The following is a 72,089-nucleotide window of genomic DNA, read 5'->3' on the forward strand; positions in this document are numbered from 1 at the left end:
ATGCAACTCTGTCCAAACACACGACCGACTTTCAGGGAATTTAGCGATAATCTCTGACAGGGGCTCTTATAGCAGCTAAACTCTATATCCCAATTCCTCCTCCAGAATCTGATGTGGGGGCGCCTGATCACCTCCGCCCTATATTTTACAAACTATTTTTCGCGACCACTGAGGATCACCGTCGTTCACTTGCATTCTACCGCGAGGGGGCATGGCATGCAGTACGAGCTGGTGCAAGGGCTTGATAACATATGGTGTTGGGTATGACTCAGTGGGGTTATTTTTACTTGCACATTGGCCGATAGCCGTTTCTGTGGATGTCAAATGTGTTCAACTTTGATGATACTAGTAATGCAAAATCATACTCGGGCAAATCATAACGCCATGTCAACAGAAAAAATCGGTGAGATCAGAGTTTGTTTGTGATAGTACCATGAATGGAGTGTTAATTAAAATAAAGATAGCTCCCTACCATAGCCTCGGTCTCATAAATGTTCGCCTTTTCAGGTTCCATATTTGCAATACATTCTGCCACGGGTGGTACTCCCACCGAGGTTGGCATCTCGCGATTTCGCATTCCGCATCTAGCGATTTATAATAAGCCATCTCAGGTTGCATAAGCTAATATGGAATACTTGGATTACAACAACTTTAAACTTTATTTGTTCTAATTAGCGAAAATTTATAAACAATGTTCACTACAGCTCCCCTTCATGCCAGTTGATAAACTATCGGCACCGCATTATGGTTGGCAGCCTGCTAATTTGTCAAGGTCGTCAGTATATAACTTCAAGACTGCTCCCCATTTGTCGCCGTGGTCAGGGTGAGGGATGAGGCCGGGCCACTGTGTCCGGAGTGTAGCGACTACCCGTGATAGGCTGGGAGCTGCGCAGAGCTATAGGCCATACATTATTGGAACTTGATGAAACTTTAGTACATGTATGTTAATGTCAAAAGGTACGAGAGCTAGTGGTGTGGCAAGTCTACAGATATAAATAAATTATTTGATGAAAAAAATATTTTAAAATTTTGCTAATTTGCTGGGGTTGACTGAAATTCTCCGAAAAAAGTTGTATACAAATTATTCGGCAGATTTGATATTGTACTAACCCCTTGGCGGAGTAGAGTACTGCAACTTTCAGGGATGATAGGTGATACGCTGACATTGTGCATGTGGATTTGATTCCTTCAGTTATGTTACTAATTTACATGATAATGAGCTCTGTTGTTTTTTTACCTCGTTAGCTCGTAGCTCGCATATTATTAACACTATCGTCATGTAAATTTCCCGGAAGGAAGATCAGATGATTTGCAACAATTTCATACTGGGCAAATTTGATATTTTCTTCTTACGAGATAATGAGCCATTTTGTTTTCGATATTAATTAAAGGAAATGAAATTTTATTGACTCTGACCTTGATAAAAGTACAAGAGTACATTAAATGGTACACACAGTGACGGCGGAGAACATACAAAGCCAGATACAGTAATCATGATAATTTACATGTTTGATGAAAGATGATTAATAGTTCATAATTGAAGCTTGAAGGGGAAGCTTAATATATCATACACTTCTTATAATGAGGCCACAAAATTAAGCTAGTTTAATCAATTTCTCATGGTTGTTCGCGCGTAGAGCGCCTGACAATTTTTCTATGTTAGGATTATTACAATAGTATCTACCAATATATTTCAGCCTTGCTTTATTGAAATTTAATTGGGCATTCTAGGAGGTAGTGAAACTCGTCGCCCACACGGTTTCTATCACATAGATTGCAGTGTCTATCCTCAAAATCTAAATTCCTATTCCTATCAACTACAGAAGGGAATTTGTTTCTACCGAGACGAAAGTCACTCAGTGACAGTAATATTAAAGTAATCAGGTAATTTTAACAAATACTTTTGTACATCATACATATAAGAAGCTCTATACATAACACATTTTGGATGATCATTGATTTCACTTAAAACACTCTGCCTAAATTGGTCTTCCAGGCTCAATTTGAGAGTTGCCTCAGGCGAAAAAGTGTATTTTGGCGGCCATTTTAAAATCGAAGATCGCGGCCGTTATAACGTCACAAAAATTTGGCAACAGGTGGTTTTTAACTTCTAAGGTCTTTCCGACAACTCCTGAAAGTTTCAACTTCCCGAAAAGTCGCATGAACATATAAATTACTTCAGCCGACGGACTATTCACCATTTTGGGTTAAAGACTGGATTGTTCCAAAGGTAGCTAAGTCCACATTCATTTAAAGTAGACTTGATAATACTAATAATAATAATAATAATAATAATAATTAATACCGGATATTACAGTGCCTCGTACAAGCTAGGCATGCTCCAAGGCACTTTACAATGGAGTTAGAAGCAAATATTTTGATTTAAAACAGTTTGATAGTGGCAAAAACAGATCGATTAAAAAAATGAGTCTCTAAACATAGATGGCACATTCGGAATATAAGTCTATGTAGCTACCAACTAAAGGCTTCGCAGAACAAATGGGTTTTAAGTGATTGGCTGAAAGTTGAAACACGCTCTAAGTCCTTCATGGCATCTGGAATCGCATTAAAAAGTCTTGGTCCACTGACTCCAAATGATCGGTCTCCATTGTTCGTTTTGGTCCTTTTGACGATAAGTCTTGTTTTAGCTGACGATCTTAATGACCGAGCTGGTTTATAGGACCTTATCATATCACGCAAGTATGAAGGTGCAATGTTGTTAAAAGCTTGAAAAATCATAAGGATAATTTTGTATTTGATACGAAACCTCACCGGCAACCAGTGCAGCTGCTACAAGACCGGAGTAATATGTTATCTGTGTTTGGTACGCGTGATTATTCTGGCAGCCATATTCTGAACACGTTGGAGTCTGCCAATGGTTGCATCTGGGAGACCATAAAAGAGCGAATTACAGTAGTCCAACCTGGATGTACCCAAACCATGCACAAGAAAGCGACATGCATCTTCTATCAAGCATCGACGGATTCTACCCACGTTGCGTAATTGCATATAACAACATCTTGTAACACTGTTAATGTGAGCTTCAATAGACAAGGAACGGTCAAACATAACACCGAGGTTTCGAACGGTAGAGGCTGAACTAATTCAGTAATTGATACCCCATCTATGCTGAGGCTAAGATCATAATCATGGCATTGGTTTTTAGGAGCAAAGAATATGACCTCTGTTTTTTCACTGTTTTGTTTCAAGAGATTAAGATCCATCCATTTTCTGATATCCTCGAGGCATGTTTCTAGCTGTTTAATAGCAACAGCATGGTTATCAACATCTTTTTTCTTCAGAAAAATATAAAGTTGAGTGTCATCGGCATAGAAGTGGTAATCTAGCCCATGCCGCTTTATCAGGTCACCAAGAGGTTTAGTATAAATAGTATAAAGCTTTGGACCCAGCACTGATCCTTGCGGTACACCAAACTTCAGTGTTTTCGGTGATGACAAATTACCATTTATATTATCTGATTGGCACCGGATGTCCAAATATGACATGAACCATTTAAGAGCCGACCCTGTCACATTGTAAACTACTCTCAACCGCTCAGCTAGTATGTTATGATCAATGGTATCAAACGCAGCCGATTAGTCCAACATGACTTGTAAAGCAACATCCCCCCTATCAAGGGCAGTGAGGATGTCTGACTGAACGCGGAGGAGAGCAGTTTCTGTGGAATGGCAAGGCGTATAGGCACTCTGAAAGGGTTCACGTAGGTTGTTAACATTTAAGTGATCGTCAAGCCGCTTTGACACCACCTTATCTTATCGGGGTTGTGTGATCTCGTGCGCATGTCGTGTCGTCTATTGTGTAAATATAAATTCGTCGTTCGTTCCACCAATTGGACCCTTATATGTTTGAAACCCAGGAGGGATTATGGAAGTTGATTTCGACAATTACGCGTCATATCTATATATAATCCAAAATCTTGAACCAAGCTACAACCTGGAGGCACGAGGATATGTAGGACTATCATGATATATAGCCAGTTACAGGGCCAGGAAATCGACCAAGAGTCAAATCAGGTCAGTTGTTTATTACTTGTTTGTTTTATTGGAACTATTAATACCTACAAAAGCCCAGAAGGCTCATTCGACAAAACTCACTTCGACAAAACTCACTTAAACAAAGACTTCGACAAAATTGACTTCGACAAAACTCTCTTCGACAAATCTCACTTCAACAAAGACTACGACAAAATTGACTTCGACAACTTTATATTGACCAATGACAAGCCGTTTTACAACACAATTATATTGACCAATGAAAAGCCGTTTTATAACACACTAATAGTCTGCCGATCAGATCAACTTCCGCTCTCTTTATCACTGCCATTTTTTATTAGCAGATTCTTGCGTTCGAATGAGCCTTCTGGGCTTTCGTAAATACCGTCTTCTGCCACGAGTTACATCGCCAGAACACATGCACATGAACAAGTATACCTTGGTTTTAGCTTCGTTACATTGGTTACTTATTAATGGACATGCGTAACCGGATAAGAAATATTTAAACTTTGTTGTGAAAGTTAGAGTATATAGCACGGAACATGCGTTATTGCATTGAATGTTTCAGTCACAACTGGCGCCACCTGAGTTTCATGGCCTCATTCGACGTTCTCATAAACCGCGGGCGACATGGGAGTGTTAACCCCTCTCTTCAAGTTTATCCGCCTCAAAATGGCTTCCTTGATCTCCGGCATTTTGTAGAGAGTGTTGAATTCCATCAACTTGACTAGCCTGTCGAATGCTTCGTGTGGATAGTTGAAGTTAAATGTGCTGTACGGAGAATCATCGACAAAAAGATCAAAGTTCGCGAATTCTCGTTCCTCTTCAGTCTCGCGTTGCACGCCTGGGAAAAAAATGAAGGTTTAATATATGACGATGTTTTCAGGTCCTTTATGTTCATGTAATTGGATCATTGCTGACAGAGCAGTTCATACGTTCCCATGCCCCTCCCTCTGTTCGGTAAATTGACTTTGAATTGACGGCGGTCCCTTCGATTTCCAATTTTTTTCTAGCGACTATTTTCGAGCCACCGGGTTAGAAAAGAACGAGGGGGTGGAGGAGGATGTAGGGGAAGGAAGGAGCTGGAAAGAACGAGGAGGCGGAGGAGGATGTAGGGGAAGGAAGGAGCTGGAAAGAACAAGGAGGCGGAGGAGGAGGTAGGGGAAGGAAGGAGCTGGAAAGAACGAGGAGGCGGAGGTGTACGAGGAAACGAGGAGGAGGAAGAGGAGGAGAAAGGGAAGGAGCTGGAAAGAACGAGGAGGCGGAGGTGTACGAGGAAACGAGGAGAAGGAAAAGGGGGAAGGGAATGAGCTGGAAAGAAGGAGGAGGCGGAGGTATACGAGGGAACGAGGAGGAGGAGAGGTAGGGAAGGAGCTGGAAAGTACGAGGAGGAGGTGTACGAGGAAAGGAGGAGGAGGAGGAGGTAGGGGAAGGAAGGAGCTGGAACGAACGAGGAGGCGGAGGTGTACGAGGAAAGGAGGAGGAGAGGAAGGGATGGAGCTGGAAAGTACGAGGAGGAGGTGTACGAGAAAAGGAGGAGGAGGAGGAGGAGGTAGGGGAAGGAAGGAGCTGGAAAGAACGAGGAGGCGGAGGAGGAGGATGAGAGGCAGGAGGAGAAAAAGGCGTTGGAGGATTATAGAGGTTCTTCAAGTGACGACACGACGTGACGCTTTGACGGCCACCTGCCAATGCATTTCCTTTAAGTCGTGACCACGTGACGGCCAATACGGCAGTGCAAAACAATTGGCAACGTCATCATGTAACGTCAGTGAAGAACCTCTATAGACCATGTTGTTGGCCAGCAACTCGCAAAAAAACTTGGGACCGTCAGATAAGAGCCGAACGTCATGCTACAACACAATGCTTGATGACATAACTTAGAACACTGGTTGATCCATTTGGTCTGAGCTTTCTTACTGTTGAATACCACATAAAACACAGCATTCTCTTCAACTGAGGTATGTCATGATCACATCTGGAAAGGATGAATCTTACCCGACCGAACAGTGATATGCAACCAGTAATACATGTGCCGCATACGCCCTCTCCTTAAGAGTATGATACAATATTGACGTTACTTCTAAATCTGAATCAATAACTCTAAAACTTACGACATCTGATTGCGACAGCTTTTATTCGACGTTAATGCGGATAACGAAGTACTGCTTACCTGGGCTCTTGAACTCCCTGAACGCTTTGTTCACCAGAGGGAAATGAAGCACGATAGGGCAGTCCAGGTCGGTCGGGTGTTCGAACACGTACAGCTCCTGTTGACCGTACTTCTCAAAGACGCTCAGGTCGATCGGTGGGAATGGTTTATTGTGATCTCTCGCCCACATTTCGGCCAGCAGCAGCTCCTGGAAAATCAGGGAAGGACACGTGATGATATTAACTCAAATGAGTTAATGTCATAATGTCATCCTGTTCTGTTCGAGCTGTACATGACCTTCAATCAATTCCCAGGCGATATTCTACGACGTCATCTCAATAAACTAACTTGGATCGGAATTCGATTTTAGATTAGACAAAATTGATTTGATTAATATATGTTCGTTTGATAGCTACTATAACTTACTAACAACATAAATCAACCCTTTGAATCTTATCATCTGTATGTTGTATTTGATTCTTACTTGCCTACGTTAGTCCGAGCAAGTTTTATTTCAGTCATAAAGTAGCAGAAGTATTTACTTACAGCAATAGTTGTGTTGTTCATGGAAAACTACTTACACTGAATGGTGGAGCATCATAACTCTCTCTGGCCGAGAAATCGAATGAGAGAATGAGGTCTACATTCCTGTGTTCTCTCAGCACCATGGGGAAGGGAGAGTTGAAGCTGAGGCCCGCGTCAACTAGGAACAGCTTCTTCAGGTGGCTTACTCCAGTCTCTTAAAAGTAGAAAGTGACAGGAGTTTCGGAACATGATTTCAGGGACACATTGCATTGTGGGTAACGTGAGTTGACATTGAGTCTGGCGATCGATCCTTCCTGCGATGTATAATCCTGTGATTACCCGGATTGGTTGGGTAACCTATCTGTTGTATACGTTGTTTTCGTGTTGTTTTTTTTCTTTCCAACTTTCCACAACTTGTATGACGACGTATTTGTATCAATATTGTAACATGCATTCGATCCCACCAGTGCCTTGTGGCCAATTACTGTCTGAATTGCTGTCTTTGTTGATGACTGGCCTGTTCACCAGTACCACCGATTAATGTCTTACATGCCTCCTACCTATCGATCTGTTGATGGCGGCATCAGCATCGAACTTGATATTCTTGAGGAAGCTGTGAATGAGGGCAGCACGGCCACCACGGTTGTTGAAATATTCGGACCTAAAATGGAAATTTCTGCTTGTCATGCTCGTAGTGTGATTGCCTATCATAACGCGTGAAATATTTCCTGTAACCCAAAATAAGATGAACCTGTCTCCCATCAAGCACGGACATTGATTAGATGAAAGTCTCATGAAAACCCATACACGAGAACAGAACCTTCTTTTATTTCTGTCAAACCCCGTCCGTTTATCTGGTTAATACCATTTTGCAGACATAATTCACCAATACTGATACTCCTTGATCATGTGCTTGCTATACAATGATGTCAGATTAAATATTTTTACATTTAACTTTCTAAATCATATTGCAAAGGCTGGTTCCGATCAATTTATTGAGGCCAAAATTGCTTTGAAATAATTTTATTAACTCTTTCAATCTGGCCATGCTTTTAACACCCTGCATTTTGTAAGTATTAGGGAGGTTAGAACTCGAACGATAAACACCAACGGTAATGAAGTCCGTCCTAAAGTTTTGGCTATTTTTTCATGTAGGTGTTTTACTTGCGCTTTGAGCACGGCAACCTGGAAGGGCGCACTAAAAATCATTCATGTATTGTATTGCATTGTAATGACGATGACGTCATCCTCCAAATCGTCCATCGTTTCAATGATGAATAAATGTCGTTCGGTTCAGAAGGTCATTACAGACATTAAATGCACCTTTTGCGAGCGCAGTGCAGACCTTTATAATGGTAATGAATTGTACTTTCACACAAACTGATGATGTAATCCAGAGAGTAACAATCTTATATCTCCATGCAAGATAATCGTAGCCAATGTGAAACTCTGTCGAGGCGGGCCGATTGATCATTCGCTTCTGTAGAGTCACTCAAGTGGAACATGCCGCCGAAGTTTCGTTTCTCTCAAGAGCAGGATGTGCTGCTGCTCTAAAAGTGTCTTGAACATCGACACGTCTAAAGTTGATGAGGTAATTCATTGAATAGGCGTCTACAGGCCCTGGTAGACCAAGACATGTTCGCGCAGGATTCGATTGTCATTACAAGTCACATTAAAACATTAAGGCCTATAGTCCCGGTCTTTCTTAACTCGGATCAGTGTCAGATCAGCCAAATGAACATTTTACGTTTACCGGAAATTCAAGGTATGTTTCTAAACCCAACTAACGTTATTTCTTCACGATAAACGCAATAATGCCATTGTTGTTACCGTTGTCGTTTATTGTTCGAGTTCTTAACCTATCAAATACAAATATACCTACGTATTTAGGAATCCACTGATCCAACCTGTCCAAGTATCGTCAGTGTTTTCCGGTTCATTATAGTCAGGTTCAGGTTCGGCCGCTTCTTCGTTTTTATATTCCTCTTCCATGCGTTTATCTGAAAAGGGAAGTTTCTCGCTTGGCCGCCATCATGGATTTTATGTAAACATTTTCAAAACGAGTGAATTTGTTTTCAATGATTTGGCCATGGTCCTAAGACACTATTAGTTACTGAGTGTAACAGAGCAGGTCTTTTCCGGCGGCGGTCATCATGAAATTCAAAAGGAGGCATTTTTTGTATTCACCGGAAAACGTTTAAGGTTGAAGAGGAGTGGTATGATTGAGTAGCCGTGCATGGTTGAGATTTAGACCATCCTTCCCCGCTGCTTTCTGTTAATTCCCATATGCGTCTCACTGGATTAGCGCTGCCACCTTTCACTGACATACGAGCATGACCCCCCCCCCCCCCCCCCCCCCCCCCTCCCACACACACGCACCGAGGAAAGGAAGACTTATAACATATTGATACCTTTTGCATGAACATTGGTTCTGACATCACCGATAAATCTACGCTAAAAATGATATCGTTGTCCAGAATTAAATGATCACTAACAAGTGAATCAAAAAAGCAGCGTTGTGTAGACATACCCGCTACACTTACCTTTTTCGTAAGCTTTCCTTTGATTTGTTAACATTGGGTTTCGAATTTCGGATTTCGAATTTCAGATGAGCCTTAGGGGTTTTGTAGAAAACCTACAGTTTGCCGCTTTATATTACCATTTTACTTCTCTTAGAACATTATTTTTATCGAAATTGTGTCCGGTGTCCGACGACAGTGGCGGTCGTTTTGAAATTCTTGTCGTGAAATCGAATGCAATGCCTTAAAGAGCACCCGTACGAAAGTTAGTGCTCTGATTAAAAGATGCACTTATTTACCCTACAGACTCCCTGATATGGGAAACATAGTTATTATGATGCGCGCGAAAACACTGCGGAATTGTGGATCATGACAATTAGCAACCGCGGCCACGCCGACCCTCATGCAGGTCAAATAGCAGCATTGGTCCTTGTCTTCGACAACTTACGCATTTCCTCCCTGATCTTGCTTTCAATCACATACAGTTTCGAGTTAGGGTCGTCTTTTTCTTTCAGTTTCTTGAACAAAATGGTGAAGGCACTACCAAGAATACCTGAAATAAACGGTCATATTATCCCACCTACAGGCTTGAAATTTTGTCTAAATCAATTAATATATATAAAAGTACGAATAAACTTACCATGAGGTGTCAAAATATCCAAGTCGCCGTACCCCCATTAACGCGGAAGTGTTTGTTATGCTTGATACGGCCACGTAAATGGTGTAACGTTGTCCACTGCATGGGGTTATGGAATAGGTTACAAGTTGTTACAAGTATTTACCTTGCAAATAATGCAATTTTGCCTCGGGAAACTTCTTGACAAGTTTACCACCAAAAAAAGCACTACCGAAAAGAGTGGTGTCCATGTAGACTCCATAGGACTCCATTCCAACTTCATACGGATTCATCTCAACATGCTCTGCAATATTAAACGAGGTATTCTAAAACACCTTGTGAACATTTTATGTAAAATTAATTGCGCCACGTTTTCGCCTCAGCAGTATCGGCGTCTCAATAATCGCTGTGGGTTTGTACATAGAATAGAAACAGTTATTTGAAATTACTTCCAGAGTTCAGTTTGACGAGATATTTTGGAACTACTCCATGATCAAGGTTGGTATATATTGGATGTCCAACGAAACACTGGAGCACGGCTGTAGCGATCGATATACGCCGGAAACTTTACTTCGATCAGCTCCACGATTTTAGCCTAGTTGGTCTAATATGTCTATTAATCTCGCGGTATCTGTTAAAACAACATATACATGCAGTCTGCAGCTTTTGCAGTCTAGTTATGGTCTTATCTTGAGTGGCAGTACAAAAACAATGGTCTCCAGCACGGGCATATATTAACAGTGGCAAGCTGGGAGGCACGAAGTTTTTAAGTCCCTGATATGCATTCTGGCACCAGTTGTTTTCAACTCCAGGATCCGCCTCTCGATGTTTCAGATTTTGTATACGACATAGGAGTAAATAAACTGATCTCAGCATGCTGATAGAATATTGCTCTAGCTTAAATTTGGTGTCATCTCTCTCAGCCAAGCCAAAATGCACTTAAAGCTGACGGGTCAAAAACATTCCAAAGTAAGGTCGAAGCTGAGCAATCGGGAATGTTCGTGATGTGCATTTTGATATTTTACTGCATAAACCATTACCCCAGTGCACAACTCGAAAGCGAGGCTTTCTCTGCAGACACTTTTGTCACATACTTACCGCCGAAGATGCTTGCTGAGACATCTTTCTTCACGTGGAGTCCCTCATAGAGTGGCATAGGCACACTGCCGTTGTCTACGATATTGCGCTGATCTGAGAGGCATTTGTCCATGCGCTACAGAATGAGGAACAAGAAGGTAAGAAATAAAGACAGACCTATCACTAGTAGGAGGCTATTTCCGACTTGTTAACGGTTTCTCTAACTTTATCCTGATTTCTCCGATATTTCTCCGACTCAGTCCAAAAGGTCGGATTTCCAGAAAAATAAGAAGGCTTCCCAATATGGGCCATTAAAGATTAAAGGCCTTTATCAAATGGGGTTAATGAGATGTGATGCAAACACCCAGAGTGACCCGAGGTGTGAATACTAATTAGCTGCTCTCCTTGTACCCTTTGCATGTTCCACATCATGGGTGCATCTCGGTTGACCCACTCTTCACCCACTGACCCCCTTCACAAACTCTAATGAATTTAAGAAATGATTTATTGGCCCACTTTATTAATCATTTGTATCCGCCGTTTCAGGATCTGTCAGTCAATGGGGCGGGGCGTCTGTAAGCAAGAAATAAGAAATGAAGTAATAAAATAGAAATAGAGCCCTGTTGCGGATTCTGGCCTGCAGATAGTGGGTTCCATGAAAACAACAACTTGAGCGAGTCCGCGAATTCTGGTCGGCTGCCTCCTCACTTCACAAGACGGTTGGCGTGGAATTAGCCCATACTGCAAATTACTAAAGTCACGCTAATTTCCTACTAAAAGATGAAGGCCATGTGCGTGAGACCGGTGTGTGCCTCAACATTGATTCGGTGCGTACTTTGTTTCATGATCATTTATGACACTTCTAAGGTTGGATGTTAGGCATACTTAGCGGACACGTCTCTATCAAGGACACCCTCTCTATCAAGGACACCCTCTCTATCAAGGACAACTCTTGTCAACCCCGAGGGTGTCCTTAATGGAGAGGTTCTACTGTACCATATTTCATCAAGAGCAAACCAAAGGTCTGTAGGGGAAGATACTGTAGTTTGACCCCTGTGACCTTGACCGTTACCCGATCTGATACTGCTGGCGATCCCCACATGCACTATTACAGCCTTATATGAGAAAGGGTTAATTTCATCAAAATAGATGGACCAGAAGGGGTTAATTATACCAAGAGCAGACCAAGGGCCTGGAAGTGAAGATATTGTAGTTCATCGTTCATATTTTCTCAAGAGCAGACAAAGGGAGGAACAAGGAATATTTCTTGATTTCTTATTTCTTGCTTTACAGACGCCCCAGTCAATGGGCGTTATTGAGATTCTGCATATTCAATAAACCTAAGTCGGGATTTGTCGCGATACCACCTTGGTTTCGACGTCGGTAATATCACAAGGTCTTATGTGGTGGTCCGTTCCTTCTCCCTACTGATACTGTGTATTGAAACCTCCGATCCTTAATGGTGGTAAATCCGAATTTCTCTGGTTTTAACAAGGGCAGTGTGCCTTACTTACATCTTGGATCAATGTTTCTCCAACCAGCAATCCAAATATGTCAGTGAAGGTAACAGGCTGCCCTCTACCCGATTTCTCCTTGAGGTACCCCGCGTACTTGAGGAGTTGGGTAGGAGTCAGCAGCCACAGCAGGCTCTGGTCTATCTTCTCCTTGAAGTTTTGAAGCCAGGCTGGATCGCTTGGGCTTAGTGTGTCGGGGAAGTTCGGCTCGGAATAAAGGGTAGACAAGTACCTGTGGTGGAGATAATTGGGTATTAGATACTGAGGATGGAGTCAGAAGCCAAAGCAGGCTCGGGTCTATTTTATCCTTGGAGTTGTAAAGCCAGATCGGGTCACTTCGACGTAGGGTTTCGGGCAGTTCGGGTCGGATAAAAGGGTGTACAGGAACCTGAAGGAGATAATTGGGTATCCGATACCGAGAAAGAATACTTTAAGTTCTCCTTGAAATAGTGAAGCCTGGTTGGGTCGCTGGCTCAGTGTTTCGATCGGGAAAGTTCCGCCCTGAATACACCTTTCCAGAAATGGGTCGCTGAGTGTCCGAAATAGTGATGTCATAATGGGAAACTAGGCCTTATGGTGGAGGGACAGAGGAGATAGTCATGGTTGACCAACACACTTGAATGCCTTCAATGACGGACAAGGGGTAAAAGTTAGTTCCAATGCGAGTCACCAATTTCGGGAAGCATGTATAGGGGGTGGACAATACTTGTAGGGAGATAAATTAGGGTTGCTGACTTGGTCGCATGATCTAAAGGGTGACTAATAAAGTAACAATTGTTCGGTGGGCATACAACGTGAACTTGTCCTTTCTTAATGGACCATGTTTTTTTACAGGCCATGATCACTGTGAATAACTCGGAGACTAAAAGCGCACAATAGAATCACGTATTGTTCCCAGGATATTCTATCCAAGGATATGTTTGCCACACCGGACTTGGGAATGCGCATGGTAATAACTCTACAAAAGTTCGCCACTCCAAACAATTTATGAGTTAAGAGATTTGACAGAGAATAAATTCTGGGAAATGATACTTCACGTGAATGTAATTTGTACCATGCTTATTAAAGAATGATGGTGGGGGCTGCTTAAACCTGAAAACAGCATAAAAAAGTGCCTCGCATCACCAATTTCAAATGTGTGTCATTACCAAGAGGATCCCGAGAGAGCGCCAATGTAGGTTGCTACGTCGATGATATTGTTGTCGGCCAAGGCCTTGAAGACACCTGCCAGGCCGACCATCGCCCGGAAACCCCCTCCCGAGCCGATGATGCTCACTTTAGGAACCTGCAATGAAAATCGGCAAAATATTCATTGGTCAATTGCTTCACGTCAACATTGTTTGAGTCTGCTTTACTGAAGGTAAATAACACAAAGGATTTCGACAAGTTAGGGGCGCAATTAGTTTTGAACAAACTGGCCCAGGCCAGCTGGCTGTGCAGAGTTCAACAACAGACAACGCAATGCGACCCCACTTTATTTTGTTGTTCCAAAGCATACCTGCATGGCTTAAGGAATGGATACCGTACTGGTGGTATTGTTTGTCTTACCAAACTCGCGAGGGTGGAGCTAGGTAAGTGTTGACCATAACCGAGGCGGAGCAAAACTGGCAGTGGTGTATCGATGTCTACTCTAATACATCTCAAATGATCAACTAACGAATAATATGGTTTTAAATGCCATATGACGGCTTCCCCATTTTGCACGAACCCAGGGGGTTATTGTTGCCTAACCATGGCCGCTGAATTCAAAACAAGGCTTCGTTGGTGCATAGTGCATTTACACTGTAAAGTGTGATTCATTCTAAATCCAGGTGATACATACATGTATTTTTATACTTTTGGTATATAACTGACTTGCGATGTTTATTATCAGGCCAAAAACAATTTAAAGACTTGCTACATCATAGTTCATATTGATTATTATATTTGCATGCAATCAACACAATAGGTACTAACATCATTCAATCTTTGTCAATAAATCTAAAAGCCACTTAGGAGGTGAGCCCAGGTAAAAATTGATAATTGCACTAAAAAAATACAGCATTGTGTTAGGAGCATTTCTACTTTCCTGCCCCACAATAAGTGCGAACGGCGTGCGTTCCCCTTTATGAATCTTACAAAAATTGCACATTATGCATACACTAAATAATGATAAATGAGATCTCTATTGACTAAGAACATATGATTATTTTGGGATTTTTTTTGTCAAGGGTGACGCCTAGATAGGGAACACCTGCTGGTTTAGTACCTCATCCTCTGCCCTTGGTCCGTCTATCCCGAACATCATCTGCATGTTTTTAAACACGACCTTCCGTCTTGTGCGGAGAAACTGCTCTTCTTGTTCGCACAAGAACAGAGAAAATCGCAAGTCCGGTGGAGCCCTGCAAGAATGCAAATAAAAAATAATCGGAAAATATTGGAAAAAAACATTTATGAACGTCATAGTAGTACATTGTACTGTTAAAACAGAAAATAACTAGGAAGCAATTATTCTTCGGAGTGAGATGGCATATATTCTGGTGATTAATGAATTGATACCGAACTGGGATAATGCTGGCTGTTCTATCATACACCACGAGGCTTGAGCTAAAGATTTCGGGTGAAATGTCAGCTCGACCCGTGCATCTCTGCATCTATGTAAAGAAGTTTGAAAAGTCTTAAGATAGGTTGGCTGGGGAGCAAACAATTACAATCCAGGCAGATAGTCAAGGAACACCGTTTACTCAAACATTGTCCGCAAAGAAGTCCTCTAAACTAACAATGAAGTTACATTGCCATTGGCCTCCAATATTATTTGGAGATCTTTTCCCACTCTTCAAACTAGTAATCTCCACGGGTTCATTTCTAGTACATGTATATCATAAATCGTCAGAACACAAGTGACACTGGAATGTTCATCAAAATGAGCCAATAAGCGGACTTTATCATAGTATATTATTCACTTACGAAAATTGGAGTTTTATAGTTATGCTATTGCTCAACATCCTGTGACTAGATGCCTGAGCAATCTGTATCATAGATGTTTATATCTATCGTGGTTGTTACCGATTGAGATGGTCTCTCCTAAGACCTCGGCCAACAATCCTGCAGAAAATCGAGGAATCCTGCTTTTTTATAGGGCGGCAATGTTACGTCACAGGTATCCGGTGCGTGTTCTGCACACATCGTTCACAGATCGAAAGCTGTATTGCTCCGTGCTTTGTATTATTTGTTTTGTACATACTTTATATACACGCAGCCCACAAAAATTTACTTTAGCACAATATTTGCATATTGGAACAAAGGACACTTGTGTTACAACAATCTGTGAGCCTTACCATTGATTCTATGTCCATTCATATGACCAACCTTCTTGCTAATTACATTGCGCTATTTTGTACTTTTTTGTCTAAGTGTTGTATCATTTGCTTTGTTTGTTGTGTGGTAGCTGGGAAGTATATCGTTTCTAGTGTTAGTGCCTGTGGAAAGGCCACATGCTGGGCCGAAAATTTGTAAATCATATGTATATATGATTTGTGTTATTAAACAAGGGATGCTGCCCACAAATAAAAATAGCGAATATATATGGCTCCCGTAGCAGAGGATGATGATGGTGGACTGGAGGCAGACCAGATTTGTATAATAGAGTGTAACTTACGTATCAGAGCTTAAGGTAAACGCCATATCAATTTCACTGCCCTGAAAACAAATAAACGTCCGACTCAGTGGATGCTTCACGAAAGGGAAATCGGGAGTGTTACTTAGACGAGCTGGGCCGCATATTATGAATTCACCCATCATTTTTCTTCGATTATAGAAGTAGTCTGAGGTTTCTATTAAAATGGAAACACAATACAAGGGGTGCATGATTATGAAAGGCCTCTTAGTTTGTTCAGATATTTGAAAATTTAACTTGCATTTAAAGCTAACCCTGCTAACGACTATATTCTTACGAACAAATATGCCAGTCAGCGCACCACTCCGTTATTACTTACATTATTTAAAGTGAAAGTTTTCTCGAATTTCTGATCCATGCTGAGCTCCTTGATGTCGAATTGAATTTTATCGACTGTTTGGTGCAAGCCGAGATAGTTGGCGTCCATTAAAGAGATGTCTGAAAAGTGAAGCCAGAATTTAAAAAAAATACCAACCGGTGATCATTTGACGATCAATGCTGCATTTGCCGCCATTTTCGATAAAATATTGAAATACTGATCGAAAGCATAACACGGCTACCGGAACGGTTCCGCCGCAAAGACTCTGATAACTTCTTTGGCCATGTTAATCTTTACAATGCAATACATCTACACTAGGTCGGAGACGCCATCATTGTACAGTACTACCAGAAAGTAAATGTTCGCATTTTTTTTTGATATAACAGATCGAGATAAAATAAAATATTTGAATACGGCTCTCAGCAGAGTATGGTATATTTAGCTGGTCATATATCTGTTGTATTTGGATTGAACCAATTCCATCCCTTCGTTATGTTACAAACATTTCATAAAAGGTACAAAAATCACTTTTTTTATTTCATGTGCCTTTTCAAAAATTCAAATGAGTCCATGAACTGTGCTTTATGACCATACTTTTTTGGCACTTGCAATTCCATAGAGTGGGTTCGATTCCCCAATCCTTTATGTGTGAGCTGAGTTGGCAATAAAGACCCTGAGCTGAATGACTGCGTTGCTGACTATGCGGCCTGAGGGGTGTTCTGAAAGGTCACCAGCTGTCGGAAAAAAAACAATCACCTGTAGCGAGCTAAAACTAATCTTTAAAATGAAAGAATTTAGCAGGAATTTTTCTAGTAATGAAAAGATAAAAAACTTTTGTTGCATCATAGTTCACCCATACATTGTGAAAAAGAACGAAAATGAAATAAAACAAAAAAAATTACTTTCGTGGTCATTTTTAAAATTGCCTGTAACATAATGAAGAGCCAGTATTAGCTGGGTCCAAATACAACAAACACATGACCAACTAGATATACCATTCTCTGCTGAAAACAGCATTCAATTATCTTATTCTATCTCTATGAAATTAAAAAAACCGACAAACATTTACTTTCTGGTAGGACTGTACATCATTGTACAACATTCACCTAAATGACACTGGACCGACAACACACTTGTGCACAGCATCGTCACAACGATTGTAATACATACCAAGGACGTTTTTCTCATTCGAGTCAATGAAGAAGGTGAATTGTTCGTCCCAGGTCGGGTCGGTGCAGTTATCGACATGTCGGGTCCGTCTGCATGGTATGGCCGCTGTGGGGAGTAGCAGCTTGAGGAACGGGTCTGGCGTGTCAACTGTAAGGAATAGAAATCATGCGATAGGGGAAATAGATAATTTGACAGTATTCTCCGTCAGAATATTGAACACTTCCCGGCATTTTTTACTACTGGCGTAGACTCGTGTCAGATAAGCGCACTAGATAAAGTTGACGCATGAGGAAGTACAATGAACACGGACGGCGCGCGGTCTTTAGTATTAATTGATTCCTGCCCATGGGCAAAATTCATATTCAAGGAGGAAACAAAGAAAGAAGGTAGTATTTACTTTACTATACTTACCATAGTCTAAGTAACCATGAGTAATCTTCCTTCCACGGATAACATGGACAGTTAACACATCGCCTGGGCAATAGACCGCCTGAAATAAAACCTTCGAGTTCTACTTTGCCTATACTCAATAGTATATACAATGTAAGGCCTAGTATTCTCTAAAAATTAATGTCCACTTCAGTTTTGGTAAATTTCTTCAAAGTTTTGATTTTTAACTAAAAACACAGTTTGAAACCAAATAATTCAACCTTCGATTGTTCCGGAATAATGTTTTCGTCACCAGGAAAAGACGAGCAAAACGACCCAAAACAATTTGGTTCTTTTTCAGTCATTACGGTCTTCGAGTGCGCTAATTAAAGCCAAAAGCAGCGACATCTCACGGTAAAGTACTGTAAGAACTGTTAGTAGAGGAACACATCAGCCATATGGTGAGCTGGGGCCATATTTACGAAAGGCTTGCAAAGTTTTCGAGCACGAGATCAATTGCAAAGCCATATTAATTTTCATATTTATGAAAGGCACGCATCACTAAACCCACGCTAATTTTAGCGACCACGCAAAATTTTCGAAACCACCTCGCAAACAGCTCAATATTTGCGATCCTAGCAAAACTGAGTTGTTTTTCGGATCTTTGAACTAATGAAATATGTATTTTTTAGCAAGTCATTTTGGCACATTTACTAAAGCATGGTTTTGATGCTTTGTTGTTTAACTGAGGTCATTTAACTCCTAACTTAAGGCTGAACCTTCTCAATCATTTGGCGACAACGTTTTAACGTATACACACGTATATGTATATAATGTGCAGTGACAACGTTTTAGGAATAAATGAAATCCATTGTTTCTACTGATTTCCTTTCATTAAGCTTTATTAAAAAATGTTTGGAAATATTTCATTCTAATGAAAGGTAGGCCTATATCTCTCCTGTTCCAGGAGTAATATTTTTCAAACTACTAATATGTATAGCATTCATAAAAGTCAACCAATGCATTTAATTTGCAATAATCTCCATTAATAAGTTCATTCAGATGACGAGTAGGCTGACGCTGACTTGCTTATAAAAAGGGAACATATAGGGTGTTCCATTTCGTGGGCTAGCCATCATTTAGTCAACAGTTTGATTGATATACAATCACAATTAAATATTCATTTAAGGTGAACATGGTGGTGGATCAACTGGATGGTTCAACAGTTGCATAATACTGTAGATACAAATATTTTGACCCGTGTAAGACTATCAGTCTAGTCTTAGCCTGTGAAGAAAACAGAATGGCCCTAATACTTTTACTTGAAGAGGATAAAGGTAGAGCGACAACGAATGCGAGTCGATATAGTCCTCCTTGATCGAATTCATCCACTTGAAATGTTCAACGACATTTTTAAAGTTGATCAAGAGATATCGAATGCCACGTGCTATCTTTCTCGAGGTCGTTGACCTCATCAAAGACATCATAACGGACCCGCCCACAACAAGGTCGCATTCAATACCAGCTGCACTGCAGGTTCTGTGTGCACTCAGGTATTTCGCCACATGGCAGAGCCACATGGCAGATCCTAAGCCAACCGACTGTAGGACGTGGCATATGCATTAGCAACAAAGTCGAAGGAAATAATCAAATTTCCTAGAAAAGTAGATGAACAACGCCCAATTAAGGAAGGGTTTTTCGACGAAGAACTTTTCAGGATTCCTAATGGGATAGGATTGGTCGATTCAAATTATGATATGGAACTTTGCGAGCGCTCGCAAACTTTGCGTGCTGGCCAACATTTTTGCGAGGATTTACGAGGTCTTCGTAAATACCACGCATCGCAAAATGAGCGTGCCCGCAAACACGTCGTAAGGCAAAATTTTGCGATACCATCGTAAATATGGCCCTTCACCAGTCTATCTGCTCAGTCATATCCCTTTGAAACGAGCCCACCCTTGGTCAATTATTTGCAGTCAAACTTACCGGACTAGGATGATCCAACCTGCAATTCGAATCAGGCAGCATTAAACATTAAATCAAGATGCAAAACTAACGCACACTCGTAAATCATCTCCTATACGTAGATTATGAAGAATAAGGAACATCTTCAGAAAACCTTGTCACTAAAGTACGTTCGTGCACTTCGTAATTTCGTAGTTCAGCCCATCATTGAAGTTGTATTCCGTATATCATATTGAAAAACTCGCAAAGTTTTCGATTCTGTATAGTGAATGATAATTAAGATTCAGGCTCGTTCAGGCAGAATAATGACATATTTGGCGTTTCTTACTTGTCTAAGCTGTACGTCTTGATGTTGGCAATGCTACTTAGCATCTTCTTGACGCTTCCAGCCCTCTGTTTTCTTGTTTCATTCGCCATGATGATGACTCGATTTACTACCGCGATAAACCTCAACTGGAAACAAGAATATTTAAGATATTTCGGGAAGTGACTACAGACACATTCGCCATGATGGTAAAACGAAGGGGATAATAAGCCAAACAACGGTTCTTTAAACAACGAACGGCCACGGGAACGCAGCCTCGCCTGCCTATGGGCCGTTTCCTTTTAAATTTGTGAACATATGGTGTTGTTTCCATTGTCTCTATTTCACATCCCCTGGTACAACGACCGGCATGGCAACGACCAAAGACAAACAATGTTATTTTCGTGCTTGGCGAGTAGGCAGAACAAGAGAAAACACCACAAGTGATCGATCGGTCAAGAAATACGCAGCCTAAATGGCATCATAGCATGGATCATGAACGATGGATATACAGTAGACTCGCGTATACCCCGCCGTCAAAAGCCAACGAGATTCCGAAATTTTCTAGTCCAGCGAAGTTGTCAATTTTTACTCTTACAATATTGCGGGTTCGAGACGGGGCATCAACCACCCTTCGACTGTTATTTTAGACGTAATTTGATCATAGTTGGTCTAACCATTCCCACACAGTAGTAGCAGGATAATGATGACTCATTAGTACCGATAATTGACTGAGACTTGTGTGAAATGTTTGTCCGATCAGAATTTTAATTAATTTTTTCATGTAAAGTATTAGTGAATATGAAATTATCGCTCTTGTGCTCAGTATTTGCTGTTCCTGACCAGTTGTACATGTAAATGTATGACTGCACGATGACAGATGATGAAGATGATGATGAAGATGCTGAAGGTGGTAATGCTGACATCGATTTGGATCCCGAGCCAATGGCGACATCTCCATGCGTGTTCATCAGCTCAAAATATTCGATATTTAGATGTTTAGGCCCACCTTTTAGCCATGCATATGCGAGGACACCGTCACAAAAAACGCGCCCATATCGAATCCACCCACGGACATTTTGCGATTGGTTGGCAAATGAAGATGATTTCAGAAATACGTCGGGCGACCGGCTGATGCAGACGGACCAGTCATTCACGAACTACAATAGTATCGTCAGGAAAACACAATGTTTCCTGTTATACCAATATGAAATGGACATGACTTCTTGATTGTATGAAGTGGCTCACAACAATCCCTGTCATTGTCGTTCAATTATCATGAAAAGGGGGTTACCCATGTATTTCCCACGAACCACTTCCTTATGATTTAATGAAACTGATCCTGCCTGAGGATATCGTTCATGAGGGTATACGTAATTGTAACAATTAATTGCTTATAATTCAAGCAGCCTAGCGTTGGGTGAAAACATGAACAAATTTGTGACCCGCTCTACCAAAACTAGGCGCTTGTCGCATCTGGACGTGACAGGTTGATACGGACTTGTTGTTCATTTCCCTATTGTAGACCTTTGGTGAAATGTAACCAGATCAGTTTGTAATAGATTTCACAAAAGGTCTACAATAGGGAAATGAACAACAAGTCCGTATCAACCTGTCAAGTTCAGATGCGACAAGCGCCTAGTTTTGGTAGAGCGAGTCACATTTGTTATAAAACCCCATATAAAGTCGCCGCTTCGCTTCTGCATAGGACTTGGCTGGAACGAGGGAGTCTTTGGGAGTGCAACGGAGGAGAAAACACCTTTGTAAAGAAAGAGTTCAGCTCCCAAGGGGCATTTTCACTTGACTAGGGGGGCAATTGACCAGGGGGAGGGGTTGTCCGGGGGAAATTTTCCTAGAACCCATTTGGATATTAGTATCATGAAATATTTTAAATGCCATTTACGTGCCATCTGGAAAGCCTGGAAAATCAGTCACACCGAGGATGATTAGGAAAGTCCCCAAATCGAAATTCGAGAGGTCGTGAAAATGATCAGCTTGTCTTGGGAGGAGATCAGTGCTGATGCTGTGCGCACTTTTTGAGCTGGAGATAGCCGTCTGCTCGATTATTGACGACAATGAAGGTCAACAAATAGAACTTGGAAAATAAGCTGAAATTTATCATGAACAGAGTGACAAGGAAGATGATTTATAGTTTTCAGATGAAGAGCCAGATTATCAAGAATAAACAAGATTGTTCTTTGTTTCATCAGATAAAATGTATCCATATCCCGGTGAAAGTAATGGCCAGTTGCCATTGAAATAATAAATCTGACTTCCCTTCATTTACGCAGCAACATTTCATTCGCCGTGAGCATTCAACGGTTGCAACTCACTACCCATTTCTAAGGGCAGCTATGATTTTGCGTTTTTAGTGCTACAGAATTTTAGGCGAACATGGATAGTCCACCAGCCCAATGTTTTGAAGCTTTGACAACACCTATAGGCCTACAATGTAACGTGTTTCAACATTGTTCGCAAACGCCAGGTAACCTCCAGGACTGACATAACTGAGTATCCCGTAACGCGCAGGTCGCTTAATAGTTCGGTATCATCAGAGTCTTTCTATACTATTGTATAGAAAGACTCTGGTATCATCAATGCCTATTGTCGGAGTAAAATGGACATCATCGCTATTGTTAGAGTAAACATTAACAACTTCGCTGAAATTTGCAAATCAGGCCTGGGTCAGATGGCGAGCGATGCGAGAAACTACTGTAGTATAATTTAAACATACACATAATGATGGTATTATATCAAATTTGCGAGAGCAATTATTTGATAATTATGTGGCTGTGCTGATTTAAATTGAAGACAAGATTTTCAACGGAAAACGATTGACCCCATTTTCTTGATATATCTAAGTGTCGGTGCCCCCCCCCCCCCCTCCCCCTGAAAGATACATGCTGGTCTGGATGTTCCAAATTAAACAGTCACGACGGTTAATTCCCATTTCGTCAATTCCCACTTCGCCATTTTCCAATTTCACCAGTTTTCCATTTCGCCATCTTCTCTAAAACCATTGCGTTTAATTTCTAATTCGAATGATCTTTCGGATAATTAAAACAATTTCAATATCCGTTTAGAATCACAATTCTGGAAGATTTGAACCAGCCAGGTAAACTACGCGCCTCCCTGCGAGAGAAGGAAGTGAATGTGCCCAGAAAGGCTCCCTGTTTAAGTAACCGTGAAACCATTGACCTCGAAACAAAAGGGGAAGAATCTGGAAAAAACATGAAGCCATTTTTTACAATCCTTCATTCATAACTTTCCAAAAACACATAAGGAAACCATCCATTAAGGAGATGGGCAAAATGATCAGGATCAGTGAAAAAAGAATGGAATGATCCATTTCGTGCAGGGGGTTGAAGCAAAATATAATATGAACCCGTCACAGCAAAACCAAGGGCATGTAGCTCTGAGCTTGACAGGTTGAGACTGACTGTTTGTTCATGTCTCTGTTGTCTGCCTTTTGTGAAATATGAGCACATCAATTTCTTTCATTATCTCCTGGTGTCATTCAGGCCCATCTTCTGTGCGACATGCGCCTGGTTTCGCTGGACGGGTCACATATTGGCGAAATGGTAACTGGCGAAACGGGAAAATCGCGACCAAATCGCGACCAAGGGCATGTAGCTCTGAGCTTGACAGGTTGAGACTGACTGTTTGTTCATGTCTCTGTTGTCTGCCTTTTGTGAAATATGAGCACATCAATTTCTTTCATTATCTCCTGGTGTCATTCAGGCTCATCTTCTGTGCGACATGCGCCTGGTTTCGCTGGACGGGTCACATATTGGCGAAATGGTAACTGGCGAAACGGGAAAATCGCGACGTGGGGAACTGGCGAAGTGGGAACCTGGCGAAAAGGGAAATGGCGAAATAGAAGACATCGTCACGACTACCCCACCAAATCAAAGAAACCGACCTATTTTATTCAAACTATGAACCAAATGATTTTGTTCCAAATGATTATAAACGGAAACTCCGTACTGTATTGGAAAATTCAAGAGATTGTTCACCAATTATATCCAGTTTAAAACTAGATTTGTGGATTTGCACTCACAAGACCTTACCTTACAAATGGTTTTATCATTCCAATGTTAAGTATAGATAATGCACATCCATTCTCAATATTCTCCTTAGCCTATGACAAGAGATAGACCTACTCACTGGCGAGACTTACAACCCATATATGAGGCCATGCAATATAATGACCTAATATTTTAAAGATTTTATGACTGCACTGCTAATGGTTTGACCTCAAACATGTCAAGTGAAATTGACTTCAGTAATGATGTCATCCGAGTTGTTCGAGAATAATAGTGAGTTTTCGCAGAACTCCTAAACGCCAACACGTACGCCTGTCCCATTATTCGACCTCGTGATAAGGAGCTTGAACAATGACATGGTTCTTCGGGGGCTTTGCGAAAACTGCAATGGACACGACAGAAGATGAATAAATCTACCAGGATGTAATCAACCCCCACCTCCAAATCAGACAAGCTACCGTGTAAGGGAAGATATGGATGTAAGTGACACATGTGTTTAAAACTTCATTTCAATAATGTATGTGAAACGGAATTGAGAAAAAGGCCCAGTGAAAAAGATAACAATCGATATGCTCTATCTGGTCTTCTAAGGAAGTAGGTGAATGAATGAATACTCGTTGGTATTCTATGTCATATTTGCTCGCTTAATTTCGCGGTACACAACAGTTGTTAGACTGTCGGCAATGGTTACCTCTAGTGTGCACCGTCGTAACAGTCCACTTACGGTCACACTTGTAGTGAATGCGATTAACTCTTGCAATAATCACCCCATTCACTACAAGTGTAACCATAGCGGACAGTAAAGACCGCGCCAGAAGGTCACCATCCCAGACAGTCTGCCTTCTATTATTGCATTTAAGTCACTTTATGAAACATTTTGAGCCAAGTGCTTATTACATCTGCCTATCCTGGTATACATGTCCAAACGACCCAGCAATAATCTTCACAACTTTGGGTGATATCACTATACCATAATGGACGAAGAGGTGAAATAGTTTGTAATCTAGCTATTAGCTCATGCTGACCAAATGGGCTCCATCCACCCACCCTCTGATGGGTGGAAGATAAAACATTTCATAAATATCATAAACCTATGGGGCTATATGCTATGCTATATGTTGAGCAAGTCTCGACCGGCATGTGTTTGTTGTTCACCGGGCCGCGCCAGGCATGCCGGTGTAATGTTTTTGAGTGTTTCTGTTTTTGAGTGTTTCCCCTCATTGTTTGGGAACGCTCAAAAATAGATTGACGAGTTTTTCTGTGTATCCCCCCTATTGAAAAGGCATGGTCTCTCTAGCTGCCTATTGTTTGGAAACACTGAAACATGGGGAACAACCACAGATGTTACACCGGGTTGTGCCAACCCGCTATGCAAGTTTTGCGTGGGCCTACATTTCTTTTGCGTATAATATGCTGACACACAATACATCAATACATTGCCAGTCAAATACGAGTATATTATCCTGCAGTTATAAATAAATGTGAATTTGGAGTTATCCGGAAATCGATTGTGTATGTATTGTATGTTGGCATGCACTCGGCGCGATTCACTAATTGATCACCTATTTTCGAACAATTTCAATGCATTTTTTTTAAAATAAACTATTTATTCACTCCTTATCAACTCATAAACATACAACGATATATGATTTCTTCCTCTCTAGTATACGGTATACTGGAAGTCAAAGCTGATGTGCTGTTTGGTGCATTAAATGTGGCAATCAGATGTGGAGATGGGAGGCTCACTTGTAAGTGAGTACAAAGAGTCCTGGACAACATGCAGTATCGTGATATTTTCATCTTGTATGACACGAACATTTCCATGCAGGTACCGACTGCAAGAGCCTGTCGTCGTCCGTCGTCCAGCAGTTGCAAGACATGGGTGGCTTGTTTCGTAACTGCTAAAAACTACTGTCCTCAAATTTGGTACACATGTACCCCTGTGTGAGATCGAATCAGAGACCGAATCGCCGCCAGATATCATTAGTTGTTTGGCCACCAGGGGCGTTATGCGACACGTGAACAAATGTATCTCTAGCTGCTGAATCTCTTGGTCTTACTTTCCGATTTCTTGGTGCCAGAGTGCAGTCTTCCAGTCAATTTCAAGTCATGGTATTTCTACTGGTAAGCTCTTAGGCCTACGTGCTGGTCGATATTTTTCAAATTGACTGATAAGCCAATTCTAGTTTCATGATATTTGTGCACGCAATGCCAATTTCGCCGCTTAATAATAGAGAGAATAGGTATGGCGTCCATCATGTTTAAATGAAGTAGTTTTGGCAAGAATTGCAGATAGTTTTCGAAATTTTCAAGTGTTAGTTAACATTCCGACTAGGCCCAGTAGAAAGTAGAATTTAGGCCCAGGTGGAAGATGGTTTTGTTTGAAGACTACGTATACATATATCGTGTGTTGAGTCAAAACCGGTGTAAAAGTTTAAAATGTCTTAGGATAGAATGCCCTGGAAACAAAGGATTCTATTATGCGCTTCAATCTCTGAGCTATTGACGGTCAGGGTCTCTATAGAACCATATTGCAGGGTACAATAGGGCCGGACACTTTTTTCCAGGGGGGGGGGGGGCATTTGTTACTGTTACACCGGCAATGACGAATAAACGTAGTGTTCGGTTGGTTCACATTTAATCATACAAAAGGGAATGACACTTTTCAAGGTAGATAGTATAAAGCCGTACATTAACATTTTATTACACTTCTACCTGAAGAAAAGTCTTCGTTTGTAAACAAGAGTATGATCGAAACTGGCGAATGGCAACTTACCTTACGATGCTCCTCTGTGCTGGCAACTATTCAGCCCACCCCTCGCTACCAACACAATCCAAATGTCTTGTATTTTAAAGAGTCCGAAAAGAATGAAGAAGGCCTAACATGAAACAGAGAAAACCGAAAATATGATAGACTTGCCGTTCTAACGCCGACTTGGATGATATCCGAGTGTCTGTTAATGTTTGAGGCACCTAAGACAGTGGTCCTTTCACACCCAGCTTGAAATTGTTCTGCAATGGCAGGGGCACAGCTAGCATGTTAAAAAAACTAAATGTTAACCTAAATTGGTATTTGGCCTACTATTCTTTGATGGCAGTAAAGCGAATTAAATGAAATTATTACACGACTGGGTTTCAAGCCAATGGTTTTGCTAGGCCCCTTTGCTAGTAGTACATGTAGGTCCGACTATTGTAATAAAAAATAGGCCGAAAATACAATAATAAGCTATTAATCATAATTCTAGTCTGATCTGCCAATACCGCCAATACTGCCAATACTAATAATGTGATTCCATATTTTTTGCTATCGTATTAATCATATTCTTGTCTGATTGTCAATGTTTTAATTTTGAGTTGGATCCAAAATATTGTTACCTTCGACAAAGTTTTCACAATTTTCTCCAAATGGCATCATCAGGTCTGATGATTTCCAGTAGATGGCAGCACTGGAAATCTGAAGTTCTGGCTGTTACACAACATCGATGAATAGAGACGATGGGGCATACTACCTCTCCCACATTTGTCATGTGAGTACTCTTGGCGTAAATTACAGAAACAAACCATGTAATCTAATGTTTCTTTGAACAAGTAAGTTCACACAATTGCTTGTTTGGCCAAGAATCTTAACAGTTCGACGAAAATTATTACGATTGTTATTAACTGGGGATTATTATTGTCTTCAGCAACCTCCCAAGAGTCACAGATACTGCTGTGTACCTCACTGCACCAGTCGTGGTTACAACAAAGATGATGAGCATGGTGAAAAATTGCACCACTTCAGATTTCCAGATTTTTTGGTGCAAATACTAGTAGTACAACTGTATTGATGCTTTCCCTTTTTCTGTATCTATTATCCTTGAAAATACATACTCATTGGTATTAAAATAGTTTTGTAATTTTTTTACCTAAAACTAATCCCATTACTTCCATTTGGAACTGTAGCTCCTCTGATGAGTCGAACTCTATCATGTCCTCTGACATCACGGTTGTCATCCATGACAAGCATTCCCTGTCATGACAAGACATTGGACGTCGACATTTGTAGCACTTCTGGCTATCAGACTCTGGTGACATGGTCCCATCATTCATGATCCAATGAAAATGGATCACCAGCATCATCCAGCAATGAGGGATCAATGCACTCATAATCAGATGGGCCTACATTATTTACCATACATTACAGTTACATACCCGATACCGGTACATGAACAAATGCAATACACTGCAACATATGTGTTGTATATCCTCTGACGGTTTTCGCGTATCAGCACAGGTAGTTGATAAAGCTTGGAATCAGTGAAACAATGTAACCAGTGATTAACCTTGGAATAGTCAGTCCTAAACCGTGGAATCACTGTGCAAGTACCGCGTGAAATCGGGCGCGTTCCTTCCACGATTTATACCCTCCCAGCTGACTTTATTGATAGCAATTTGCCAGTAGTTCCAGAATCAACCTTTTTGTGGAGGATGACGTCATCATTCAATGCATTTGAAATTTGTTGTTGTCGTTAAAAAATAAACTTATATTCATGACGGCCCGCCATTTGCAAATATCTAATTATTGCTCTTCGATGAAAGCAAAAGTAAGCTTTTGCGATTGTTTTGTATTCCATATATTAAAATAAAACGTTTTTATTAGAAGAATAATTTGTATATATAATGCTCTGATAAAGCTCAGTAGATATGACAAACATGCACACGGGAATCACTAAAAAATGTGTCCGCTTAGAACTGGTTACATCACGAAAATATCTCTACATCCCTCGATGTGTACATGAATATGTACGAAATCGCTCACAGCGAAGGAATTTATTCACATTTTTCATCTCCAAACCCGGCTAAAACCCTCTGTAATAAACCTTTATCTACGTTTCTACGGATAAGTGCCAGCCGGTACTGCATGATGTAGTCAATCTTCTCTGTATCACCCTGTATGATCACACCGCTCCGTAGTTCAAGTAGGCCCCGTGTGGTAGCGTAGTAAGCGGAGCGCTGATTGGTCCATATTATGGGTGTGTGGCGGGCGTGTCGTGACGTGCATGCTTATATTTGGGAGATCAGTAATGTACACTGGAGGCGAGGTATGACTGGGTTGTTCTAAAATATAGATTATTTAATCGGATATGCGACTGATTTCTAAACTACCGTCAAATTCCGATCTGATCATGTAAAAATAAGCTCCAAATGTTGATTCGTAACCACCTTAGGTTCAAATGGCATTATTTCATGTTTTTATGCATTTTTAGGACTGATTCCAAGGTTTATCACCAGTTTCAAGGTTTCACTGGTTCCAAGCTTTATCACCTACCATCAGCACAGACTACTCATTGTTTTTGTAACATAATCGGGAATGTTGATAATAAATATCTTATTTTGACAGTGATTTTTTAGAAAGTGCTATTTTTTCTCATGTTTACAGGATGATGCAGTCTATTATCTACGAGTCATTCCGGTGGTCTCCACAGGCAAAGTGGTGTTGCTGTGCATGCTGTGGAACTGCTGACACGAAAACAATCAACCAGTCAGCCATGAGATTGACAGGATCGGGAAAGAAGACGCTGTATCTTATCTGATTTGACCTTTACGTCTTGTTTTACTGTCCATATCCAGACTGGATTATTGTAATAGCCTGCTCGTTGGTGCCGATGAAAATGTTCTTGATAAGCTACAAAAGGTTCAGAATCACGCAGCGCGAGTAATCACAGGGACGCCCAAACGTGAACATATTACCCCCGTGCTGAGAAGTCTACATTGGCTACCAATCCGTGAACGTATAGAGTTCAAGACATGTTCCTCATATACAATGCAAGAAACGGACTTGCCCCTGCTTACATATCCGAGCTCCTCCCATCCTGTGACTCCGGGCGATCCCTGAGGTCCGAAGACAAATGTCTCCTGAGATCCCCAGGTATCGTCTGGAGACGTATGGTGGCAGGAGCTTCCTTGTACAGGCGGCCAGACTTTGGAATGAGCTCAGCATTGAGATTAAAAAGGCGAAGACTGTTGCTATTTTCAGGTGCGGGCTAAAAACCCATCTGTTCAGACGATATTTTGAAACACCGCGTTAGAGCAAAATTTGGATTTTGCGGTATATATATGTAAATTTCAATTCAATTCAATTCAATACTGTATTATACAAGTTGATTGAATAAAGAAGCCTTGAAATTGAATAAGCATCTCTGAATTTTTATTTATTATAATATCAAAAAATAAAGCTTGTCTATTAAACCTAAACTCTTGAACATGCAACCTTTAACCCTTATACTAGTGTCATGCTTGACCTTTAACCCTTATACTAGTGTCATGCTTGACCTTAGGTCGAGTTAAAATTCCTACCCCTTTACTGTCGCGCTCGACCCTGGGTCGAGAGAGAGGGTAAAGCCTCAGAAAATAAATTATCCACGGCGCAATTGGAGTTCTTTATGTTTAGTTTATCTGCCAGTGTATAGACGGCACTGCGTCTTATCATTTGATACCAGGAAACAAAATGGTTTCTACATGAAAATGTCCCACAACTTGCAACTGAAAATCAAGCACCCTTTCAGAAGAGGTCAGGCAAGCGGTATGGTGATGTAAGAGACGTCATCATGCCTCATGTCACAATCACGTAAGATACCGCATTGTCGCCTGAATGATATGAGACAAGAGGGTGATGTCACAATCAAGAAAGTGACCACATTGCAGCCTGATCGATATAAGAGAAGAGCGTGATGTATGAGACGTTATCATGCCTGATGTCACAATCAAGTAAGACTTCGTTGTAGCCTGATTGATGTGAGAGAAGAGGGTGATGCAAGAGACTGCCTCATGCCTCATGTCACAATCAAGTAAGAGACCGCATTGTAGCCTGATTGATATGAGAGTAGAGAGGGTGATGTTAGAGACGGCATCATGCCTCATGTCACAATCTAGAGACTCCATTGTAGCCTTATGGGAGGGAATAGGGCAGTGTCACAAGAACTAATCTAAACTCAAGGTAAATGAATGAGAGATTTGCACTGACCTACTTTTATGACCTTCTGCCCTACTTTAAGACTGTTATAGCTAAAGTAGTCGTGTTTGGTATCGAACTAAAGATAATGAACAGTAGGTTTGTGCTAAACCATTTTCATGACCAACTGACCTACTTGGAGACGGTTACAGCGAAAGGTGTCATCCGTGTTTGATATATATAAAACTAAAGGTGTTTAAGAGTAGGTTTACCCTGATCTTCTTTTATGACTTACTAAACAACTTGAACACTGTTAGAGGAAGGCAGTCGCGTTAATGGTATCAAACTAAAGGTATTGAAAGAGCAGTTTTGCGCTGGCCTGCTAAAACACAGTTGGAGCAAAGGCACTGAAGGTATTGAAGAGCGGATGTGACAAAAGAAGCCCTCAACTACTTCATTTACTGCAGTTCAAATAAAACCTTAACATCCACCATAGGGGCCAAATTCATAAAGGGCGTGTAAGGGTTAGACGTGTGTAACTTCTCCCTGATTAGTTATAGGGCATTCATATTCTGTGAAGATTTACATGAAGGACCTGAATCTGTCTATTCAGTAGTTAAACGCTGAACGCCCTTCATGAATTTGGCCCCATTTGTCTAAGTTTGATTCCATGTAGTCTGTCCACATCTCCATATCTACCATAAATCTACATTATGGTACTCGCATATACTACTTGCTACATTTTCTTGTCATTCATCTCATTCCTTGCTATTCAATTCCGCCAGCGTAGCTTTTCAGGCCGCCAGCCCTCTAGTTCCTTTTACACATCCCATGAAAGCTACAATGTAACCAACCAAGATAAGTCTATGTTTTTTGACGAATTGAAAAATTACGGTGAGTTCATTGATCTCTACCTCAAAACTGATGTGATGCTTCGAGCTGATTTATTTGAGAAATTCAGGGTTGTCAATTTAAATTACTTTCAGATTGACCCCTGTCACTGTTTCTCGGCTCCAGGACTTACCTGGCAAGCTTGTTTGAAACACACTGGAGTAAACCTAGAACTTTTAACATATAGCAACATTTTACTTACTTGAAAAGGCAATAAGAGGCGGAATTTCGGGTGTGATGGGAACAAGACATTATAAGGGTGATGATTACCACAAACTCCTGTACATTGACGCTAACAACCTGTACGGCTGGGCCATGATGGAACCTCAACCCTATGGTAGTTTTGAAATGATTGAAAACAGTGATCAAAAATCAATGGAAACCATCACTAAATAGCAGATTATGGCAATACCCAGTGACAGTGAAGTAGGCTATTTCTTAGAGGTTGATTTGGCGTATCCCCAAAACATCAAATTCAAGTCTAGGAACTTTCCATTCTGCCCCGAGTCTCTATTCATTGATGATGATCAATTAAGTCATTACCAGAGGGAGTTACTACGCGATGAGAAAATATAAAATGTAGAGAAACGAATACTGACACAAAAGGATAATACCAACTACATAGTGCATTACGGCAGGGTCTATTATACAGACCAAAGACTTTACAGACCTCATTTTTTGCTCTCACTTTTTTATTAGTGGAGATTTTCATAAAATCTAAAGTGATATTGGACCTTCAACGGATTCCACATATGCTCAGAAAGGAAATTTTGGAAAAAATTAAATTTTAGTATCTTGATTTTTAAGAAATAAAAGTATGTAATTCTCAGAATTCTAAATAAGAAAAAACAGACCAACTTCAAAGGCAAATTAAGATATTCTAAAAACATTTAAAAAGATTTAGTTTATTATGTGGAGGGTGATACAAAGATTTTGAATATGTTAACAAACAATTGATAATTTCAATAATTATAGAGATATCACGAATTTTCTGAACACCTCTCAAAACGTCAACAACAAAAAAACATGGCCGCTGGAAGGAAATTTTGCTTGCTTTCAAAGTCCCTTTTACCAAAATAAATATATTCGGCGATATGATATAGCGTGTCTTTCCATGAATTGCTGCATCCAATGTTCCGAAGCCCTAAAATCAAGTCGTTGCGGTCGTGTCCTCTCCAGATCTTCTCGTTCATTTGCCGGCATATCGTCAATTCACTGTCTGAATGCACGTCTTCCGGTGTCCTTCAGGTCGAGTCCGCTCACTGGAAATCCTTTGTTCCCTCTGTCCTTGAACCATTCGTCTCTGGTGTCTGCAACCTCTGGCCAAAGTCCGTTTTCAAGTTGCCGGAATACGCCACCTTCACTGACTAGCTCATTAGCGAGTCTGATGAGGTCATCTTCATTCCTGACCCATTCGATCGCGGAATGTTACTTCCCGAATTTTACAGAAACGGATAAAGCTGCTAGGGGTGCGTGCGTGGTTCTAGTGTGTCCCTTCTCACGCCGTTCCAGATCGACGAACATGTGGACGAATGTCTGCTTTATTCGTTTATTGATGAAATAACTTGATGTAAACTTGACACGCTGATAACATAAAAACAACATCGCTGACGCGCTTGCGCAGCTAGCCCCTTAAACAAGAAAAACAAAAGAGCAAATAAATCTACCACTACATCTCCTCCTCCCCCACCAGAAACTGCAAGAAGGGACATAGAGGATCCCAAAAGCAAAATGACAAACTACCGGTACGAACTATGTACTATACCAACAGTCCAAAGACCTGAGCAAGGCTCAATCTATAACAAGACAATACAAGGTAGTTACTCTACCATCAGTGAAAATAACATCACAAAGTTCCTTCAGGTAAATCCTGTTGTACGTCTAGTACACGGAATTATACATAAACAGAAATATGCAGATTCAGTCATAATCCACAGACCACAAATTAGAATCTAACCACGGTTACACTAGAATCTAATCATACATTTGCTTTTTAAAGAGGCCTATCAAGCGCTTTGAGCGGCCAGTTAATGGTTGGATACTGCGCTATATAAGACCCGTATTATTATCATTATTATTATTATTATTATACCACAACTTGAGTTGAGACACATGTCTGGTCTCTATTTTCTTATTATCTTTCTTAACTCTAAATGTTACAGGCGAAACCTGTTCAACAATCTCAAATGGCCCTTTCCATCTAAAAGCCAACTTTTTCGAGAAGTTCTTCGCAGCAGAAGACAAATAGTGAATCATTAACCAAACAAAATCACGAACACGAGGACGAATGTCTGCTTTATTCGTTTATTGATAAAACAACTTGATGTGAACTTGACACACTGATAACATAAAAACAACATGGCTGACGCGCTTGCGCAACTAGCCCCTTAAACAAGAAAAACACAAGAACAAATAAATCGACCACTACATGGTCCAATCCCTCCAGGTGGACAAGCCAATACTCATCCAAATAGGCTATTTTCTTTTGCATGGAGTACGCTTGCAACCTTCGCCGAGGTGATCCTAACTCGTTTTCTTTATCCATCCCTTCAAAAAAAAAAATCGTCCATAGAAAATCACCAAAACTCGCACAAGTCCTAGTGTTCTCATATGTGCTGTCTACTCTCTGCAAAGCAAAGCTGACTGAAACCTGTCTTTGGTAATCTCAGGTAAATTGATGAACACCAATGTATAATATTATTATGACATGCCTCTCGGTAATGCGCGCGAACATAAAAAGACTGGTAGCCCTACACGCAATAACCACCCGCGCGCTACGATGAGTGACCCGATGTGAACTTAGACAATTTTACGCCTGTACAAAACGATGTGGTAAGTAGGAGTTTCCCGTATATTCCTATTTGTAATGGTGCGAAATCCAATGCTCTTCTAGGGCGTGATAGTGGGTACACAGATTTTTTTCTGAAGGGATAAAGACACCATTTCTTTTCAGCTTATCAAGCACTACTTAACTAGGCAGCCATTTTAGGCATATATATTTTGCGACAAGAACTAAGCAACATCCACCCAATGCAAATGATCGATAGCCATTGGGCTAAAATACCATTGTTTTCATAATGCGGTACCTCGTGCTGGATAATGTATTGCAGTTATTATTGCTTATCATTCATTTCCCACCCCTAACTTTATTGCAGATGGACAACGAACTATATATTTACAGTATTTCGTAACTCCAGAAATACCAGCACAGCTACAGTCCAAGTATCAAAGGACAATTTCCAGTCTGGCAATCCGACTGGCACTACCACTTGAAACTGAAGTGCTTTTTCGGTTTAGCTCCTATCCGATATGTAGTGACGTCAACTTTCAATGTTTATGTATTTTCGCAAGAAAATGATAAGTCGCCATATACATTAAACATGTTAAAGCAAAATTTCTTCATAAATAATCTCGTTGCTATTGCTGGCGAATATGAGGATTGGGTTATCCGCATTTGCCAGGATAACGCACTGTGGTGGCAGGTTCATGACCTACGAGCACTTGCATTTTGTTGAGATGAACGCAACCGCCAACAATTGTTGCTTCCGTATAACAACTTCAGGAGTAGTCGTGGCCCCGGTAATTCAACATTTCGATATCTTCGGTTTTGCAGTTAATAGGAATATAGTCGTCCTTGCTCTAACATATCACCTTGGTTTAAAAACGTTTGTCACTTCTTTGAACTTGTTCAGTATCAGAAATATTGGTATTGCCCTGACACTTAATTTCTTGAAATCTCTCGGAGGAGCAAAGTATGCAACAGGTTCGTTATCATCGTTGTCTTACGTCTCGCTTAGTAATCCTCAGTTTGACTCTGGGGGAAATATATTCGAATTTACATTCATACCTTTCAAAATAACCATAACGGAAAGAAAATACATGTACAATACGGTGCGAACGATTCAACTTGAAGAGAATAGGTTAAGAACAATTACTTTTGCCAGGATATCTGGAACTAGCATCATTGGCGTTACTTGGAAGTATTGTGACAATTGCTATCGAGAAACAGGCTTCGAAGGCAAACTTCAAAAGTTGTATATGCTCGAAGCGGATTCGTGCAGGGACAAGAGTAGTATAGTATGCCGTTTTCGAGCTCCAATGAGGTGGATCCGCGAAGTGGATCCATGACTTAGGCGGGAAATTCAAATTTGGCGGTAAAATTGATTTAGGCGGGAAATTCAAATTTGGCGGTAAAATTCAAACTGTTGCTGGAGTTTAGTGTGGGGTCACTACTATGAATAGCATGGAGACGATATGATTGATGAGTTATGTTTGTGATACAGTCATGCGGGCGTAATTGTGATGTGTTGATTGTTTGGCTGAACAACTTGAACCATGATTGGTTGTCTGTATGTCGATCAAGTGAATTGTCAAAGGTGTCATAATGTTGTCCGGCGTTTGCTTGGAATTTTGAAACAAAACTTAAAACAATGCAACACATAATTGAGTTTACCTCGTTTATTCCTCAGCATGAAGAAAATACAATACATTGAAGGCGGAACATATTGCCCTCACCACTCTGGTCTTGCATGCCATGCAGACGTGGAGCTATGATATAGCCCAGCAAAGTCATTTCGGATAATTGGGTTAATTGATTACATTATGCGACTATAAGTATGTATTACTATTCATTGTACAATCTTAGCATTTGCTGTTGTACAAAATCCATTTCCACTAAAGGAATATACAAGCCAAATCTATGTTGAAGACTACGCTGAATCTTTATATCATTCATGATTGGTGTACTGCTGGTTGGAAACATGACATCCATTGTTTCATCCGTAGGCAGGGCATAACGACACTTATACATTAGAAAGAATATAGGCCGGGTCTATTTGGCAAGCGGCTCGCCGAACAGGCATCTTTTTTTGCCCTGCTTGGAGAGCCGCTTGCCAAACAGCACTAAAAATCAACTCTGTTCGGCAAGCCGGGCTTGCCAAACAGGGCAAAAATACTACCCTCTTTGGCGAGCCGGAGAGGTTACAACATGTTGGCCAATCAGAGAGCTGTGACGTCATATTCGAATTTATATGCACATATTTAACAATGGCCGACTTCCCGCTCTCGATTTAATTTCTGTTACTAAACTCGGGTTTTGGTCAATAATCCATGAAGAAGCATGTACATGTACATGACTGTATGGATTTACAAAAAAAGTCATAAACGTGATTTAACTGAAAAGCATGTTAAATGCATTAGTGTGCATTTCTAAAGGCGTTTCACTGTAACTCCAGTGTTGCTGACCGTGTTGCCACGAATGATAATGAGCTCCTGGATGGTTGAATATGCATGAGTTCAGCTCTCCATCAAGGGCAGAAAAAAGACGCTGTTTGGTAAGCCGGGCTTGCCAAATAGTCACTTCCAAGAATAGAATGTGAGCGCCACACATGGTTGTTATTTGCATTATGCACTTTTCTCTTATTATAAGTCCATTGTCTGGAGTTAGTGTTCATGAAGTTCACTATGTGCTTTGATAATGGTGGACGTCCATATGAGTCCATTTAGCAACCTTGCTAATTTATGTCCAGTGAATGCACGTCCAGTGGCTTCCTAGTTCAAGTTCTTCATCTGTATTGACCACTAATGCGAATGGTCGCTGCATTATTTTCTTCCTTGGGAGGCTGTTGCTTGAGTATACACCAATCAATGTGTGCTTTGTCCATATCGTTCTTGTCAAAATGGCATTTATTTGAAGTTCATCCATGCTTGTAGGCTAATTCTTCTATGAGCACATCCCTGTTCTTGTTGATGTGATAAACCTTTTAAAACTCGCACATTATTATTGCACGGTAAGCTTAAGTAGTGACTTCTTTGAAGTTGATTTCTACTCGTAGCGTGCCTTTCTTTTGTACATCAAATGTAACACTCTGGATCTGCTTGTGTGATGGCTATGGCATAAATAGCTGTGCCCTTTTGAAGTCCTCCTTGATTATGTCTAAGCTTCTATCATCATTGAGAGCTCCTGGTGCAATCAACAACTGCACATAATCACGACCATACTTGTCCGCATTATAATCCGTTAACAGTACATCATCGGGATAGGTAACTTTATCAAACTGAACTTTCAGACTTGACACATTCGCATGTTCAAAGTTATATGGATTTTTTGCTGGCGATCCCGTCACAACTTCCGTATCAACTATTCCAACAACCACACGTCTCGGTCTGGCTCCCGTAAAAAGTGATTCGGCAGTGGCTGAGCTTGATCCAGTTGCAATTTCAAAGTCCTTGATAGTATTATGGTGCACTGGCTACAATACATCATGACCACCTTGTAGATTCTTATTAACGCCATTGCTAATTTCTGGATTGAGAGTTACTCTTGCCAAACATAACTAAATCTCTTCAATTTGAACTTGGTAATCACCAGCATCTTTGTCATGGTACAAATCTTCTTTAGATCTGTGCAGATCAATTTTAAGTGGAACTGAAGGTATCAGTAACCGTGGCTGATTGAACAAGCCGATTTGGAGACGCCCAATCAATTCAACTTCCTTGCTTAATTTGTTACATCTTTCCGTGAAACAAAACCAGAATTGTTTTGGGTATCAAATCGACCAGCCTGATCTTTTACATAGATACCGTTTGCAAATTGAAATTCTTTTGCATCCTTCGAGTAATTCAGGGTTTTAGTCAAATAAGATTCATAGCCATACTTGTCAGTCATGTCACTGATCAACTTGTTATTCAAACGAACCTCAATTTTTTAAAATTAAGAATGAAGACCATAGTTAAAGGGTAACTCATGTCAAATTTCACCATATTATGTTTTAGCTGTTTTTGACAAATGACTACGTCATTTTCTCATAAATCGGTAAGGTTTTCGAATCGAAATGCACATTTTCTAGAAATTGGTTGTTTTAATCCCACCCGGACGGCTCGCTTCGATGCCGTTGAAATTGCGCTACGCCGACGACGTTTTCGTTGATGACGTCACAGCATGAACATTTTCGCGGTCATGGTGGTTTACATTCGATTAAAACAGCGATTTTATAATAAATCTAATCAAAAATGGAAAAATTTGAGCTTTACAATTGTGATCAACAATTAAAAACGGACGTATTTCCGCAAAGTTGTAAATCACATCATAGTACAGTAGTATCACTTTAACAAAGCCCACATTATCTGTCGCTTCAATAGCCGTCCCATCCTTTTTTACAATTTTACATCTAACTTTAAGACAATGATCAGACAAGTCTACGTATTCATCATTAGATGCATCACAAGTGATGGTTGGAGTAGCAGAGTTTGCCGCCGCAGCATCAAATTCAACTTCACGTCTTTCTGGATTAGTGGCTTGTCGGATTGGGGCGTGAAAAAGTCAGTCGCCCCAGTGCAACATAGTGATCCTTTCTGCTGGCTTGCCATGATTGAAATGAATAAAGTTGCAGTGTAATAATGTTTTATGTATATTTATTATTAATAATCATCAACAAAACTTTCTTTGTTTCTCCTCATTCTATATAGTTGGTCTTTTATTGGGATGGCGTCTACGTGGTCTCACGCTTTGTCTTTGACGTTTTGGGGCAGGTTCAACAAATTCATTCAAGGATGAGACACCCTTTCGTGCACCAACTCCCACTATCGAAGAAGGGGCTGATCGAAATTGATCCGCAAAAACCCTTTTCACTCCTTTTCTACGACCTATGCATGTATCTTCAATCGCACCAGTGGCTTTCTTCAGACCAGAGGTTAATAATGCAGTACCAATATTTTTGACAGCTGGTAATAGAATACTTTTTGCCAAACCACCAATTCAAGTCCACGACCTATTTGTATGCGTCGGCCCACAAACATAGGCATTCCATGGACATGTGGTGACATTGCTATTATTACAGATAGGAAGGGGCTCTTGGTCTGAAATGAAGTTTAGCCAGTGTCTTTCCACGCTGAAATGAAATGGGTTGACCGATGTCATCTCTTATAAAGACTTCAATAGATTGTATATAATTTTTTGTCAGCGGAAGATAATGTGGGGGCATAAAGGTTTTAGTGACTTGTTCTACACCTCGCCTGGCCTTAATTGGGATTGTTCTTAGCAAAGGAACGTTCGTGTCACCAACTATTTGGGGACTGACTAGGTCGCAATATAGAAAAAACGTTTACATCCCTTGATAAATATCAGCCACCCAGTCTGCAACTATTTTCTTTGGTTTTAAAGTTTTATTTGAAAGGAATCGTAACCCACCTATGAGGTTAGGTGTGAATCCAGATATGGCACACATTTCCTTGGTCATGTTTACATTAGGTGGCAAGTTGATTTCAACTTTCTTGTTGTACAGCTTTGTAATCAAATGTTTCAGCTCCAAATTTATAAGTTTCAGTGTGTGTTTGTAGCATACAGAAAGAAATTTTGATTTGTTGGATAATAACCCCGTTCAACTTGGAGGTTTAGTTGTGCCGTCTTCTTGGCATCTGCATCACCATCATCAACCTCAGTTGTGATGACTAAACCTTTGAAATCATTTTGCACGTTCAACCACGTCTCTGTGTTGGAGAATTCAACGAGTGCTACTTCAAAATTGTTTAGATCTAATGGTTCAGGTAGAAGATTTTTAAAACCCGATTGGGTGTTACTTGTATACAGATTTGTAGAGGCTCACACAGGTCAAATAGAATTCACCTGCAGTGCTGTCCATTGTGATGTGAAACGACGTTTATCAGTTTTGCTGTGGGGTTTTAACAATACCTTGCTGCAAGCTTGGTGCTGGTAATAGATACCCCAGTGTACAACTCAATAAAGCCGTCCAAAGGTTACTATCACCATTCTTAAGCGATAGACTGATGATGCATGTTACTATGACAACATATGAAATGATAAGCTGTGCGAAAAATACAATTTTGTCTCGAGGAACCTCACTACAACACACCGACCATGACTTTGTGACTATATTTGCACTCATGTTATCAACATGTTGATCTGTGTCTAAGATGATATCAGACATTATGTAAATCTGAAGTCCAGCTATCAAACTTTGATGGCCAGCCTTGCCAGTGAACCAGATACTCTCTTGGATGGTTTTTACGTTTGCGCGACTTCAGGATTTTCTCAACAATGAAGAGATCCTGATTTACTGTTACCCGTTGTATTTCCTTAGCATAAAAAGTACCCTCGAGTCGCTCACCCATCAAGTCGCTAATTTCATAGACAGGGGGATCGCGTGGAATACGCTTTGTTATCTCAAAGACTTCTTTTGATCAAGAAGATGCGTAACCTTTCTGGAATGTTCTTTTTTTATTTGAAATACGAACTCTGTCCAAGTCACTAAAACCGTTATGCTCCCACATACGAACTCTGTTACTTTGAATTGGTATCTTATCTGTGAAAAGGTATTCAAATCATTGTACAAAGTGTTCCAAACATCCTGCGCATTCTTACGGTTTACTAATGCTGGTTTTGTTTTAATGCTCCTGTGATAGGTCCAATTGTACGAATGAACTAAATCTTGCAACACGTCTATATATCTGTGTGTATTCTGGTGTTGAAGAAAGCGAAAAAGCTTGGTCTTGATCGTTCTTTGTACACGTTCGACTATACTTGCTTTAGTTTCTGCATTGTATGTGAAGTAGAATTTGATATTCAATTTATTAAGGTACGATCTAAATAAATCGTTAACAAAACTCTTTTCCTTCGTCTCTTTGACAAGCAAGGAGTTTTCTCTTAGATGTTTTAAGGATGAATTTAAATGCATCCAATACTGTTTCGGCTGACTTTGACTTCAACGCAACTATCCACAAATGTTTCGACTTTACATCAATACAGAATAATAGGAACTTAAAATTGTCATTGTGCTTAGCAATTCGACTGAGATCTGATAAGTCACATTGCCAAAGATGATCAATACCGCCAACCACAACTCGATTTCTTCGGAATTGACGTCTTGTTGGTTTGTGTAAAGTGTAGGTAGGATAATCGTTTAACCACTCAGCATCATTCTTTTCAGGTTTATACTGTCGCGCGTATGTACTAACCCCAGCATAACTACCAGGCTCTTTGGGATCAAAATAACTATTAGACGTTTGCTTCTCGGTTGACATGCTGCAAGTGCTGAAACTAAGTACCATAATCCCATTTAAGAGGACGTGGCTTTTTGCCACCTGATCTACCCCGCCCAGTGCTATGCGCTGTAGTCTTTCGCTTAGAAGGAGGGGGTGTGTGTAGTCCAAAGTTGATAGGAGATGGAGCAGCAGAGGAGGTGGGGGAATTTATCCTTTGTGAGGTTCTTTTATCGTGTATGTTTTGCAAACGATCAGTATTGCCAACCAAGTCTTGTGGAACATTGGCCGTGCTTAATGCGTCAGACAATGCTTCCCAGCCCACAGGGACTTTAGTTTTCCTCATTCGTAGAACATCATTCACGAGATCAACATAATGACTGCCTGAATGTGTCTTACCGTGGAGAACCATTTCACCACGGTCATGACGGTCATTCCGTTAAATTGGGTACAACAGTATGCATAAAATCTACATGTCTCTTGGCCTTAGTCTTTTACTTTGAGGGTACACTTTCGAGGATTTATGACATCATAAGAATGACCAAGACAACACAGAATAGTATATCAATTTGGCCAAATTTTTATTTGACAGATACCGGAAAGAAAAGGGGGCGTAACCCCAAAATACATATATTTAATTAATTCAGTCACGTGACCCCATCTAGTCTGCATGACGCAATTCAGGTGGAGAAAAGGTCACGTGACCTTAGTGGTGTGTGACCTGCTGAGCCGCGAGAAAAGAGTGACGTGGATTTGTGTTTCAATATCAGCTGTGGCTGAATGTTCAACTGGGTTATTCAACTCACCAGCAGAAGGTTGGGCTTTGATACTTTGTTCTATAATTGGAATCGGGGTGGATGTAATATTCTGTTTCGAACGGCAAGATATTGTAGAAGGACTTGTTGGTACTGAAGTGCTTTATTGAAGTCATCAATGTCTTTTCGTTTAAGAATCAGTTCTATTTTCTGATCAAGCGCAGAAAGTTTTTGTGTGTAGGATCAAGCTGACCAATGAAGGTTTCAGGAGGAACTAACATCATTTTTTTAGTTAACGTTGACATGTTTAACGTCGTCCACCAAATACACCACCAAGTAAAGTGGGAGCCAATGCACCAAGCGCTCCAGCGGCTAACAATGGAAGGAAGCCTCCTTTCTGAATAATTTTTTTCTTTGTTGCTATGGAAGTCCCAGTTTTGGCTAATGCTCGAATGTTCTCTCTGTCTTGAGCAAGTTTCGACATCTGAGCACCTGAAAGCTTTGTATTACATTTTAAGAGATTGCGAGCACAGTTACAAAATATGGTAACAACATCCTTAGTTGGATCATTTAAGATTATTTTATAACCTGGTTTGCGTTTTGCAACACTTTCTAAAACGGGCAAACTATTTAGCATTTTTCCCTTCATATTCTTTAGTTTGTCAAGTTTCCTCTTGAGTATGGCTTTCGTCTTTGTGGCTGCTTTTGAACGTGAATGTTGGGTTTTGGGCACAGAAATACGTGGTATCTTTTTTAAGAGGTCGGCTATATGATCATTGTGTCATTGAATTTCTGATCTGGCATGTGTAAGCGCAACTGCGGCTTTTTCTTTTGGGGTATGTTTCCCTGACGGATACTTCACTTTTGTGTACTTCGTCCTTGCCATCTTGACTGCAAATGACTGGGTATGTTGACAAACAGACCAATATAAAGGTGTTTGAAGTCTTCAAGGCAGAGCACAAATACTTGATGCTTAATTTAAAAATACCAGTCTGTAAACTTGAGAACCCTATGTGCAAATTCCTTTTTAATAATATCGCTATCAACAGTTTTGACCTGATGTGCTAGTTTTATCCACTGTTGTTTCTCAAGTCCTATTCCTTTTCTGGTGGTATGCGTTGCAGTGAATATTGTCTTATGTCGATAAGCACTTCACCACTATACCAGTACACTTCTAAGTACATCAGATTACCAAGTTATAAACCTTTTGAGCAATTTGCAGTTGCTGTATAATTGAGAGTCAATTCACTGGGTGTGTTAGGCCTGTCTATTGTCGGCTCTTCTATGGGCTTCTGCTGTCCCAGATTACAGGTGCAATGGACCAAACCATATGCACCAACAACCATAAAAAGAGTGATTAGTGAACATAATGCATCAAATAGACAACAAGCTATTTTCCTCTTTCTCTTGCTAAGGAGTAGATCCTCTATTAGCGACATCCTTACTGTGTGTGCTGGTGGAGAAGCTGGGTGTAAATTTTTATTCTTTTCGAGGAATAGCTTTTGACAAAAAATAGATTTGGGGCTTTGCTTCCAAAATGAATCAGGTTTAAGTGATGTACTCAATATAGACCTTGGGGCCAGAAGCTCGCCGGGTTCAATTTTGATACCGACAGGGATATGAACAACTTTGTGTTGTTCAAGGATTTTACTACGAAGACGCAAACACAGAGATGTCTCTTGGCGGAGATCAACCAGTAAATGTCCATAAGGTTCACTACTTGCGTCACTGAAACTTTCAATCATACCATTCTTATGTTGTTCGGGATATATTTGATTTGCTAAATATTCAACTTGTCTACAATCTCTTGGATTTTTTAACAAAACCATAATACTGACAATTCAGACTGATGGTGCGGTGATCCTTGTTGCCATAAAATACATTTTGAACTATGTGAATCACACATTTCTATGGTGACAACCACGCGTAAAGAATTGAATGATCTTTTGAACTGTTTGATTCATAAGATCGTCCAAAATAACTAAGTGGGCTATATTTGGACTTAATTCTTCTGAATCTATGGAGAAAATGTTTTCAATCAACGAAACAGAAAAGAAAATACTGCTATTATAGCATAAGCGGAGTCTCCCATTTTTCTGGAATATTCGGCTTTTGGTGATGAGAGACTATTAATCAATAGCATTCCGCGAAGATGACGTCACTGCAGCTGCTGCCCTCTATTTCCCCATCGCTGAATTACAGGCAATGTCGGACAAACATGCGGTTTCGCAGTTAGATTCAATCTGACACATGTCCGAGTGTTGGAAATACTACATAATTGTTCTGAATATTTCTCTCTCTGACTCTATGGTATCATTCATGCTAAAAACAGTGCAGGGTCAAAGATAATTGACTTTGAAATAAGCTCAAATGCGTAGAAATAAGTGTCGATGTCCGACTGTCACGTGACTAAAACGTCATCAATATCTTATGCAAATGACCTTGTGAGCTATAAATAGTAACTACGCGGAATGCTATGAGCAACGTATATGATTACTGCGATGTTTTTACTGCAGTTACTTAATTATTGATATGAATGAGGCTCAGGTTGTGCACATGCAAAGCGCATGACCGTTTTACTGTGACAAATTATTAGCCTGAACCTGTGTTTTTGCTGTGCTCAGGGTTGACAAGGTTGTTAAAAGGGCTGAGTTTGTTGACTGTTTCGTCAAGAATAATTAGGAAAGTAAGGGATAAAATTCAACGGAAAAAAGAACTACTCCTGATTACTAATGAGGTCATTAGAAATTAGGGAAGTTGTCATTGGGCATGTTGGGGTATTGTATAGTATCAAATGACACATTTTGAATGTGAAAATCCCTTACGGCTAACTTAACGGCCGCTCTTACTCTCTAGTGCTAGCGCCGAAACAAAACGATCAAACAAAAATAATAAACATATATTTGCGAAGCAGCTTGATTACGGCGTGATATCTGTTCCACTCACACGCATAAAAGTCCGTCAAAATTACCAACTATATTGTTTATACGTAACACTCCTAAATCATCCTGTAAATACTTCATGCCGAGTCTTGATCCACTGCCTTCTTTTATACTTAGACAATCGATACAGCATCACTTTTTACACTTTATTGTGACAATAACGATCTTCCATATTTCTGACGAATTAGTATCAATATAGCAGGACACCAACTATCAACAGGCGATTCTGCCATCACGCTGCATTGGCAGTCTTTAAAAAATACTGAAGGGGTGGCTCGAATTGTTGGCAGGGCAGGGACTGAGGATTTTGCGCATGTGATGGGGGCAATCTGGGCAGGAGTTGTTGAAATGTGATGTGGTATCATCAGAGGAACCTGTCATAGATGTTTTTATTGTAAATCTATATAGGTAGCAGCATTCAGGAGAAATTACCGACACACATACTGTATGCATTGAATTAGCTGGCCACCACCAGGAGATCAAAATAGGCCTATATTCATCATTATACATGTTCCAGGATGACTGGGGAAATAGACGCATGATCAGTCCAATAGGAATTTGTCCGCATTTAGTAGGCCTATGAAGCTTAGGAATGCAATTTCGAATTGATCTATGATGGCTTATTGCTAGAACATGTAAAGTGATAAATATAGCTCTATTTTGATCTCCTTGTGGTGGCCAGCTAAATGCATACAGTACTGTACTCACCGTATTTTAACTGTGTGGCGCACCAAATCAGGTGATTCGAAATTTCCGCCATGCTTACTCGCGAACTCACCTGGCTATCGATAGGCGGCAGCACCAACAATTAAGACGGCGCGGATTTTTTGGCGGCTAAATGTTGAATGAAAAAGTGTAGCATTTGATGGCGCCAGCAAGCTAAAATGTATATATTCACATCGCGTATTGACAGCTTGACCTCCACAAGCAGACAACCGACTCAATATAAGATTACTACGCTATACATGGCGATGTATGGAACAAAAAGGGGTATTAAAAAAATAATTTATTCAGCAGGTTAGAGCGGCTATTAGTAAATTCAATTGGGCGAATCAAGTTGAGATTGATCTGAGGGATATAGGCAGAATAGCATTGTCTTTTTGGACGTTACAAACATGATAACTAATTTGTTCAAGCAAAAGCACCAGCAACCAAGCACAGATGGTGGTTCGTAATCGAACCACCAAAAAACGGCATACGAGGAGTTACGAATCACGAAATACAGAGGATGTCAATGTATATTATCGAGGATGGTTTTTCAAAGGTTCTTTGATTGCTTGTGCGGCTAAATATGAACACCGATTTAGTACGTGTCGTGGGAATGAATTCGCACATACGACTTCATGATGACACCACAGGCAATTATACTTTAGTACTTCGTCGTTCGTATGGGTTGCAAAACCTGCCTAGTATTGCAAAACAAAGATATGAAGATGTAACTATTTTGTAAAACAGTTCAGGACATCAAATGATTCACTTGTAACATACGTCAGACAAACGTCAATTCATTCGTAAGCGGAATTTCACTCGCAAAATAAACTTTAGTTCGCTTAAAGCGAACTGGAACCGCCGAGCCAGTTCGTATGACCTCGTTTTCATTTCCCGCGTATCGGGTGATCAGAACGAGGCATGAATGAAACATGGCGCCTAGCTGTCAATCATTGAGTGACGTCACTACTATGGAATTTACTACGAAAACTCATGAATGAAAGATCGCATGACTCACGTGATTCTCACATGATTCTCAATGATAACAAATTGAATTGCGCATGCTCGGGCACTGGGGGCGGAGCTACAAATTTGAACTCGAATATGAAGTTGGAAGTTCGACTTTCTCGGGCGGTGAAAGTCGAAAAGTTGAATAAATCGCTCGGCGGTTCCAGTTCGCTTTAACCGTCCATAGAGTTCGGTAAGGTTACATTGCATCGGTATATACACAGATTGCAAACTTTATCTGATATTTTGTTAACACAGTCGATGATAGTTGGATTCTGCAATCAAATCTTCGCTTAGCATCACTGAGGATGGTATTGATGTAACATTGGCGTCATGCTGCAGTAAGATAGGTTCCGGTTTATTTGTAGAACTTCCATTTGAAAGTTCTCGAATCCTCGTTAGATGGCGCAGGAATGTCATCATAAAAGAAGAGAAATCTGTACAAACTAGTTAGAAGTAAGTTAAAGGTTTTGTTTTGGTATGAAAAATATTGATCGATAGAAAATCGTTTCCGTCAAGAAGATATAACGATCAATGGAAATTCGAGTTTGGATATCGTTGAGACAATGTTCATAAAATTCCAAGAATCAAAGCCAGCGACGCTCGGATTAGGCACAATTGCTTTGAGGTTAGAATTTTAGCCAGTGCAGGGTATTGTCTCAGGGGTTTTTGTGTAGCGGCAGAGAAATGAACGTTAACCCCTGATTTCCTCAGGATGCCTGATGCCGTTCCCATTTTTGCCGTTATGATACAACCTTGGCGTTATGTCCAGAGCGTTCAGTCGTTATTCTACAAATCAACTGAAACTAGTAGGACACGCAAAAATCAGCTTCATAGCTATAAAGTCGTGATCAGTTAGCGTATTCTATCATGACGCAATTTGTGACTCAATTTCAGCCGTTCTTTGTGATACTCTTGCAAAGCTACGGTGATACCCTTGCAAGGCTACGAACTTTGCGAGAACGAAGTAGTGTACGCATAGTGCTACACTTAATAGTACATTTTGCTGGATCTAGGCTCGGACCTATGTTTGGTAGGTTGGTTTTCAGATCGTTATTGCAGCCCAACGGCGCCTGGTTGTGCACATCGTTAGTTACTCTACGAATGTTGAAGGACATCATCAGCGTTTACTTCTCATTTTATCGGAATTTTAGGCGTTTGCAACGTGTAGTATTCCCAAGACAAATTGGTTTTTGCTTTCTTGGTGTTTTTTTCGGGGAGAGGGGAGGGGGAGGGCGAGTTCCTCATCAATGTATCCCAAAGGAAGATGCTCCGGGACTTCACAACACGCTATAATATGTAGGCTATGATTGCAAAACTGTTTTTTTTCTACAGTGCCGAAAGATCGAGGCCGTGTACGAATTTCAGCGTTCACGAACAAATGGACACCTATAGTACTAGGAGCCTCGGTTTACATAAGTCTCATTCAAAGGACTGTGGAGAGCCAGGAATGCTAGTTTTCTTGAAAGCCACGCCGTTTCAGGGGAATAAGGTCATGATTCGCGCTTGGTGGTTCCGTGCTTTTCCTTTTCAGCTTTTAAGTACTAGGATGTGTTCTGCTCATTCGGAAGTCGCACCTGGGTGTGCCATTACTCTTCTTTCAGTTATTGCCAAAAAAATTATAATATCCGATTTCACACGATATGTTTATACAAGAAGTCCTTAGACCAATCTTAGACAAGAATATTGCGAGAAGTTCGACTCCGAATTTACCAATAAAAGAAAATGGCTGCAGCTGCGTTTGTACGAGTAAATGTTTTCGTGTTGAGATACAGCAGGATCGTTGATGACCCTAAATACGGAATTCAGCAGGCTGATTCTGTCCTCCAGTGCGGGTTAACATGCGCGATTACGCAGGAGTGCCAGGCATTCTCCATCACAGGTGATGTCTGTTTCTGGGTTTCCCCATCGAACAAAGCAACATGGAATTGTAGCGGGAGGAAAACTGGTGTAAAATACCGGTATTGGGCGATACAGGTAATAACGCTTCTTCGTTTAGGATATCTAAATTTATAAATTTGTCTTCTAGATAATCAGAAACAAAGTATGATGTATAGCAATGATTTCATTCGGGCTTTTAGCAATGATTACATTCGGGTCATTGTTGTGGTAGTTCCTGTAAGATGACTTGATAGAAGACTAAGAATTGGGAACTTCCGATTGACCGAAAGGCTAATTGGCAGTTTTTATTCTGATTCTCGACTTGGCCACGAGGAGGCCAAAACTAAAGGTAAAAAGTGCAATATCTCGCTTATTAGTGACTTGTTTTCGATTATATGTTTATGGTAGGTACTCCAAACAGCGATACATCACATGTCATACCGACTTGTGTTTGACCTTTATACTATTTATTTATTTATTTAAATTCACTTTGCCATTCAAAATATGTACATGAACATAAACATACTTTTACAAAAATACAACATGGCACAGTAGGGAGAGTAAATAGGCTAAAGCATAACTGCCCCGAAAAGACAACAATAGCGTTGATAAAGCACAATAAGTTAAGTTGGGCGACACAGAGCACAGCGACAAAAGCTTGTCCAAGTGCATGTGTTCTCTACATTAAAAGAAGAAACTTGCTTTTATTTGTAAAAGTCTATGACCTTGCGTTTAAAACATTCATGATTGAAACTACTTCTAGCTTTAAATGGAAACTGGTTCCAGAGCTTTACAGTACGATTTTTTTAAAGCATAAAAATATTTTGGTGCGACACAACGGACTTTTTAGAAGTATTTGATCACCTCTTCTAGTATAAAAAGTAACATACGACTCAACTGGAACACTAAATTTATAGGTTAGGCAGTTGTGTAAAAATATATAGGTCTAAATCTGGCGGCTGAACGACAAAGGTGAACTATTTATTTCAAGTAGCCTGGCGGAGTAATCCTTTTTGTTACTTAACATAATTATGCCGGGTGGCACGACGTTGGACCGCTTCCAGACGACACAGGCTCCGCTTTGAAGAGCTGTCCCATGCAACCGAGCAGTATTAAAGTTTACTGCGCACTATGCTGTTATACGTACCCGTAATAAAGTTTTTTAAGCCGTTTTCCCTTTAAAACAGGACTTTCTACATGTTCATAACTTTTTCCAAGACGTAATCTGGGAGGAATGCTTTCAAAGCCAAATAGACCTATCCTAGCCTGTCAAACCATGAAATTTTCGTTGTACGTTATGCATGATAATTTCAGGGTTTGGAGGGTCTGAACGTAGGGGGGGATTTTTAACGGCTTTTAACCCGCGAGTCAGCTTTTTCACCCCGACGGGTAAAATGGAGCCTCAAAACCACATAAGTAAGCCAATTGGACTGAAACTTCATCATTTTCATCATTTTAAACACACCTTATTCACAATTTAAGAAAAATGATATCTTAAATGGAAAAAAACCATTCAACTGGTATGGTGAGACCACGCGTTGATCTCAAACTGAACTACTTTCGTGTACAACCGCGTGCTGATTGGTTTAATACAGGTGCGTGACCTTCAACATAATCACGTTTGAGCAATTGCCTGTGACTATTCTTACCGCATACTATGCCCTACACGCACTACTTGCGGCCTGATCAATGTGCTTGTTCCAAGTTGGGTCGAACTCGATGGTGATGCCAAGGTCTTTAACATCCTTAATCCTCTTAAGGAGAGAGCCACGAAAGTTATAATGAAAAAAAAAGGATGATATGAAACAAAGTTGCAAGGACATATTCAAAACAAAACGAAGTAATTCGCTCAAAACATCAGAGCAAGACTTCAAGACGCACTGCCTTTCCAACTTTAGAGTGGGAGGAACCGAGTTAGACTTAGTCTTTGCATGTTAAAATGACCACAACCTTTTAGGGTTGGAACTCATTTATTGATCCAATGAGGAAACATGTAATTTATATTTGTCGCGAGTCAATTTCCTTAATTTATTTCTAAGTTCCTTGAACTTTATCCAGGACGATTGCCTATTGTAGCCTTTGGCTTTTCGGCGTGCAGTTCTTACTTGATTGGATAGATGCTTAACTTCAGCATCTATCCAACGGGGACGGTGAATGTCTTTTACCATACGCTTCGGAATAAAATGATCAATGCCCTCGTTCAGAGACATACACCACTTATTGACTTTGTCAATATCCGACATAGATTGCCTTTCACAAAAAGCGCGGCCTAACCTTTGGCCGAAAAAGCGCGTAATCCATTCATATCCGCTGAATCGAAGTCGCATACCACACGCGACACTCCGCGGTTCCGTACAGGATTAAGTTATATGTCGGACACAATTGGGAAATTGTCCGAGTCGAACATGTGAGGCAAAATCTCCGTGCGAACACAAGATGCTGGAGAGTTAGTTAATACCAGAACGAGTGTATTTCCTTTCTTATGGGTTGAACCAAAAAGAAGTCGTTGATCAAGTTACAGACATGTTGGGTCTCCCCAGCTGCGGGTGCTGAGATAATGTCCCAGTCTATTTCTGGAAAATTGAAATCACCGGAAATGAATACACGAGTGAAGTTGCTATCGCAAGGATTTAGCACATTACGCATCTATACATGTAGCATGTTTCTTAACCAGGATGAATTTCAAACCACCAAATATCTATACGGTGAGCAAAATGGCCCTTGGCCGTTTCATTTGAATTTGTTGAATAAAAAAGCCACAATAAGTCTTGAAGTTTCGTAGATGAGGGAATTCACCACATTCAGATTGCAATTTAAGCAGGCACGGAACGACGTCGATATAAATAGTTCCGATCATGCGCAAGGATGTTGGCATTTCTAAAGTTGACTCCGATTTGAGCCGAGTTAGCTCTCCATGCGTCGACCCTTTCCATGTGGAACGATGCACTTGTAAGGCGCTTCCTTGAGCCACGCTGTGACGTTTTGATGTAGATATTGATTTTCCACATCACGCTGATGGCGCTTGTTTACACCGCTAATGCGACTTTGATCTCACTAGCCGGTGCGGAGGTTTATGCCACATTCGCCTAATCCTTTTTCGCCTAATTCCACTTTCGCCTAAAAAAATCCACATTCGCCTATTCCACTTTCGCCTAATCAACATTCGCCTATTCCTTTTTCGCCTAATCCACATTTGCCTAATTCCATTTTCGCCTAATTCCTTTCTCGCCTATTCCTTTTTCGCCTAATTCCACTTTCGGCTAGTTCCACATTCGCCTTTTCCTTTTTCGCCTAATTCCTTTTTCGCCTAATTCCATATTCGCTTAACATGTACCACCCTTATCACTTGGACCCTTCCAGTCAGAGGGGTTAAGACTCATGTGCCAGGTGTTAGGGTTGGGGGAGGGATTTCGAGCTATACGGTAGACTTTTTGAAAATCACCGGCTCATTATTTTCATAATCGAGTCCCAAGGTATAGACTATGGAGAGTAGAATTTTTAAGTGATGCGGGGAACTCTGAATATCAGGTCCTGTTACTAAGGGGTTGCCCTAACTTGAGGGGGTTGGTGGATGGGGCTCGGAGGGTTTATTGCTAGTAACTGATGCTTTTTAACCCAGAAAAAAGAAGTGTGCGCATTAATGTACAATTCATAATCTTTTTGACATCAATCAAATCAAGATATATGATCGATTCCATCTCAGTTGGTTTAGACAGGTAAAAGCATCAGTAAAAGCATCAGCACAAATTATGTAAGACAAACAAATTATTTATGATTCATCATTTATTCAAAGGGGGGGAAAGGCTGTCAACCCAAGCTAAGACCACTTAACTTGAGTGATGGCCTTTGGAAAAGGAATGGTCCATTTAATGGACAACCCAAGCTAAGATCACTGAACCAAGGAAATGGCTTTATGAAAAGGAATGGTCCATATTATGAGTAAGAATATTCCATAACCCAAGCTAAGATCATTGACCATAAGAGATGGCATTTTGGAATGACCCATTTTATGTGCCACAGGGGGTAGAGGTATATGCCAAAATTAGGCGAATATGGAATAGGCGAAAAAGGATTAGGCGAGAAAGGAATTAGGCGAAAATGGAATTAGGCGAAATGGGAATTAGGCGAATGTGGATTAGGCGAAAAAGGTTTGCGAAAAAGGTTTAGGCGAATGTGGATTAGGCGAATGTTGTTTAGGCGAATGTGCAAGACACCGGTGCGGAGGCCAGGCCTACCTGCCTCAAAAAATGACGCGTCATTTCATGCACACCTCTGTTCCAGTGGCTGTAGACAATACAGTATCTCACTCTCACACACCTTAAATCCTAAATAGCTTGTCACTTGTAGAATACATTTAGCAAAGTTTCAATGTCATCTCGACATACAGTTATGTATAGACTGATGCAGCGCATTGCATGAGACACCCTGTATGTCAACGCAAATTTGAAATATTTCATCTATATGCCTTATAACTTCAAGATTAACAAGGATGGTGGAAAAAAAATTAATTCACATCTACCTATCACCTTGAAAAAGCCAAATGACAACTATTTCAATATGTTATACAAATAGAGGGTGGTGTTGCGTCTTTTGTTTAAGTTTTTTGCCCTCGAAATTTAACCTAGAGAACATTCGCAATCTCACAGGAACCAGTCTATGTCAACTTCCTGTTGAGCTACAAATAGCATTCGGGGCCTGCTCACCGCGTATAAAGTGCGCTGAAGAAGCTGGTACTTTCCTCAAATAATCGTCGAAGCTACCCCTTCACAAAATACCTCGAACATTTACAAGTAGCAAACAAGTAGCAAAAGGGATAGAGTAGTAGGTCCATCTGTATCCATGGTATTCATCCGAGATTGAAGAACTAGGTGTTTTTTTGGTGGGGGGGGGGGGGGTACAATCCGGAGCTGATCACCACTGGCTTGTGTGACCTGTGGAAATGACGTTGCGTCGTAATACTAGCGGGCCGGGGTGACGCGAACTCGAATCTCGGCTTGCATTCACCTGGCGGGAAAGGTCTTTCGCGCTCGGAAAAATAGCATACTGTTGAACCACAAGAAGAACAAACATACTGCAGTAAAATGACGCCCATTCCTTTAAGATAAAGTAGATATATTCCTATTTGTCATAGTGGGAAATCGATAGCTGTTCTAGGGCATGATAATGGGTACACGGACACCATTTGTTTATCAACTTATCAAGCACTACTTAACTTGGCAGCCATTTTAGCCATATATATCCGTGACAAAAACCGAGCAACACCAAGCCAAAATGATCGATAACCATGGGGTTAAAATACCCGTGGTTTCAGAATTCAGTACCTTGTGCTAGATAATGTGCAGTTATTATTGCTTCTCATTCATTTCTCCCCTTACTTTATTGCAGATGGACAACGAACTTTATATTTACTGTTTTTTGTAACTCAAGAAATACCAGCACAGCTACAGTCAAAGTATCGAAGGGCAATTTCCAGTCTGGAATTCCCGGTGGCACTACCACTTGAAGCTGAAGTGCTTTGTAGGTATAGCTGGTATCAAACACGTAGTGACGTCAACTTTCAATGTTTATGTATTTTCACAAGAAAATGATAAGTCGCCATATACATTAAAGCATAATTTCTTCATAAATAATATCGTGGCTATTGCTGGCGAATATGAGGACGGGGTTATCGGTATTTGCCAGAAGGGCGCACTGATGCGGCAACATTATGACCTACAAGCACTTGCATTTAGTTTAGATGGACTCAACAGCCAACAATTGTTGCTACCGTACAACAACTTCAGGAGTAGTCGTGGCCCCGGTAATTCAACATTTCGATTTCTTCGGTTTACAGTTAATAGGAATATAGTCGTTTTTGCACTAACCTATATCCTTGGTTTAAAGACGTTTGTCACTTCTTTGAACTTGTTCAGTATCAGGAATCTTGGTATTGCCCTGAAACTTAATTTCTTAAAATCTCTCGGAGAAGCAAAGTATGCAACAGGTTTTTTAACATCATCGTTTCCAGTCTTGCTTAGTAATCCTCAGTTTGACTCTGGGGGAAACATATTCGAGTTTACATTCAAACCTTTCAAAATAACCATAACGGAAAGAAAACACATGTACAATACGGTGCGAACGATTCAACTTGAGGAGAATAGGTTAAGAACAATTATTTTTGCCAGGATATTTGGAATTAGTATTATTGGCGTTTCTTCACCATTGCAGTCTACTTGCAAATATTGCTATCGAAAATCAGGCGGCAAAATCAGAATTCAAAAGTTGTATATGCTCGAAGCGGATTCGTGCAGGGACAAGTCATCAGCTTTAGCATTTCCCATCAAAGCCAGACTTCAGTTCATCTCTACAGTCGTTGGCCAAGCTGCATTATTCTTCGTCGACGAAAATAATCGGCTGATACTTTGGCCGAAGAAATACAAATTCAGGAAAGGTCATACATTGAAAGCGAAAATTTACATCTAGCAAAAAGAGAATGTTTTACATAATCAATAATAGTTACAATGGCAGTGGCAGTTGCAATTAGTAGCCGTGACCATAACTGCAACATAGATCTATCAAATTCGAAACTTAATATTTTTTGGCGAAAAAAGAAAGGGAGCGCGGTGGCACAACAGTTGAGCGTCGGCCTTGCGTCGGGTAAGTCCCTGGTAAGATACCCGGCCAGGGTCACTTTGTAACTCTCAACTGGCCTGAAGTGTCCGTGCGTGCGCAAGCTTGGGCGTTGCCCTTAGTTCTCCAGAAAGGTTTCTGGATAGGCTGGGTACTAATAATTGCGTTTGTAAAGCGCTTTGAAACAGTACATAATAGAGTGAAAAGCGCTTTATATTGATAACTATCGTATCATAATTATGATTAGTACATGTACTTTCAATATGGGGACACGGCGAAAACATGTCTGTGCGCTCAAAAGCGACCAGTGCCTGGTTGTTGAAAAAACAGCCGCCAAGTATTAGTGACCGAACTCAACTTGACGGTAACTCATGGTAAACGGTGGCAGTGAAAGCGATGGCAGAGCAATAAGCCAAACTCAACTTGGCGGCAACTTATGTTAAGCAGTGGCAGTAATTTTACTTTTAATTTACTCCCACCCCATTTTCCTCAAAATTACACTTAAAAATAGTATTTATCGGTTCGGTAGTGGGACATGACTATAAATGGAAGAATGCAGTATTTCAATGTTTTCGTGAGAGAAAGATTGGACAGGGAGCGCGATGTATCAACAGTTATGCGTCGGCCTGCCATCGGGTAAGTTCCGGGTTAGATACCCAGCCAGGGCCACTTTGTAACTCTCAACTGGCCTGAAATGTCCGTGCGTGCTCAAGATTGGGCATAATTACCATTACTACTTTCAATATGGGGATACAGAGAAAAACATGTATGTGCGCGCAAAAGCAATCGATGCCCGGTTGTTCAAAACAACCGCTAAGTATTAGTGACCGAACTCAACTTGACCGTAACTCATGGTAAGCGGTGGCAGTGAAAGCGATGGCAGAGCGACAAGCCTAACGGAGCAAACTTCGCGGTACGCTAAGTTATCGGTAGTTCAGATCAGCGCCCGTCAAACCAGATAGTGGATTTCCGGAGCTTTGAACAAGCGGGCTCTGGCTTTGAGAAAACAGGTTTGTAAGGCGTGAAAGAAAGTGAGGAGTCATTACCTGGGAACTACTTTGATTTTTGAAGATGATTTTCGGAGGTTTCGGCTGCAGGTCATAGTGATGTTTCTACGTCATGTTCTATGTCTATGTATTTGTTGAAACCACCTTTAAAACAATGAGATGGGATTTAATTACTGTCAGTAGTTTTGTTAACATCAGTTGATAGATGCACGGTGGCATAGCTGTCATCTGCGCATGCGGAACAGCGAGAACATTTCGCTCGATACTGGCGGTTACGGAGGTTTCGTCCGGAAACGATTTTGTTGGCATTCGATAATTACCTAAAACAAAAGAGCTCATTATTTCATGAACGAAGCAAAGATCTTATATTTCTCAGAATCTAAGTCATTGCAAGACATTTTCTCCACCTTCCCTGAAAATTGCATAAAGATTGCATTAATAACAAGCGAGGTACGAGCTAACCGGGTAAAAAAGCAGTTTATTATTTTGCAAATATCACCTATCATACCTGAAAGTGTTTAAGCTCTCCGCCAAGTGGTTACAGAGAACTTGTCCGGAAACGATATTTTTGTAAAAAATTGGCCAAAACTAGCCATAAAACAATAGATTTCATGCAAATTACGTAATCTATGATAAAAGGACATAGTCATTTTCGTTCATATCCCCTAACTGTTATGTGTCTCGAATTTCATTGAAACACTCCTTACCGTTTGGGCTCCCGAGGTGAGAAGAAGATTCAGTATTTTGCCGTTATAACGATTGAGAAATTTAAAGTAAATTATGATTTATTTATTGGAATTAAGTCAAGCTTTTTCATCAACTTGTATATATAACCCCTGCATGGCTACACTATCATGCCACTCTTTTTCTACATATTTTTTTTTGACATGAATACAAAAACTGACCACTCCCAAAAATAAAAAAAAATCTTCTATCCCCAAACACACCCCTCCGTGTCTGGGCAGCACACGTCGTTGCCTCTAACCTAGTCAGACCTATTTTATTGGCTTCCCGCAAACAAGCTGGGGAATTCGAAAACTATTGATTTTACTCCTGAAAACTAACCAAAATATTTCTTATTCTTCTTCTTCTTACCTCGGGAGCCCATACGGTAAGGAGTTTCTCAATGAAATTCGACACGCGTAACAGTTGGGGGACATGTACGAAAACGACTTTGGCATTTTTATCATAGATTTCGTAATTTGCATGAAATTTGTTGTTTTATGGCTAGCTTTGGCCAAATTTTCACAAAAAAATCGTTTCCGGACAACTCCTCTGTAACCGCTTGGCAGAGAGCATTGAAACGTTCAGGGATGACAGGTGATATATGTTGACGTTTTGCATGTGCGTTTGAATTTTTCAGTTATGTTACTAATTTTAAAAATAATGAGGTGCTTTGATGACAGCCATGCCAGCATGATCAGTAAAGAGCGGATAAAGTATATTTTCCCCACGCCGTGATCTGATGTCAACATAACTATTGCAGTAATGGAATTCATGGCTATTAATAAATCAATACGGGTTCGCTCTTCTTTCAACAACCGCATAATGCATACTCGACAGTGTATTGATTATGTATAGACATGAAGCGAGCTAGGCCAAACATGGAAAATAAACTATCTTTGTTTACTAAATTTAGACATGACCCCTATAACCCTTTGGGTTGGCAGACACCCTTGCTCGGTTCTATATTTTCTAAGCCTTCGCAAGGCTGCCCTCGCAGGGCTATAATAGAGAGGTTGAGATCCACAAACTTATAGCAAAACTTATACTTATACTGATACACATCCGTATACGTCACAACGTATAGAAAAATGAGTTGAGAAAACATCAACTTAACTGACGACGTATACATATAGATATTGTAACATGAATGCGAATTGGAGGTGCCAAGTGCTCCGTGGCCAATCGGAGCTCGCTTTACAAACGAGCAATATTATTTGGCAAAATGGCTGTTCCACTTAATGTGATGAGTTTGGCTATGTCCGAAGAGGAGGATTTTGCTCTAATGTTTTTGGCTAAGGCAGAGAAACCAACGAGAACGGGTGTGACTTTGAGTGAGCTAACGAACGAACAGTGTAAGAGTCTGTTCCGTTTCGAAAGGGACGACATGGAACGGCTGGCCACCAGTCTGAGAATGCCAGCGACCGTCAAGTGCCGCAACGTCACTGTAGCCGATGGTATGGATAGTTGATATAGCGATCGACCACTGGAGGACTACAAGTGAGGTTTCGTACATTGTGAATGAAACATTGGACATCCTGTACGATGAGCATAGCCACCTGTTACGTGACCTCGACCAACCCTGGTTGTCGGAGGACCACCTACGTCAATTCGGTGATGCTGTCCAAGCGAGGGATGCACCGCTTCAGCAGTGTTGGGGCTTCGTGGATGGGACTGCCCGACCAATAGCGCGACCCACTAGGAATCAAAGGAATGTGTACAGTGGCCACAAACGACAACATTGCATCAAGTTCCAGTCGGTGAGCACCCCAAACGGAATGATTGCCAATCTCTATGGCCCCGTCGAGGGACGCCGCCATGATGCAGCAATGTTGCGTATGAGTGGCCTCCTAGAACAGCTACAGGAGTTGGATAGACGCCATCCAGGGTACAAGATATACGTGGATCCAGCGTATCCCACCCGTCCCTTCTTGATGAGGCCTTTTGCTGGGGCCCAACTTCAGGAAGCTGAATCCATCTTCAATCGGAGAATGTCCAAGGTCCGCGCCAGTGTTGAATGGACATTCGGGAAAGTAATTTCCAACTTTGCTTTCGTGGACTTGACAAGAACCAAAAGCTGTACCTCCAGCCTGTAGCAAAGTATTATATGGTGGCTGTAATTTTAACCAACTGTCACACATGCCTGTATGGAAGCCAAACAGGAATATATACTTTGGCCTCGATCCTCCCGAGCCGAGCTTGGGTTGGATTGTTCTCCATCTAAAATACTTCACCACATGGTGTATTCAGTTTATTTGTCCAGTACAAACTTTTGCATCATTTTGAATCAAAGTTGCCCCTCCTGGTCCTCCCTTTCCATACGTTTCTGTCGTTCTTCCCGATCCAATTTGAACCTTTCCTCTTCAAGCTTAAGTTGCTGTTTCTTTAATTTAAGCTCTTCTTCCTTTAATTCGTGCTCATGACTTGCTTTCTCCGCCATGAACTCGAGTACCTGGCCTGAGGTGGTCTTCTGGCGTTTCGGCGCAGGCTTAGTTTCACCGTCACCTCCATCTGCAAAAATATAAGCTATGTTTATATTTCAATGAACCAGGTACAAAAATGTACATTGTACAGGAGGAGAGATCACCACTTCCCAGATGCCAACACCTTCAGGTTTTTAAGAGGACGAGAGGGTGCGCAAAAAACTGGCCATTTTTTCATTAGGACCTTTTGGACTTCTAAAAACATTCCAAAAAAATGTATTATTGAAAAATAATCACTGGCTTTTCTGTTACCTTTTCGTTCTGTAAGCGTCTCCAAAGCTTTTTTCCTGATTTCCTTTCCTCGGGTCTCATCGTCTGTTTTCTTCTTTGTCTGCTTCATATCTTCGTCCAAATTCATGTCCAAGATGTCGCTAAGTAACTGTTCGTTCTCGGTAAACTCGTGTTCCACGCCGTACCTGAAAACAAGTTATAAATGAAGCTACAGGCATGTGTATTCTGAGGATCCTTAATAGTAAATACATAATGTATGTATATGATACTGCAGTTTGGACACGCAGTCGAGCGTGATTCATAGAATAATAAACTTTCATACTCACGCCTTCATGTCTTTTTTTCATCCTCTTCAAATTTATCCAGCAGCAACTTGGTCCTCTCCCGCACGCGTCTTGAATCAACTTCCAACTTGAAAGAATCAGCCTTATTCAAAGCATCTGCGATCTGGGCCCAACTGTTTCCTTGTTTGTGCGGATTTTGAGCATTTACTTCTCTAAGCAGGAGGGTATCGTCTTCATCTGAGAAGTTGACCCTTTTTTTCTGGTGGCCTGTTGTGCTACCTGGTTTGTATTGTCCATGCTGAAAAATGAAGAAAAAAAAGTGAAATGTCACATCATAGACTCATTGCGGACAAGTTTAATGGTCTGTCCAAGTGGTGGATTCAAGATCTTAAAATATTGGGGGGGGGGGGGGGCTTGCCCGCCTAGTGAATTCCTGGTAAAAAGCAAAGATCGCCCTCCCCCTTCAATCGTCCCATGTCCGAACCCGCAGCAATCCAAAGCCTCGAGACACGCAACACCGTCGATCACACACTTTGGTATAAGTCCTATGCATGCGCCTGGCCTTATAGCAAAAAGCTGGGTCCTTATTCACGAAGCTTCCGCAAATTTTTGAGTTAAGCCCAGTTCATACTCGCTCGCCGACCCACATGCGGAACGGAAATTTTGGTCGCCGTTCACTCGCGGGAGACCCTTATGTAACAAGTGAAATGTGACATGCGGAACATGGACAGAGGCGGACAACTCGCATTGCGCTGTGCACCCGGACGACTTGTGCGTAATACATAACCGTTTGTAATCCGTTGGACATAAACCAAATTTAACTTTTTCCGCATTGCGCTTCCATTCAGTCTACATTCATCGCCATGTCTTCGAGGAAGAAACAACCTTTTTCTACTACTGAAGATGAACGTTTGATCGAAGAGGTTCGGAAATATCACAACCTCTACAATAGCTCTCTGTCCGAGTACAAGGATCATGGCAGATGCGAGGGGAGCTGGGTATCCATTGGTCAGCATTTTGATGACAGACACTGGAAAGACATGAAAGATAGGTGGAAATACCTGAGAGATCAGTACACGAAGGTGAAAAAGTCTGCAGGTGGTCGAAGCGGTGACCCTGGAGGGAATAAGATGAAATGGAAATACTATGATCTGATGAGTTTCCTATCAGACCATATTAAACATAGAGAGACTGACGGAAATGTACAAAGGTAAATGAACAGTTTATTTTGGGTTTCCAACCTTTACAATTATATTATATGCAGTTTTTATGTTATTAAATTTTCTCATTCATAGTCTTTCATGGTAATTTTATAATGATTTAGGAACAAATTATCTTTTGCGATGCAAGTACCATTTATTGACATGTCCCCCCCCCCCCAACATTGAAGTTAATATTGTCATTTGGCTAAACTTTAGAATCCCCGATCGGATGTCCTTCCGCGATTTCGTATGGTGTGATTCGGTTTTCTAGGTAATGAGTGAAGGTTGTACGTTGCGACATTACTAGGAATACGCTCCTCCTACTATGCTATTGCCTATTAAGTTTAAACAGCACGTTGTAGGTTGAAGAATATAAGATAAAATTATAAGACTCAGGTTGTAGGTTGAAGAATGTAAAAGAGTACAAATAAGTGTAGAAACCGCAGGTTATAGGTTGAAGAATGAAAAATAAAATTATAAGACTCAGGTTGTAGGTTGAAGCATGCAGGTACCTCCATGGTTGAAGATAAGTCGAAGATGCCGTATTATGAATGTGTTAAAGTACGTAAAGTGTATATCATATGTAATATTATATATCATATATATTGTATATATATTATATATTATATTATATTTCATACATAATATATAATATATATATACAATTTTTTAAAAAATTAATACTTACATTTTACAAAACATATATAAAGAATTAAAATAAATGGCGAAATAAATACATAATTATAATAAAATAAAATAATTCTAATAAAATGGGAAATACAGTGGAACCTCCCTAAGCGGACACCTCTTTATTAGGGACAACCTCTCTATTAAGGACACTAGTTTTGGTACCAAATTGGTACTTTCCATTTAATTTGACGTCTCTAATCAGGACACCTCTCTATTAAGGACAGCATTTGTCAGTCCCGAGAGTGTCCTTCATAGAGAGGTTCTACTGTAACACAAACCTAAAACTAACCAACTCTTACCCTGTAACCTTAGCACCCCCATGATACTACCCCTACCTCAACCTAAACCCCAACCCCTAACCCTAACCATACTACCCCTCTACCCCTACCCCCACCCCCAAAACTAACCATACTACCCCTCCCCCACCCCCTAACCCTAACCATACTACCCCTACCCCTAACCTTAGAGCCCCCATAATACTACCCCTAACCCTAACCTAGTGCCCTCATAATACTACCCCTAAAGGAAGGGTGTTGGTGAGGGTCAGCAATAGCATTGAAGGAAGGGTGTTGGTTAATAGGGTTAGCAATAGCATTAAAGGAAGGGTGTTGGTGAGGGTTAGCAATAGCATTAAAGGAAGGGTGTTGGTTAATAGGCTTAGCAATAGCATTAAAGGAAGGGTGTTGGTTAGGCTTAGCAATACCATTAAAGGAAGGGTGTTGGTTAGGCTTAGCAATACCATTAAAGGAAGGGTGTTGGTTAGGGTTAGCAATAGCATTAAAGGAACGGTGTTGGTTAATAGGGTTAGCAATACCATTAAAGGAGGGTGTTGGTTAGGGTTAGCAATACCATTAAAGGAAGGGTGGGTTAGCAATAGCATTAAAGGAAGGGTGTTGGTTAGGCTTAGCAATAGCATTAAAGGAAGGGTGTTGGTTAGGCTTAGCAATACCATTAAAGGAAGGGTGTTGGTTAGGGTTAGCAATAGCATTAAAGGAACGGTGTTGGTTAGGCTTAGCAATACCATTAAAGGAAGGGTGTTGGTTAGGGTTAGCAATAGCATTAAAGGAAGGGTGGGTTAGCAATAGCATTAAAGGAAGGGTGTTGGTTAGGCTTAGCAATACCATTAAAGGAAGGGTGTTGGTCAGGGTTAGCAATAGCATTAAAGGAAGGGTGTTTTTTAGGCTTAGCAATAGCATTAAAGGAAGGGTGTTGGTTAGGCTTAGCAATACCATTAAAGGAAGGGTGTTGGTTAGGGTTAGCAATAGCATTAAAGGAAGGGTGGGTTAGCAATAGCATTAAAGGAAGGGTGTTGGTTAGGCTTAGCAATACCATTAAAGGAAGGGTGTTGGTTAGGGTTAGCAATACCATTAAAGGAAGGGTGGGTTAGCAATAGCATTAAAGGAAGGGTGTTGGTTAGGCTTAACAATACTATTAAAGGAAGGGTGTTGATGAGGCTGAGCAATACCATTAAAGGAAGCGTGTTGGTTAGGGTTAGCTATAAATTTGTCTGGATATTGAGGCAGAGATTTCGGATATTTATTAGATTTTTCTTGAGGTTGCCACAGAACCATCCGGCGCATCTGTTCAAACACTAATGACCTCTGAAACATATGCGATCCTAGTCCACTGTCTTCACAACTTGGGGCTACACAAGGCGAAATACATTGATGGCGCCATTGAAAAAGCCCTCAAGATGGATGGTGGACAAGCCTTCTTCAGGCGAGACGTCGGGTGAAAAGAAAAGAGGAAAACCTCGTAAAAGATGTCGTTTTGTTGTCTGTTTCAGCATTTTACACACATCAGCTATAATTGGTATGGTATTTACTTATTACATGTATACTAGTAAGTGTTTTCAAGAAGCCAATTTTTATGATGGCTGCACATTATGTAGCGCATCACTGTCACATGTTGCAGGAGGATTTGCAGATGCAATGTCTCTTAAGAAGGCATTGAACTTGTCACTGTCATTCTCTCCGAGCTTTTCTCCAAAGATATTCAGCCAAATATCCACCAGTCCTTTCTGCATGAAACAGGTAGAGAGCGTTTAACGTGTCGCCAAGAGCCTCGATTGTGTTAGTGCATGTGCCGTCCTCAGCTTTATACTCGATCGAATGGTTTACTTTTCTATGCACGTTTTTGCTCGTCGTTCGACGTTGCGTTAAAAATGTTTTGACGCATCAGCGACTTATAACGTTTCGTAACATAATAATTGTTGTCGGTAAAATGGTGCTGACGTCGGAGAAATGGTGCAGACAATTTATGTTACGAAACGTTATAAGTCGCTGCTGTCGGAGAAATGGTGCAGACAATTTATGTTACGAAACGTTATAAGTCGCTGCTGCGTGAAAACATTTTTAACGCGACGTCGAACGACGAGCAAAAACGCTCTGATGGAGACCGGCCCTTATGGAGACGGGCCCTTTAGTTAGAATGAGATGTATACGATTAAAGGAAATTGATGTTAGAATGAGATTAATATTGAGATTAAGGGCCGGTCTCCATTAGAGCGTTTTTGCTCGTCGTTCGACGTCGCGTTAAAAACGTTTTGACGCGTCCTCAGTGAGATGAAGGGTGCCATGACACAAAGTTGAATAGCTAGAGATAAAATGAAATCCCAACGCTAAAATGTTGCTTCACTCATTCATCACCGTCTGGCCTTCAAGTAAGTCGGAAGAAATAAGTCATGTGTCTCAAACTGCAATCTTGAGGAGATGTTTATTATAGCACCCTATAAGGGTGTCCTGTGGACAGCGGATATAGCACCCCAGTAGGCAGGGCCGGCGGAGCCGGGGATTAGGGGGGTATTTCCCCCCCCCCCCCCCAATATCTGGCCAGACGATGCCCCTTTTTTGCCAGAAAGCATTGCGAGACGTCGCATCCAACATTTCCAAAAGGACTCCAATCTCTAATGCAATTTGGTGCTGAAATGCCGGGAAAAATTGTCTCTAGTGTTCTAATTTTTAAAAAAATTCTGGGGGAGTTTTGTCCAAATTGTTGAGATATCTTGGAAATCAGAGCGAATTTCAAGATTTCTTAACAACTTGGACAAAACTATAGTTCTTAGAGTGCTGTAACTTGCGACCTACGACCACCAAACTCTCAACCTGCAACTTGCGACTTTCTACCGACTGTTATATTTTTTCTACAAACACAACCTGCAACTTGCGACCTACGACCACCATTGTTAAACCTTTTCCCCAAACTCTCAACCTGCAACTTGCGACTTTCTACCAACTGTTATATGTTTTCTACAAACACAACCTGCAACTTGCGACCTACGACCACCATAAACATTTTTCCCAAACTCTCCACCTGCAACTTGCGACCTTCCACCAACTCTTACATTTTTCCTATGAACCACCAACTGCAACTTTTGACCTACGACCACCTTTAACCTTTTCCCCAAATTCTCCACATGCAACTTGAGACCTACTACCAACTGTTGCCTTTTGCTTAGAGTCGCTCAACCACTCTCTTGCAATGTCTTGCATTTCATTACAGAGAGTGGCTCGTACTGATCTCCGGGACTACTTTATCTCACTCCTACGCGCACCTTACTTCCGGTCGGGGATTCCAAAGTCGTTCCTGTCATTTATATTGCAGGTCGTCTTGCACGAAGATGCATCGGGTAGGAAATGAAAGCAATGACGAGGACCGGCGTTCTATCGCTGATGAGGAAAGCGATGACGCCGGTGAAAAGGATCACGAGGAGCCAACTGTTTCTGCATCAACAAACAGCAACGACACATCGCGGATCTCAATCGGTACATGTAAAGTCTCGACAAAGAAAACCGCCACCAAATCTTCGAGAATGCAATGTAATGATGTTGATGAAGCCATGGTTACGTACCTCCGAAACAAGGCATCTGCAGTGACAAATGTTGACGATAACCATTCTGAGGCACTATTCGGGAAAATGGTTGGCGCATCGTTAATGAAATTCTCGAGGAAAAATCGTTCTCTAGCCAAGTTGAAAATTCAGCAAGTACTGTTTGAAGTGGAAGAGAAAGTCATTGCAGAAAGTGATCCTAGGCCTAATGTTACATTGTTTCAGACACAGCCTACAGGAAACCAACTAAATACCATGGCAATGACATCCGCCTCAACATCAGCACTATCGTTCAACAGTGATAGTTTCATCCCACCTGCTGAATCACCACTGACCTCTTTCCAACGTCCCACTGGTACCTTTTTCCCAACAGATTCGTTCAGACATTAGGTGACAATTTTCATGGTATGCCTAACTTACCCATTTAACTAGTGTTTTCAGACCGACATGTATCTAAGGTAACGCAGGGTGTCTTCCGCGATCAACAACATTTCTTTGCCAGGGAACCATTCCGTGGTTTGTTTGGAAATATTCGGACAGTGTGTCTCTGATCTTCGTTGCCTGCCTTGTTGCTACATTGGCCCCTAGTCTTCCAACCTCCTGCAAGTTTGTATCTGTTTTTGTAATTTCCCTCCATTGCCCTGGTTTCAATTCGCCATCTTCCCCAATGAAGTCTACAAACTGAGGTGGTACATAGCGAACACGTGGGTTGAAATGTCCGTCATTTGCCAAAAGAAAGTTATGAAGAGCGATTGTAGCTTTGACCATTACGTCAACGTTTTCTGGCTTTACTTCTATTGGACCTCTAAATATTCGCCACCTTGCTGCTAGTATGCCGAAAGCATTTTCAACACGCCGCCTGTTCCTACTGAGACGATAGTTAAATACTCTGTGCTCATAATCCAATCCAGTACCTGAAAAAAAATTACATCCAATTTATTGATATCGGTAGGAAGCATTGTCCATTAACTTGTAGGATAACTTTCTAACTGATATAATAAACTTGAATATATACAAAAATATTTTTTGGTTCAAATGGATTCCAGCTCTCTTGATACTCCCTCTTTCATCAAACTCGGTCAAGGAATAAAAATCTGTTTCTATAACTTTCATTTAAATTTTCCTGGATTCGCGCCAAAAAACTAATGGAAAATGCTTTGCGCCATTTTCGAATATTTAAAGGGAAGTTATAGAAACATATTTTTGTCAAATGACTGATTTATGGCATTTTCACAACTATTTTCGTCGCGAATCGGCACAGTTAATCCGTTCAGTAGCAAAATGTGCAACCGTTATACTTACCAGCATATGACCTCATCAGGTTCTTCTTCAGTGGGAATGCTTCATCTCCAAGAAACATACAGGGGACCACGATATCAGTTCCTGGGAGACAACCGGACTCTGGTATGCCCAATGTGTCATTATCCATCTTGATGCCAAACTGTGATCGACTGAAAACTCCGCCATCTGATTCTCTTCCATAAGTTCCAATATCAACCATTCTGAATCTGTGTTTACCATCTGCTACCGCCATGAGAATGATGGAGTGATACTTTTTGTAATTGAAATAATCACTTCCGGATCGAGGAGGAGCTTTGATAGCAACATGTTTCCCATCTATTGAACCTAAGCACATGGGGAAGTTCCAGTTCTGCCAGTTCTCTGCAGCAATTCGGATGCAATCATCCTGTGTGGGTACGGCCACAAAGTCGTCTTTAAGGACGGTCCATAGAGCCTCGCATGTTTCATATAATATGCCACTGATAGTTGACTTTCCGATACGGTAGCTGTCGGCTACACTTTGCTGGGAATTCCCGGATGCTAAAATTCGCAACGTTACAGATAGTCTCTCTGCTTCAAATATTGGAAACCTATGAGTACCTTTGTGAGCAATGAAAGGTGCAACACGCCGCAGCAAGTCATCAAATGTAACATCGTTCATTCGGAAATATCGTTGATGCACTTCTCTGTCATTTAGAGCACGCATATCATTTACAAGAGAATGAAATTCACCTTTCGTCTCCCTTGGCAAATTAAGGGGTCTCACGTACCACCTTCGTTCGGGAAGATTTCGTCGTCGCCTTTGCCTCAACACATTATAAAGGAGGATCACCTCTTCATCCGACGAATCCATGGTCACAAATGAACGAGTCGACCGGAATACTCGCAGTTACATAGTATGAATTGAAGCGCAACAAAAACGCGTCCACAACACGCTAGCCGGATCCGTCACTTCCTGGACGGAAGCGCGCGCATTGCGTTTTGAGTCGGACGATTGGTCCGCTCAACTCGGCGGAGTGCGCCGACTACTCGCCTACCAAAGCGCAACTGTGGGTCGGCGAGCGAGTATGAACTGGGCTTTACGGTGGCATTGCGGGACCGTGAAATGTTGGTTAAGGGTATTCACAAAACATCCCGTAACGACTCCATAAATGTAAGGATCCGTAAATTGCGCAATGACCGCAACTCGGCTAAAAATTGTGAAGGCATAATCAATGGATAGCAATGGGACAAATATTCCTCCTACATAAGATCTTATTGCCTTATTCGTCAGTTTTTCGGCATGCGTTTTAATACACTGGCCAGACGTTTGTAGAGTCACTTGGTCTGTGGTTCTGAAGCCGTGAAGATGTCGGAGCCAAAGAGGACGAGATGGAAAAACTTCACTCCCAACGAAACTAATCGACTAATCGAGTTGGTGGAGGACAACTACCGTATTATTTCATCGAAATTCAGTGACCAAGTCACCCTTAAAAGAAAAAATGACGCGTGGTTGGAAATATCTAGGAAGTTAAACGCCATCAGCCCGTGTCTACGAACTGTAGAGGAAGTAAAAAAGAAGTGGGACGATAGGATCGGACAAGGGATGGCAAGACCGGTAATGTCCCGAGGAGTCCCAAGAGCGATTCTCTGACCGATACAGAGCGACGTGTCATCGGGATGCTGGGCGCTGCTCAAGTTTTCGGTATTAACAACCGTGACGAGTATGACACCGCCGCTTTACCGAGCTATAAGAAAGAATCAAAGGTAGGAACTTGTGAAAATAAGCTTTAATCACATAAGTTACTGAACCTTGACATACCACACACTTCGGCTAATTAACTTTTCAAATTATTGCATCCCATCACAACATTTTATCTCGTGCGTCATTTTCCCTCTGGTAGCAGCTTGGACTAGGCCTATCGTTCGATCTGACCCAGTTTTGAATGCCTACAAGGGGGCGGTAGCAGGTATTCCTCCTCTAAGGACGTATTGGCGTAATGTTTGGTCAGACGTCGGCTGGATAACATGCTGAAATACAATTCAAAGTATTCATATAACCTTAAATCTACAAGAATGAAGTTATACCTCATCATGGCGAAATAATTTCCACTATAGGCAGTCAATATTACGTCACATTGTTTGTATTGCAGCGTTCGCGTCAAAGTGCAACGGCAACTCGTGCTTGTGTCGAGTCCGATGATGCTTTCGATGAGCTGATGGAGGCACCGACACAGACATTCGGCAATTACTCCGACTTCGATGAACCAGCTGATAGCCAGGACGAGGATTTTCGCGTTGCAAAGCCACCTCCAAAAAAGACTCCCCGTGTAAGCCCAACTACAAGTAACAGTACAAGTGCAGGGAAGAAATCCGTAACCGAAATGATGCTGGACGTTGAAACCCGCCGGCTAGATGTTGACAAGCGCCGCTTGCAGGTCGAAGAGAAGACTCTGACCACTCTTGAGCAACTTGTTGACATTGAAAAGAAAAAATTGGAACTGATGACTCGCCAACAATCTATCAGCAATGCTCCTAAACCCTGCCCCAATGTAAGCGTCATCACTGAAGGTTTGTTTCAAAAGCTGGGTAAGAAGGGTGCGCACTAGCCTTCTTCCAAAAGTTATCAAGTAATGTATGCGGAAGCCACTCTGTATTGCAACTATGTATTGTATTATTGAATAATTACATACTTCAATTCCCGAAATTTTGTCTGATTACTCTGTTCCTTACAGCTTGACCATCCACATCATCTGGATAGAGTGGGGGATTTCGGTCCAAGTCTGCATCGTCCACCAAGTTAGGTGGTGCACCCCGTGGCACTGGTAAACCATGCACCTCACATATATTATGGAGGACAGCAGTTGCCATGATAACCTTGCAACTTCTCTCCGGCCTGAGTGTAAGGTTGCCACCTAAAAGAAATGCAAATGAGTTTTACATACTTAATGTAGGTCCACTCTATCTGAAACCTGACAATAAAGTCAAAGAAAGCCAAACTTTAATGGATAATGATGGCACTGTATAGACCTTACAACAGCGGTTTTATGGCACTACTTACCATCTCTATGTAGGCACAACCACCGCATTTTCCACCTCGAAAATGTTCCCTCAATTCTTTGTCTCATACGTCTGTGATGAGAATTATACCTCCTCTCTGCCTCGTTTTCTGGATTTCGAATTGGTGTCAAAAGCCACGGCGCCAAGGGATACGCACTGTCTCAAAGTAGGTAGCCATCGTTTCCTCCACCATTCTGCAACAACCGGTTGAGATGGCATTGGCGCCAAATGAACGCGTCACGTCATGAGCAGCCCCTGGCCAATTTGCAACTGTGTTGAGGAATTTTTTATCCTCAGAGCAGACACCTTGCACGTTTATTGCTGGGTATTGATGCCTGCATACATAAGCATCATGTAAAAGTGGGGCTTCTAACTCACTGACGTTTGACTGACTTTTCTTTCAGTCAAATCCCAGTCAACACGTTTCAAAACTTATCTCAGTCAAATCCTAGTCTAAATAGTTTCCAGTCATTTCTCAGTCAAGTCACAAAATCGTCCAAATCGTCCAAATCGTCCAAATTTATAAAAATTTACTAAATTTACAAAAATTACAAAAATTACAAAAATGACAAAAATTAAAAATTACAAAAATTACAAAAATTACAAAAATTAAAAATTACAAAAATTACAAAAATTAAAAAAAATTAAAAAATTTATAAAAAATTACAAAAATGACAAAAATTTAAAATTTAAAAAAATTACAAAAATTACAAAAATTTAAAATTTAAAAAAATTACAAAATTTACAAAAATTACAAAAATTATCAAAATGACATAAATTATCAAAATGACAAAAATGACAAAAATTTACAAAACGTCTACTTAACAGAAAACTTTTTCTTGTAAATAAAATGAACTTTCCGTCAAATGAAGAACTTGAATCAAGAATCACAGAGTCAACAGATTATCTAAAATTTAAAGATCTTCCAGTGAACAAATGGTACAAAATCAACTCATTCAGAAGTATAAGCACAAAAATAGGAGAATCAACACTTCTTGAACTTGAAGACTCAGAATCTAAAGAATTGACAGTGTGGGCGACGAGTGTCATCAAACAAAAAATAAATCTTGATCACAATTATATAAGATTCACAGGAGTCAAGGAAACAAAACAGGGTAAAAAGTTTTATGGATTTAACCTCTTGGAATAATGACTAAACCTATATCTAAAGAAAATTATTTTCTTGTAAATAAAATGAGAGAAGTATATGTCAATTGGAGAAATCTTCCTGATAATACTTGGTATAAGATTGATAGATTGGATTATTTATCAATAACAGATAAGTATGATTTTTTACTATTTGTATATCCCAGAGATGATAAAAAAACTTTGTATATTGTAAGACTGACAAAACGAAT

The 72,089-nt window shown here is 40.8% G+C and overlaps 2 protein-coding genes across 3 annotated transcripts; both read right to left on the reverse strand.

Moving 5' to 3' along the window:
• Positions 1-778: 778 nt before the first annotated feature.
• On the reverse strand, positions 779-27,348 carry LOC135503165 (cytosolic phospholipase A2-like). 2 transcript variants are annotated; one of them, XM_064796560.1, is made up of 18 exons: positions 27,162-27,348; positions 20,220-20,344; positions 19,913-19,931; positions 17,969-18,047; positions 17,558-17,704; positions 16,388-16,506; positions 16,051-16,091; positions 14,662-14,794; positions 13,562-13,698; positions 12,414-12,645; positions 10,921-11,035; positions 9,989-10,126; positions 9,655-9,759; positions 8,570-8,687; positions 7,248-7,348; positions 6,744-6,901; positions 6,184-6,370; positions 779-4,857 (listed from the first exon to the last, which is right to left on the reverse strand). In XM_064796560.1, exons 2-18 carry the CDS (start codon positions 20,306-20,308, stop codon positions 4,613-4,615), a joined length of 2,163 nt encoding a protein of 720 aa, XP_064652630.1. In that variant the 5' UTR covers positions 20,309-20,344; positions 27,162-27,348; the 3' UTR covers positions 779-4,612. The 2 variants fall into 2 exon arrangements, with proteins under 2 accessions (XP_064652630.1, XP_064652631.1); XM_064796561.1 differs by having other exon boundaries at positions 27,018-27,348.
• A 32,631-nt stretch (positions 27,349-59,979) lies between these two features.
• On the reverse strand, positions 59,980-60,740 carry LOC135503431 (arginine and glutamate-rich protein 1-like). The gene is made up of 3 exons (XM_064797008.1): positions 60,733-60,740; positions 60,428-60,591; positions 59,980-60,203 (listed from the first exon to the last, which is right to left on the reverse strand). Exons 1-3 carry the CDS (start codon positions 60,738-60,740, stop codon positions 59,980-59,982), a joined length of 396 nt encoding a protein of 131 aa, XP_064653078.1.
• Between the last annotated feature and the right edge of the window lie 11,349 nt (positions 60,741-72,089).

Source organism: Lineus longissimus, chromosome 19, assembly GCF_910592395.1.
Source record: "Lineus longissimus chromosome 19, tnLinLong1.2, whole genome shotgun sequence".
Taxonomy (NCBI): Eukaryota; Metazoa; Nemertea; class Pilidiophora; order Heteronemertea; family Lineidae; genus Lineus; species Lineus longissimus.

Excerpts from the sequence above, each read along its gene's own strand:
- LOC135503165 (XM_064796560.1), bottom strand. The coding sequence starts at position 20,308 with ATGGCGAATGAAACAAGAAAACAGAGGGCTGGAAGCGTCAAGAAGATG. Across the intron at positions 9,760-9,988 it reads AAAATTGCATTATTTGCAAG|GTATTCTTGGTAGTGCCTTC; the intron begins GTAAATACTTGT and ends CGTTTATTTCAG. Across the intron at positions 6,902-7,247 it reads CGCCATCAACAGATCGATAG|AGACTGGAGTAAGCCACCTG; the intron begins GTAGGAGGCATG and ends TCTACTTTTAAG.
- LOC135503431 (XM_064797008.1), bottom strand. Across the intron at positions 60,204-60,427 it reads GACGCTTACAGAACGAAAAG|ATGGAGGTGACGGTGAAACT; the intron begins GTAACAGAAAAG and ends ATATTTTTGCAG.